We start from the raw sequence: 72,089 nt of genomic DNA, 5'->3' as shown, positions 1-72,089 counted from the left end.
ACAACCCACAGCAGCAACAAGTTAATGAGGTAAGTGCTATTTCCGAACTTCAAAATCAAATGGCTAATCTTACTACTCTTCTTTCACAGGTGGTTGAAAAACCAAAAGAACAAAGTGTAGCTGCTTGTGGCGTGTGCTCAATGAATGGACATCTAACGGATAAGTGCCCTCAATTGATCGAGAACAGAGGGTGAGAATCTGCCAACGCCGTGGGTTTTGGGAGTCAAAACCAACCAAGGAATGATCCATTCTCGAATACACACAATCCAGGCTAGAAAGATCATCCAAATTTCAAATGGAGGGAGCCCCAACAAACCCAACAACAAAGTGCATTCAGCCAGCAACCTCCGGGCTTCTATCAAAGGTCGTATGCACCCGCACAACCCCAAACACAACCTGCCCAAAATAACTCATGTTTGTCTTTTGATAATGCTCAAGTTATTCAGTTACTAACTACGTTGGCGAAGGGTCAGGAAAATCAAGCCAAAGGTATGCACAATTACACCAAGAAAGTGCAAAATCAAGCTCGAGAGGTAACTGAATTGAAGAGACAAATGAGACAAATAGCTGAGTTCATAGGGCAATTTAGTAGACAATAAGGTAAGTTACCTAGTTTGACGGATGTGAATCCAAATGGAGGCTTCAAATCTGCCAAAGCCATCACCTTGCGAAGTGGAAAAGAAGTTGGATCTGATCCCAGCCCATCTAAATCCAATCAAAAGGAGGACGAAAAGATGCAATCTGAGGAGTGAAGGGAAATCTTAGAGATTAATATGGGATTTCGAAATGACTAGCATGCATATACAATTCAAAATTAATATACATAAGCAACGGAAGCATGTTATCAAATAATATCAAAGCTATAGACATGCAAATCCCCTTCAAGGTTCATAGGTTTATATATAATGCATCTAAAACATTTAAGTTAAGAACAAAGTGAAGGAATAGATCTATACCTCTTGATCTAGATTTTAGACCAAGGATGGACCACCTCCAAGCCCATTGCTCCTTGAACTCCTTGAGCCTAGCCTCCCTCCTTGCCTCCTCCACTTTGTTGGTATGAGTGCTCCTAGGTTCTCCTTTAGTCTCCAAAGGAGAAGACCTCTAAAGATCCACACCCACTAGTGTAGTGAGATGGATGGAGGAATAACCAAAAGAGTGAAAAAGGATTAGCTAAATCACCCTTAAGGTGGCCGGCCTTTGTGTAGTTTTAGAGAGCTATTTCTTTTGCCTCTTTGTTGTTTTAAACACACAAAAACCCTAAGGAATAAATCTCTATAAAGTTCCTTATATAGACAAAAAGAAACCTAGTCAACAACTTGACTTAATATCTCTCCCTCTCCACTTTAAATGGCCGGCCCCTTTGTGTTGGTTTGGGCTTTGGGCTTTTATTTATTTCTAGTCATCCAATGCTTGAATAAAAGCCCAATGGGTTTAGGCCCAATGGGCCCAATTAAACCCGAATGTTTCTTCAAGCCCAAAACGATCTTTTATCGCTTTTATGATTTCTTTAGACTTTCTAAATTAATCACAACACTTAATTAATCCAATTAATTATTTCCATCATCCATTAATTATTCACCACAAGAGTGTATCGGTGTACAATCATTTTAGGTTCTAATTAGCAAGGTAGTGAGGTGATTGACATCAATCCAATTGATTATATTTAATTCAATCACTTAGTGAATTAAAACTTCCTTTTAATTCACCTTCTTCTTTGATGACTACATTTAATCATCTAGAAGAACTCACAAGCTATGAGTGACATCTAACCATATATCATAGCTACCCAAGCTAATGTAGAAGTTGTTCGGAGAACCTATTCAGTTCGAATTACAATGTAATTCGATCCTTCTCTAAAACAATACTCTCAATCACATTACTAGGGTATGGATATATCATGTCAAACCCCTAATGTGATTATTCCTTCTTATATGATTCAATTGAGTCGTATAGGAACGCTTTCCTTTATTATGCTCGATACTTCGGCCGAAGATTCCTGAATCATATCTTAGAGTATTCTTCCTCTCTTATCGAGGATTAGAGATTCCTTGTTGCGAATTCACTGTTGGAAATGTGCCCTAAAACCAATCATATGATGATACTTTACGGACATTTCAAATGTTAAACTAATCTAGTTTAACATATAAAGGGCAAATATTATTGTTTGAGCCGTCTCATATAAATGTTATATGCTTAAACGATAAAGTCCAAGGAATATGTGATTGGGAGAATGCAATCTAATGAAGTTAGATTAATGAGACCATTCTTTCGTGGACACATCCTAAATGTTCCTGATCATAGGATTACCAATTGGGCATTGACAGTCCGTTAAGATCAGTACGTACTGTGTCTTCTCTCAGGGAGAGTGACTAGTCTCGAGTCATTGGTGTGTGTGACATCAAGACAAGTACGTAGGTGCTCAATAAGAGAATGAGTTCACTGAACGTGATCAACGAAGAGTTCTTATATTCCATGTCACATGAGAACTCATGGTTGGGATAATGCAAAGTAGTCCTTTGACCTGAGGCATCACAGTTGTCTTGTGGTTAAGTCCTTAATCTTTGATTATGTCTAATTCACCCCCTCGGGGTGTCACGGCATCGTTGGGGTTAAGCCACTTAGCTATGGAGACAAGTGAATGCGCAACAAGGGATCTCTAACCTTCAAACAGTTGAGGGAGAATACTCTATGATATGATTTGGAATCTCTGGCCAGAGTATGAATGAGATTGGGGAATGCGTTCCAAATCACATTCAAGGAAATCATATAAGCAAACGATTCACATTGGATAGTAGACATGAGTAAATAAACTATCATACCAAACAATGTGGTCAAGAGTATTAGATTAGAGAAGGACCGTATTGCATTTGTAATCCCGAACTGAATAGGTTCTCTAACCTCTTCTGATTAGCTTGGGTAACCATGACATGCTGCTAGGCGTCAACCATGGTTTGTGGAAGCCCTATACGTGTATAACCACTAAAGGGAGAATTGAAAATTGTTTCAATTCACAATCGATGTAAAAATGGTTTTAATCGCCCACTGCCTCGCTAAAAGGAACCTAATGGATCGCACACCATAAAAGGTGGAGATTGAAGATTAAACGGAAATGAGTAAGAATGATTAAATGGTTTAATCATTTATTTATGGCAAGGATTAATTAATATGTTAATTAATCAAACGAATAAGTTCGTTAAAGACCTCGGGATAGTTTTGGACCTTAAGGCCCAATGGGCTTCGAATGTCAAGCCCATTGACTTAAGATGTATGACAACTTAATGAATAAAGATTCACAAAGGCCCAAAAGCCCAAACATCCCTAAATGGCCGGCCATATTAGATGAATTAGGGTTTTGGTTGTTTAGGTTACTTAAAGAAGTGACTATATAAATGACTTTATAGCCAAAATTCATTAAGGAAAAATTAAGGGTTTATTTTGGGTGAAAATGGGTGAGAATAGTCTCTCCATTTTCTCTCTAAAGAGGCCAACACCTTGGAGGGTACATCTAGCAATCCTACTACTCCAAGGTCACTCATTTCTTCTACAATCAAACCTTGGTGAAGAGACTTAGAGGTTCCCTATTTTGGGAACTTGGAGAAACCTATTTTTCTATCCAAATCCATGGATCTAAGAAGCAAGGAATGAAGGCCCTATCTCTTTGGGTGATTAGCCTTTGCTTATGCAAAGAGGAATCTACAAAGGTAATAATTTCAACTCACTTTGTTTTGAGTTGATTATTGGTTCACCAATCTACTAGGCTTTGAATTTCATGGTCATGTTTTGTTTTTGAGTGCATACAAGCATGATTCCGCCTTTAATTGTTAATTGCATGTTATATGATGTTGCTCAAATGAACATGTTTTTTCAAAATAAATCCTTCAAGTGGTATCAGAGCCTAGGTCTAGTAGTTGGTGAATCCTTTTGGGTTTTGTAGTTCATAAGTTTATGATTTAAAAGTTGTAATTGTTACAAGCTTTATTCTTGCTTCTTTGAATGTAAATTTTGTTTGAAAATTTGCCATCTCAAATGTTGTAGATGTAGTTCATATGAGGATGAATATTGGAGCTAAAATTTGGTGCCATGATTTTAGGGATTTTCGGCCAAATCCAAAGGGTGATTTTTTGGGTTCATGTTTGTCTTGTTAAAATGGTTTTAAGGTGACTTTTGGAACCCCTAAGTACCCTAGGATGTTAGCCTCATTTTGAATGATAAAAATTTGAGTTTTATTGCATGAAAACATTCATGGAGCTCTTATGGGTTTTCATGGATGTTCTTCATATGTTCTTGATGTTCTTGCCAAGAACACAAAGGTTTGTGTTTTGATTCAAAGTTTTGATTTATTTCATAAAGTTTATGATATATGTTTTTCAAATGATTTATCATGTATTTAAAGTGTTAAATATTTGTATAAATGATGATGGAAACATCAATCATCAAAACATATATTAATTTTATGAAAGTATTTAAAGTGTTAAATATTTGTATAAATGATGATGGAAACATCAATCATCAAAACATATATTATTTTTATGAAAGGTGAAAGCACTACTTGATTGTTTTTGACAAAACTAATAAATCAAAACACCCACCACTCCATTTTATCCCTAAAAACCGGCCACCCTAATAAAATAGGGTAATTTTGGGGCTTTTATGCAATTACATAAAGTTTTGATACTTTTGTGTATTTGTACTTTGACCCGAAAGTTTACGTTTTGACGTTAAGGCCTAAAAACGCTAAAGGACAAATTGTTTTGCTCCTTTAATGAAGTTTTTGAATTTATTTAAATTTTGGGTTCTAGTTGTATTTACATGAAGTAGTGACTTTTGTGTTTTTACAAAGTGACCCCAAAAGTTTATGTTTTCGCAATATGGCCCAAAAAGTTGTGGTTATTGCATGATGGCCCAAATAGGATGAGAACAAAATTGTTTTGTCTCTTTAAATGATAATTGGATTTTCATTTTGTTTAGCTCCACTTAAATCAATTTTATGGATACAAAAACCAAATGAAAATGTTGCATTCAATTAATTAGTTAAAGCGTTAATTAATTAAAGGATGATTATGAACCTAAGCCTAATATAATTGAGCTATGTGAAAGGCGTTTCAAATTTGTTTGAACCATGGGAATGTGTAGATTAGATTTTGGTTGTAATTTGATTTGATCAAATGTTGTAAAAGGGCATAAGTCCTTCTTTACTTTAAGGTAATTTGTTTTATGCAAATGTTGTAATGAGCATAAGCTCATCCTTTACTTTGAAGTATTTCTTTCTTGCTTTATATGATATGCATGAAAATGAAGTAATTGGGTCCAACGCCCCTAAGACAACACGCCTTAATGTGATTAAACGCGTAACTAAAATCAATCTCCATCCCTAGACCGAGATTCAACACAAGGCTCGTGTTGAATCTAAACAAAGGTTCATAGTCATCCTAAGGCCCTAAGGCAACTATATAGTCCATCAAATGAATGCAAACCTAATGTTAGTAGTAACATATACTCTTGCTTTAAAAACCGTTTTAAAAGTATAGTGGGAGTATTATGTACAACTAAAACAATCATATGGACCAATAGTTGTAATAGGACCAAAATTGTTTTAATAGAGATTAAAATGTATATTGATATATGATGAGACCTAAAACCCTCAACCAACCCAATATTAAGTTGAAAGCGTGAGAGTGCTTTGAACACTCTTTCGTGGCCTTCCATCGTGGTAGGCTCCAATCGTTTATGACTTGTACACCGCCTTCACCCTATAATGGGGAAGTACAAAGTGCATGCTTATACTCAGGAGGAGTCTATACGCATATGATGAGGTGAGTGTAGGCAACGAGTTTAGCCAACATGATATAATTCTGAGGCTATGCTTGAACCCCTACATGAACTAAGCATGGTGGGAATGACTTAACTAAGTGCAATGGAGCCAACATGATATAATTCTGAGGCAATCATTCTCTAGAGGCCAAATAAGATGGGTACTTGCATTAGTTGCAAATGAGTAAGCGTACTCTCTCATTATCATTAACGCTAGCCAACATGATATAATTCTGAGGTGGGCTTGGTAATAGTGAGCCTCCCATAACCTACTAAGAGTTTCATCCAAAACTCTCGAATTCCAATGAGGGATATGGAATTTGCCAAAAATAGTGGGTGATGCTATTTGATTTAAAGACCCAAATCAAATGGCTTAAATTCAATCAATTTATATTCGTTATGTATTTGTTTACCAATATATTTGCAAACGCTATCCAACACTTGACAAATAAAAGCCGAACGTTTAGTTTACGGACTTGGTACTACAAAACCATAGATTGTCTTTAATGGCTTGTAAAAGTACCTAAGTAGTCTCATCCTCACAATCTTCCTATTGATAATGTATCATTAGAAGAATATGTTAGAAAAGGTCTATCATAGAGAGGACAACACTTTTAATGTCATAATTCTTCAATTACAAATTGTTGTATGAAGAAATAAGAGTTGCTTTGAACAACCCTTAGTCAATACAAACACTTAGTGCTTATTTCTTTGTTAATTGAACAAAGAACTTGAGAAGTAAGCACAAGGGCATGGACACTTCATGTGCCATGATTCTTCACTTACAAATTGTTGTATGAAGAAATGAGAATTGCCTTGTACAACTCTTGAAAGTTTGTAATTATGTTTAGAACATAATGGTTGGTTGACAAAAATAGTCCATTAACATGGACTTATGATGATTTTGAATCATTGAGTGTTGAAGTGTTAAACCACTTAACGAGACGGAAACTAGGCAAGGACTTCACCTTTGTTTCCCTATCCTAATGGTTCACTAAGTTTATGGTAAACTATGTAGTGAACAATAACCACATACTCTCCAAATTGTTTGATGTGTATAACACAATTGAAAAAGGTTTCAAGAGAGATAGTGGGAGTTTAGGGACCATGACTAATGTAGTCAAAGGTGAAAGTCAAATAAAGAAGATAAATAACTCCAAGGGAACAAACTTTCTTTATGAAAGGATGGACATTGGAAGAGGTATTTGCAAGAAATGTCTTGCAAGTGTCAAGAACACACCTTTCGAAGGTGTTGTAAATTGTTCTTGAATAGTTCAAAACAGTTGGTTCTTCTACTTGAATGTATGATTCCGTATTAGTAACTATGTTTTACAAATCGTTGTAAAAGTGTGACTAATAAGAAGTAGAAGATATATGAGAGAAGAAAAGGTGCTTCACATACGGAACGTGAATAAGATATAGATCTCTGCGAAAGCAGATAGTACTTACTTCCTCATATGAACTACCAAAGAAATTGGATTATAGTAATCTAATTGATTGTCTCTATAGTAGAGATGATATGGTAGTGTTAACTGTTTAGAATATAATGATGCTTAAAACCCAAAAGGTTGTAAGGTAGTGACTAATCCCAACTAAATTGTGATACCTCTAAAACATAAGTTACGAGTTGGTGAAACAAGGATGCTTTGGATCGTTAGATCCGGATCCAATACCTTCTTGTTAAAATTGTATAGAGGCGAAATGTTCGAATCTTTATTCTTTTGGAAAGAAGAAAGAATCACAAAGTTGTTGAGGTTAATTCACTTAGATGTTAGTGGCACTTGTCCACAACATAATACTACTCATGTTATATGACATTCACCGAAGATCACTCTCGGTTGGACTATAGTTTATTTTGAATAAACACAAGTCCGAATACTTTGCAAAAGGTTTCAAAGAATTCAAGAAATGTAAATAGATGAGTAAGATATCTAAAGTATTTACCTCCTTAGATTTGATCCAAGGAAAGGTAACACTTTAGATGAGTTTCCTTGAAAGATATCAAGGAAAATAGCATCATAAGATAATGTATTTCTCCATTAGGAGAAGAACGAACTCAAATAAGATTTAGTTCGTTAGATGTTATCTATTACCCATATATAGGATATATACTTCTAAAAACAATATGATTGTCAATTAGAAGATCTTCCAAAATTTTCATAACTCCATAAGATGTAGTTGGAAAGAAAGACAAATCTTAAGCATGTTAAGATTTGAGGTTGTGTGCTAATAAGCAATATTTGTTTGATAACAATCTTGTAGGATATCCTTAAATTAACTTTTGGATATCGCTTCTATAAACCAACTAACAAATGTTGTTTTGTTGGGTAGTTCATTGTAATTCTACAATGTGATTTGCCTAAAAGCAAATGAACGAGAGATAGAACTCGAAGAATGGGTTCTTTGAGAGACAAGGAAGTAATCAACAAATATAACAACCTAGTTCCTATACCTCAAGCTCCAAGGTAGTCAATAAGAATTTATAAACCGTCTCAGTTGAATGGTTTTGAACTTTATGACTATGTCATAGAGTTGCACCTCTTAATTCGAAAGAAGTAAGAATGAAAATCCTTATACACTGAGTGCATATACAATATATACTCAAGGAAATGGTAAAGTACCATTTGACTCGAAATAAGGAAACCTTCATAGCTAATTGGTAGCTTAAGGTGACTACAATCAAAGAAAATGGTTGACTTTGAAGAAACCATCTTTGAGATAGTCTTAGTTTCAATTAATTCGAAGATTGCTAGCTACAACTAAATGGTGATTCAATGTTTGGACATTATTAAGATAGTCTTGATAATATATGTCTAAAACTATGAATCACAAGACATGTAAGTTGTAGAGATCCATCCATCATGGATCTTAGCAAGCTAGTGGGAGCTATTTGCATCTTATGAGAAAAAGATCAAATCGTTTGATTGCTTATAAAGATGTAAATGAATCTTTTGTTTACTAGGTTTACAAAAGATTAGTGGGAGTTAATCATGTTCCTAAAATTTAAAATATATATGATATATTAATTTTGGAAATGAAATGAATTCTTCTTCGTTAAAGTTATGACTTTAAGCATTCTATAAACGATAGAATGTATATGGGAGATATAGTCTATATACATGGGAATTAAATCTATATTGATAGATTTTAGGATATAATTGGATTGTATCAATCCCTAATAATAGACAAGAGATGCTGGGAAGTTTCTCATATGATGATAAACTTCAATCAAATGGACAATTCTAGTAAGACTAAGAAGTTGTTGACTCCCAAAGAAATAATGCGTAAATAGAATCCTTTATGCGTAAGCAGAAAGGTGATTTATGTATTTCATATTGTATGAAAAACATTGATATGAGTTGTACCTAGAACGGTACAAGACGATATCAATACAAGCCCAGGATCAGAACCATGGCAACTGTCAAGTGAGTCCTTAAGTATTTAAGAAATACTAAAGGATAGATTCCTCAAAGAATGAGGGAGAATTAGAGTAACGTAATGGAAGCGTAAATGTATTAGATTATGAATCTGATCCATCATTGGATGTTTCTTCATTATGAATGAAGAGATAAACAAATATCTCTTTATTATGACTAAAGAGATATTTGGATGGAAACATTAAAGTAATGACTTTAGTGTGTTCCATTATGAATGCAAGATATATTGCCATATAGAAGTTTACAACAATGTTGTTTAGATGGGAAAGTTCATTTATGAACTCTCTATTCGATTCCAACCAGAAAGTGTATGACACTAATGGGGCGATAGCTCAAGCCTGGGAATCAAGGTCTCATCAAGATCCGAACACAAATGAGAGACTGAACCACATGATTGAGAATCATGTATAATGGTGACGTCGTTATTCTCAAGGTTGCTTCTGTGGATAACACATATAGATATCCATTGTCTAGGCCTACTTTTCAACCATTTATGAAATGACTACAGAAGAGGTATCATCACTGATGACCAATGCTGATTGGCTCTAGTGCAAGTGGGAGATTGTTGGAAATGTGCCCTAAAACCAATCATATGATGATACTTTACGGACATTTCAAATGTTAAACTAATCTAGTTTAACATATAAAGGGCAAATATTATTGTTTGAGCCGTCTCATATAAATGTTATATGCTTAAACGATAAAGTCCAAGGAATATGTGATTGGGAGAATGCAATCTAATGAAGTTAGATTAATGAGACCATTCTTTCGTGGACACATCCTAAATGTTCCTGATCATAGGATTACCAATTGGGCATTGACAGTCCGTTAAGATCAGTACGTACTGTGTCTTCTCTCAGGGAGAGTGACTAGTCTCGAGTCATTGGTGTGTGTGACATCAAGACAAGTACGTAGGTGCTCAATAAGAGAATGAGTTCACTGAACGTGATCAACGAAGAGTTCTTATATTCCATGTCACATGAGAACTCATGGTTGGGATAATGCAAAGTAGTCCTTTGACCTGAGGCATCACAGTTGTCTTGTGGTTAAGTCCTTAATCTTTGATTATGTCTAATTCACCCCCTCGGGGTGTCACGGCATCGTTGGGGTTAAGCCACTTAGCTATGGAGACAAGTGAATGCGCAACAAGGGATCTCTAACCTTCAAACAGTTGAGGGAGAATACTCTATGATATGATTTGGAATCTCTGGCCAGAGTATGAATGAGATTGGGGAATGCGTTCCAAATCACATTCAAGGAAATCATATAAGCAAACGATTCACATTGGATAGTAGACATGAGTAAATAAACTATCATACCAAACAATGTGGTCAAGAGTATTAGATTAGAGAAGGACCGTATTGCATTTGTAATCCCGAACTGAATAGGTTCTCTAACCTCTTCTGATTAGCTTGGGTAACCATGACATGCTGCTAGGCGTCAACCATGGTTTGTGGAAGCCCTATACGTGTATAACCACTAAAGGGAGAATTGAAAATTGTTTCAATTCACAATCGATGTAAAAATGGTTTTAATCGCCCACTGCCTCGCTAAAAGGAACCTAATGGATCGCACACCATAAAAGGTGGAGATTGAAGATTAAACGGAAATGAGTAAGAATGATTAAATGGTTTAATCATTTATTTATGGCAAGGATTAATTAATATGTTAATTAATCAAACGAATAAGTTCGTTAAAGACCTCGGGATAGTTTTGGACCTTAAGGCCCAATGGGCTTCGAATGTCAAGCCCATTGACTTAAGATGTATGACAACTTAATGAATAAAGATTCACAAAGGCCCAAAAGCCCAAACATCCCTAAATGGCCGGCCATATTAGATGAATTAGGGTTTTGGTTGTTTAGGTTACTTAAAGAAGTGACTATATAAATGACTTTATAGCCAAAATTCATTAAGGAAAAATTAAGGGTTTATTTTGGGTGAAAATGGGTGAGAATAGTCTCTCCATTTTCTCTCTAAAGAGGCCAACACCTTGGAGGGTACATCTAGCAATCCTACTACTCCAAGGTCACTCATTTCTTCTACAATCAAACCTTGGTGAAGAGACTTAGAGGTTCCCTATTTTGGGAACTTGGAGAAACCTATTTTTCTATCCAAATCCATGGATCTAAGAAGCAAGGAATGAAGGCCCTATCTCTTTGGGTGATTAGCCTTTGCTTATGCAAAGAGGAATCTACAAAGGTAATAATTTCAACTCACTTTGTTTTGAGTTGATTATTGGTTCACCAATCTACTAGGCTTTGAATTTCATGGTCATGTTTTGTTTTTGAGTGCATACAAGCATGATTCCGCCTTTAATTGTTAATTGCATGTTATATGATGTTGCTCAAATGAACATGTTTTTTCAAAATAAATCCTTCATTCACTTGCCTTCATGACTAAGTGGCTTAACCCCAATTATGCCGTGGACACCCACGAATGGGGTGACTTTGACATAATCAAAGATTAAGTACTTAGCCACAAGACAACGACGATGCCTCAGGTCAAAGGACTACTTACATTATTCCAACCAGTAGAGTTACTTACTTGACATGTGAGTAGACCTCCATGCAAGTACTCTCGTTCGATTGTGTTCAGTGAACTCATTCCCTTAATGAGCACCTACATACTTGTCTTAGTGTCACCACACGAATGGGATGAGACTTTCCATCCTTCCATTTGAAGTGGACACAGTATGTACCGGTCTAAGCATTGTCAGTATCCCTCTAACAATCCAATGACCAAGAACCTTTTTGGACATTATGGTTATGTGAAGAAGGTTTCTGTAGTCTAACATCATTAGATTACTTCTTCGATCGATCCATTGTCCATGGATTCACTATTTAGGACATATATCGTTTATTGAGATAGTCCTAATTAGTATCTTTGCCATTTGATGTATATGAATCATCTATACATCCATTCATTTGTCCTGAAAGGTTTCTTCCAAAGATTGACTTTCAGGGCATATTTCCAACAAGGAGAAGGAACAAGGCCAGCCCTCGGCAAGGATTGAGCAATCATTGCCGCAGCCACCTTCACACCCTAATTCGACCACCAAAGGTAGGTTGGGTTCAAATTCCATGACTTCTAATTCCATTCCACCCAATACCCCCTTTCCTCGCAGGTTTATGCAATCAAAGAAGTATAAGAGTGACAAAGACATCCTGGACACATTCAGAAAGGTGCAAGTCAACATTCCACTTCTAGATGCAATTAAACAAGTCCCCAAGTATGCTAAGTTCCTGAAGGAGCTGTGCACTACAAGGAAGAGGGCTTCGAACAAAGAGGTGGTAAGGGTAAGTGAGAATGTCTCAGCTGTGTTGCAACGAAAATTACCTCCTAAGTGCAAAGATCCCGGCAATTTTACAATTCCTTGTGTTATAGGAAATACTCGCTTTGAATATGCCATGTTAGATCTAGGTGCATCAATAAATGTCATGCCTTATTCAATATATGCATCTATGAACTTGGGAGAATTAAAAAATGATGGAGTGATCATTCAACTGGCCGATAGATCTAATGCGTATCCAAAAGGTGTTTTGGAGGATGTTTTAGTACAGGTGAATCACCTAGTCTTTTCGGCGGACTTCTACGTGCTTTAAATGGAAGACTCGAACCATTCCCCTCAATTGCCAATATTACTTGGCCGACCATTCATGAAGACTTCCCGTACAAAGATAGATGTATTGAAGGGAACATTGACCATGGAATTTGATGGGGAAGTTATTGATTTCAATATTTCTGATGCTATGAGATATCCACATGATGGTCACTCTTGTTTCTCTATTGATGTGATTGACTCTTAGGCGCAGGAATTCCTTGATGATTTGAGTGAGGATGCACTTGAAAAGACTCTCACGCAAAGCATTGGACTCAAAAACGAAGGGTTAGCACTTAGGCATGCACATGGCAACAACAAGGAACATCTTGCCGTGCCTATTCAAGAAGAATTGGTGGAGATGGTTACTGCCCTAGAGTCAAATCCAAGACATATTGGTAAGTCTCCTAACCTAATTTCAATTCCCATTTCGACTAACAAGTTGCTTCCTTCTGTAATCCAACCCCCTTCCCTAGAGCTTAAACCATTGCCTAGCCATTTGAAATATGTGTTTATGGGAGAACAAGAGACGTTGCCCGTCATCATCTCTTCTTCACTCACTGCACAAGAGAAGGACAAGTTGGTGAGGGTGCTTCGGGAATACAAAACTACCATTAGGTCGACATTAGCCGATATCAAAGGAATTAGCCCTACCACTTGCATCCATCGAATACTCTTGGAAGAAAGAGCCAAACCATCTAGAGAAGCACAACGCCAACTCAATCCACCCATAATGGATGTTATGAAGAAGGAAATCATCAAGCTATTAGATTGTGGAGTGATTTACCTAATTTCTGATAGCCATTAGGCCTCGCCGGTTCAAGTTGTTCCTAAGAAGTCCGGAGTCACTGTGGTAAAAAATGAAGATAATGAGCTTGTGCCCACCCAAATCCAAACCGGATGGAGAGTTTGTATTGACTATCGGAAGCTCAACGCTACGACAAGAAAAGATCACTTCCCGCTGCCCTTTATTGATCAAATGTTGGAAAGGTTAGCCAGTCATTCATTTTATTGTTTTCTTGATGGCTATTCGGGTTATAATCAGATTGTGATAGCTCACGATGACCAAGAAAATACTACCCTCACATGTCCCTTTGGTACCTTCGCTTATCAACGCATGCCATTTGGGCTATGCAACGCACCGGCCACATTCCAAATGTGTATCGTAAGTATTTTCTCAGAATTTGTGGAAAAGATCATTGAAGTGTTTATGGATGACTTTAGTGTTTTTGGTGACTCATTTGATGCATGCTTGAATAATCTTACTCTGATCTTACAACGATGCATCGAAACTAATCTTGTCTTGAATTGGGAAAAGTGCCATTTTATGGTAAAACAAGGTATAGTTTTGGGGGCATATCATATCAGAAAAAGGGATTGAGGTTGATAAATCTAAAATAGATCTTGTACGTCACTTACCCTCTCCCACTTCGGTGAGGGAGGTTCATTCTTTTCTTGGCCATGCAGGATTTTATAAGAGATTCATCAAGGATTTCTCAAAAATCGCCCAACCCTTTTGCCGTTTACTCCAAAAGGAAGTAGCCTTCGAGTTCAACAAGGAGTGTGAGACCACTTTCAAAACCCTCAAGGACATGTTGACTTCAGCCCCCATCATCATGCCACCAGATTGGAGACTTCCATTTAAGCTAATGTGTGATGCATCCGATTATGCCATTGGTGCTGTTTTAGGCCAATGGAGGAACAAACAGCCCCACATCATCCATTACGCTTCCCGGACCCTAAATGATGCTCAATTGAATTATTCTACCACTGAGAAAGAACTTCTTGCAGTTGTATTTGCTTTAGATAAATTTCGTTCATACTTACTTGGCACTAAAGTGATTGTATATTTTGACCATGCAGTGTTGAAGTATCTTTTCACCAAGAAAAAGGCCAAACCAAGGCTGATTCTTTGGATGCTCCTACTTCAAGAGTTCAACATTGAAATAAGAGACAAAAAGGGGAGTGAAAACGTGGTGGCTGACCACCTCAGCCGTTTGGTGCACGAGGAGGACTCCTTACCCATTCTAGAGACCTTCCTTGACGAGCAATTGTTGTCCCTAGAGGTAAGTAAGCCCTGGTATGCTGATTTGGTCAATTATTTTGTCACAAAACAAGTTCCTAGCACTCTAGATAAATACAAGTGTGATAAACTCAGAAATGATGCACGATTTTATGTGTGGGATGATCCATATTTGTGGAAGTATTGTCCTGACCAGATTATTCGTAGATGTGTGCACAATTCCGAGTTTAATTCAATTCTTGCATTCTGCCACAGTTATGCATGTGGGGGTCATTTTGGCACCCAAATGACAGCCCTTAAGGTTTTAGAGAGTGGTGTCTATTGGCCTACATTGTTTAAGGATGCTAGAACATTTCGTATAACTTGTGATAGATGCCAAAGAACAGGTACAATAGGTGCCAAGGACCAAATGCCGCAAACCCCTATCTTTAATGTGGAGATCTTTGATGTATGGGGTATGGATTTCATGGGACCCTTTCTGCCCTTATATGGTTTTACTTATATTTTGCTAGCCGTTGATTATGTGTCAAAATGGGTGGAAGCCAAAAGCACCCGTACTAACGATTCTAGAGTGGTGGCAGATTTTATCAAGGCTAACATATTTTCCAGATTTGGCATGCCAAGGGTGTTCATAAGCGATGGAGGCTCCCATTTTTGCAATCGCACCATTGAGGCGCTGTTTAAAAAGTACAATGTGAAGCATCGGGTTTCCACACCATACTACCCTCAAACAAGTGGCCAAGCCGAAGTCTCGAATAGAGAAATCAAGCAAATCTTGGAGAAGACTGTTGGGCCAAACCAGAAGGATTGGAGCTTGCGTTTAGATGATGCACTGTGGGCATATCGCACTGCCTACAAAACACCTCTAGGGATGTCTCCATTTCGACTAATCTACGGAAAGCCGTGTCACCTAGCTGTGGAACTAGAGCACAAAGCGCACTGGGCTGTGAAAACATTCAATTTGGACATAGATGCTGCTGGAATGAATAGGAAGCTCCAACTGAATGAACTTGAGGAGATACGGAATGAAGCCTATGCGAATGCGCGAATTTACAAGGAGAAAATAAAGGCGTTTCATGACAAAATGATTTGGGGAAAAACATTCTCAATTGGACAGAAAGTGCTATTATTCAATTCCCGTCTACGATTGCTCGCTGGTAAGTTACGGTCTAAGTGGATTGGGCCATTTGTTGTCACTAATGTTTTTCCCCATGGTGCAGTCCAAGTTAAAAGCTTAAGGAACGACGACGAATTCAAAGTGAACGGGCATCGTCTGAAGCTATACTATGAGAGTGATGTGGGGCAGATTGTGGAAGAAATCCCACTCAGTGCCGTGGGCCCTATCCAAGCTTAGAAGGAAGTTTCGTCCAGCTGCAAGATGTTAAAGCAAGCGCTTGAGGCAACCCATGTTTTGCATTCCTAAAAACCTTCCCTTTTCTGCAGTTTTATTTTGCCATGATTGTCATTTTTATTTGTTCCTTATTTAATTATTTTTGGTGTGGGTTTATTTTTGAAACATTGACAGATATGCAAGGTATTTTTACATTAAAATTTGTTGAAAATGAACATGAGGCAGAAAAATACAAGAGGAAGCCTTCACAAAGGTTGCTTAGGAGAAGTCTCAATAGTCGGCGGAGCCTCAGCAATCGGCGGAGCCACAGAATGAGGAGGTATCGGAGGTTGATCATTTGGAGCTTCACTACGCGGTACAGCCCCAGAAGACGAAGGAAAATGCTGTTGGAACAAACCCACAAACCTCTGATGATCAAGTAAAATCTGACCATCAGGTTCCTGCATCTGGTCAATCTTCCTCTTCATGTTTGTAGCATAGTTATGTGCATGCCTTGCAACTGTTTATTCTTATGTTTGAGCCCTCTAATCTCCTGTTTGAGACTTATCACTTCAGCCGCCAATGATTCAACTTGACGGGTTCGAGCAAATAGATGTTGGGCCATAATAGACACAGAACCTGCACACTGCACACTGAGAGCCAAAGAATCCTTAACAGCCAACTCATCAGACCGTTTGGAAAGTAATCTGTTATCTTTGGGAGTGACAAGGTTCCAGGCCACCACCGCAGCGGTCATATCATTCTTCATCACCGAATCCCCAACGGTAAGAGGACCAGTAGGGGATATGAAGGATGGGCGCCATATGTTGTCTGGAGAAGGCATGGATGCCTCTTTACAAAGGTTCAAGTCAAAACGATCATCGATGGGGCCAGACATTTTCAAAGGTGTTGAAGAAAGAAGAGGTCAGACAAATCGAGATCTTAGAAGCGCAATGAAGGGAGTTTCTGCAGGCGGAAATTCAAGTGTGCTTTGAAACGAACTGCGTGCCTCTATAAAAATCAGCATTCGACGAGATTTCAGAGATCGAAGAGGCGAGCTCAGAAATCAAAGAGGCCAATTCAAAAATCGAAGAGGCGTTAGCTTTCTCAAAAGTTGGGCTTGCTCAGAAACCACGGGCCATCCTCTTTTCTGGATTTGTCCACACTAGTCACATGCAACCTCTGCACTCGACGGAGCTCAGAAATCGAAGAGGCAAGCTCAAAAATCGGATAGGCATTTGCTTTTCCAAACGTGTCAGCATCTGTCACATGCACACTCAGCTTTGCAAAAATCATGGGCAATTTGTCGAAGCGCCAATTCCAGATATCGAAGAGGCACCTGCTTTTCCAGACGTGTCAGCATCTGTCACATGCACACTCAGCCTTGCGGAAATTACAGGCAATCTGTCGAAGATTTCTGGTGACGTAGAAAGCACGTGAAGTTTACTGTTCAATCATCCAACGGTTGCCGACAAGAGTGAAAGAATAGTACCGGTTATTAATTCATATAAATGTCGACCTTCACCCTCCATAGCAAGGCAGACATATCTTCATCTCCGAGAATGCCTTCCCAACAAAGCCTCTCGAGTCACTCAGTGTTCCTTATTCCTTGGGGTACCTCTGCAAACAACTCATCAAAAGCAAAAGTATTTCATATCATGAAGATTGAAAGCAAAAGTATCTCATATCATGCTTTCTCCCTGTCCTTCTCCTTGTCGTTGTTTTCACTTGCGGGATAAGAAGAAAGAAAGCAATCAGCCAGCACTTGGTATCAATCTTCCGATCTGGAACCGACTGCCTGGAACCCCTTCCTGATTGCTTACCTAGCCTTGCTCTCGGGTACTCATTTTCAACATCTTATGCTTCCTCAAAAGCTACCACATCTGCCTGGAGAACAGATAAGGGAAGTAAAAATGATACCTCGAAGCATGTGAAGACAATGTGCTAATTCATCCTCAGCTAGGGACAAGGAGAAAGAAAGCAAATGGTCGGCACTTGGAAAGATTGAAAAAGGAAACAAACCATCACCTCTACCTCGTGCCTGCCTGCCGTGCAGAAGAAACAAGCAGAGAAGAATGCAGACTACACAATCAAATCAACCCAGCATAAGGAGTCTGATTTGAAACCAAGGAACTCTCATATTCCTTGCTCAGAATTCCAAACCAGTTCGAGATCAAAGCTGTGGAAAGTCAACAAGATCATCTATCTCCAAAACCATATTTGCGTTCTTAAACTCTACTCTCTCTGGTTTTTACTTTTCCATACTTGTCATGTTTATTCGTTGTTTGTTTGTTTGCTTGTTTTTGTGTGAGTTTATGCTTGAAACATTGAGGACAATGTTTTAAGTGTGGGGGGTAACCAAGTTGTTTTGCATAAAATTCGTAGGAGTTTATCACCCATTACTTCTAGTGTTGTTCCTTGCTGTTTTTAAGTGTTTTTAAGCTGTTTTGGAGTGTTTTAGTGTGTTTTGACATAAAAATCCAAAAATCTCATAAAAATTTGAAAATTGTTTTGAAAAACCCAAAAAGAGTTGTTTTTGTTTGTTTATTTGTGTCTTAGGATACCTTCCAACACAATGATGAGGATTTGGTTTTTAATTACATGACTGTTAAAAAGAGTTATAAACATGGATGAAAATTTGATTTACTCTTTGGTGTATGCTTGATTGTGATTTATGAATTCACATGCAATCATAAACGAAAAATCAGTTTTTGTAACATGCTTGAAAGAAGGAACTCAAATGAACGCTACAACCTTATGAGACTTGAGCCTAAACATTTATTTGGAAAGCTAATAATATGTGCATCATTGTTTTCTAAAGTCGTTGCATGATCTCATTATTCTTTTTATGGTTGCTACTTAGAAGGCGTTTCATCATTTAGTTCCAAATGCTAGACCTCATGCCTATTTCATTCAAAGCATGCTATTGATTTGCATAACACATATTCAAGATGAAGTTGTGTAGTGACCACCAAAGCCAAATTAACGTGCCCCTATTTCATTATGTGTTTAAGTTTAACCCCGTTGAGCCTTGTTAAGCCTATGTTCTTTGTTAATCCACACTATCCTTACCTAGCCTAGTTTTAGGACCATCCATACCCTTGTTCTTGAAGCATAGTAAAGCATGACTTAAAATGAACTGTTTTTTTATCAATGTATTGCAGAAAGCAAGTGTGGGGGAAGTGATTCTTGTGTATATGTGTGTGCCAAAGTCCTTAATAAGGCACGGGTAGAAAAGAAAAAAAAGAGTAGAAAAGAAAAAAGAATTGAAAAGAGTATGAAAAAGAGCTCTAAAGTGTTGTTTGTTAAAAAAGGGTCCAAAACATTGAATTCGGCCCTAAGTGTTGCATGAATCTTCCCTTTGTATTTAAAAATTGATTATGCATTCTAAAGTGAATTCCAAGTGTCTATTTCATTGCTTTGCTTGCTATCGCTTTAAGAACGTTTGTTATCCCTATCCTTTCTGTATTAGCCATTACCCCCAAGCCCTGTTACAACCCTTGACTTCAATCTGAAGTGTTGTGTGTTTCAATTTGTGGAGTTCGAAATTGGTACGAGCATATGGTGTCACTGGTTCTCGCATCTAAGTAGTAGCATTCAATTCATGAGATCATATCTAAACATGCTTAATAACTCCAGAAAATTGCTTTCTTTGTTATAACATATGTGAATCCTAGTCTTTCGTGTTTACATTAATCTTCTCACATATACTAGTCTAGGATGTGTAGTCAGAAAATGTGTGTGAAAATAGAGAGTATCTTGTAAGAAATTGAGCAAATTCTCTAAGGCATGTTACTACATTCAAAACATCGTTTTAATTGGTTAATTGTGAACTAGTAAGTGGTGATTGTGATTAAGTATGTGCTCAAGTGTAAAGAAGACCAAAATCTATGGGAATGATGATTTTTAACATGTCATGTTTCATTAAAAATCCCTGAGGCAAATGTTGGAAGGTCTAGGTTGTGTTTTGTTTGTTTTGTTTGTTTTGTTTCGTTTTGTTTCTTTTGTTTTGCTCGAGGACTAGCAAAAGCTAAGTGTGGGGGAATTTGATAGGAGCATATTTATGCAACTTAGTTAGCTTGTTCTTGTGCATTTATGTTGTTATTTCTTAGTTGATTTAGTATTTCAAGCCATTTTCGTGTGGTTGTAGGTACAAAGGGTTAAAGAGGCAAAGAAGTGCATTTTGGTGCCTTTTGGAGCAGTTTTGGGCATGGAATGGATATCACATGCATGGAGCAAAGTGGTTGGACGAAATTAAGGATCTAAAGAAGCTAGGAATGTGCCAAGGAAAGGAAGAAAATAAATTGAGGACCAAGGAAGACAAGGAAACCATTAAGAATGAGGAAAGACTAGTCAAACTTGCCTTATCTTGTCGTTACCTTTCCTAATCCTAAATTACCAAAGATTTAGTCACACGAAGGGTTCCTAAATACTTTGGGACATTTCATTACATATTCTACAAGTCCTAAACCTGCCCTAAAAAGTCCAAGCAATACCATCCTTCACCATTTCTCTTCCTTGTCATGCAAGGGAGCCATTCCTTTCCTATTTTCTGCCATTAATCACTCCATGTTGTGCACATTCATCCATGTTCCCTCTTTGCACTCATTTGCTGCACCATTCCACTTCCTTTCCTTTGTCTACCATGTGCACAATATTCTTTCACCTCCTTGCACTCATTCATTCACCACTTACTCACCTTTCCACCCATGCCATACATAATGACCCTTGTCCCCTTCATGCACCAGATTTCTTGCACTCATTTCATACACCATTACACTCATTATCCACCCATGTTGTGCACTACCCTTGTCTCCTTCATTATTTCTAATTTCTTGCATCAAAACAATGAATCATTGCACTCAATTGTTGTACAATTCTTGTCCCCTTCACCCATCAGATTTCAAACAACTTTTACCTCCACTACATGCACTCATTGATGCACCATCCACCACATTTGGAATCTCATGCTGTGCATCATTAGTCTTGCTGCACCTTTGACTCATTTTTGCACTATTCCACCTCCCTTTCCTTTCTCTACCATGTGCACAATCATTCATGTTCCCTACTTGCATTCATAGCTGCAACACCACTCCATTTTACCCCCCATGCTTTGCATCATCACTTCACTTTCACCTTTGAATCATTTCAAACACCACTCCATGCACTCATTGCTGCAACACCACTCCATTTTACCCCTCATGCTTTGCATCATTACTTCATTTTCACCCTTGAATCATTGCACACACCATCATTTTTCCCCTCCTTGTCGTGCACTTCCTCTATAAAAGGAAGTGTGTGTGGTAGCCATATAGTTTAGTTTTTGCTTGATCATTCATCCCTATTTCAATACAACCTTCATCCAAACACATCCATTTCTCCATACAAACAAACCTTCAAACACTCACCAACACCTTATGCCGTAGCAAAGGAAGGGAAGGAAAGTGCTTGGACGTGCTTGCTGTCCAACTTGGATCGTTCGAGCTTTTAGGTGTTTTCTTTCTTTTGTTTCCAATGTTTAAATTCATTTTCTTTCGTTTTGTTGTGAATATGAGTGGCTAAACCCCTCTTAGCTAGGGGTGATTTCAAAGCCATATGTGTGTAATATGATTTGATAAATTCCAGTTATGAACTCTTGAATTGTGAATGCAATTGGCTTAACTATTTGATTGATAACTTATTTGTATTTGTTAATTAAGGGTCGACACTTAATTGGCATGCATAAATCCGTTGCTAGAGTATAAGGAAGTTTCACATAATCGTTACAAACTTATATTCACATGTAGTGAAGGTCGCTTATAAACGATCGCATTAAGTTCAATTCCTAGCATGAGTGACATGATGTCATAGTTGCAAGTGCTTTGTCAATGCTTATGATTTTCATTAAACGTAATGATCTTTGATTGTATCTCTATTATGATGTCATGTAGGGAACTTTAGAAGAATGTTTTGGGTTGTCGAATGATGTCATCCAATCCAATAAAACAAGGAAAATCTGAGAGTTAACTAGTGATGTCATGGTTAATTTGGAGCATTGTCGTTCATAATTCAATGAAGTAGTAACTGGAAATCAAGTTGTTTGCATACATATCATGTGTGGAGAAAAAGCCTCTAGCTATCCCATCCATCATCTTATTTCTCAAATTTGTTTTACAATTTGTCTACTTTTTCATACTTGTTTGTTTGTTTCACATAATCGTTACAAACTTATATTCACATGTAGTGAAGGTCGCTTATAAACGATCGCATTAAGTTCAATTCCTAGCATGAGTGACATGATGTCATAGTTGCAAGTGCTTTGTCAATGCTTATGATTTTCATTAAACGTAATGATCTTTGATTGTATCTCTATTATGATGTCATGTAAGGAACTTTTGAAGAATGTTTTGGGTTGTCGAATGATGTCATCCAATCCAATAAAACAAGAAAAATCTTAGAGTTAACTAGTGATGTCACGGTTAATTTGGAGCATTGTCGTTCATAATTCAATGAAGTAGTAACTGGAAATTGAATTATTTGCATACATGTCATGTGTGGAGAAAAAGCCTCTAGCTATCCTATCCATCATCTTATTTCTCACATTCGTTTTACAATCTGTCTAGATTTTCATACTTGTTTGTTTGTTACAACTTCATCCAAATCAAAACCCCCCCTTTTAGTTTCTTGTTTCAAAGTGTTTCAAATCTGCTTTAGTTAGTGTTTTTAAGTGTTTTGATTCAAAGTAAAAGTCAATTTTCGTCCAAAGTCATTCCTAGTGTCTAGTTTAAGTTTATTTGGTTGTTTTGAGCTGTTTTGATTATTTTAAGTTTTCTTTGAGTCTTGTGAATCTTGTTAAGTGTTTTTAAGTTTATTTTTATGTTTTTGAGTCAGTTTAGAAGTTATTAGCAAGCCCTCCTAATCCCTGGTCCAAAAGAATCCCTACTTATACTTATACTACAATTGTCAAAAGAGGGTTAAATTTGTGTGTTAAGTTAATTTTCGTATCAAGAACAATGATCGTCAATGAAACCACTGAAGAAAATAGAGTGAAATATCTTTGCATTACCTCCAAGAATGAGCCTGAAGCTTTGATTTGGGGCCAATGGGTTGTCCCCTAACTAGAAACACGCCACGTGTGCCAGGCCCGGAGCCTGGTGATTCGAGCAGTTTACTTGTTTTAGCACGACATTTTAGGACACTTAGGTCGAACAATGATGCTACAACACATCATCTTACCCGAAGTAAGGATCTTGTGCCTACAAGTGCCTCCTCATTAGGGAAATTCATTTCTATATCATTCCTCGCAAAGATACGACATGACTCTCTTTTCGTAGTGGATTCAATAGAATATATTGGACTAATCCAACCAAAATGCGGACCATATAAAGACTTATGGTTTTGGTTGATGAATCGACAAATTGGTCACATGTTTGTCCACACACATTGCTGCTAAACCTCTTGGCCGATTAAGGGTTCACCACACTACTTATCCCTTAAAGTCCGAGAGACTGGATAATGCTAGAGAGTTTATATCGACGGTTTTTCAATAAAGTATTGCATGTATTTTGGGTTTATAATTGAACATTGAATTCCCATGTTCACCCCCAAATAGCCTCACCTAGTGATTATAAAACGCAATTTAAATGATCGCCTGGACCTTGGTGAACGTACCAAGTTTTTCAGTTTCTTCCTAAGACTATGCAATCTTGTATGCAGCTATGTTGGTCTACTTTGAGGCCCATTGCCACCCAACCTATATGACGTTAAAGCTGGTTACTAGGTACTAACCTGACGATTTTCGTATTTGGGTGTGCATTCCATGTGCCAAGTTACGCCGCAACGTAGCAATATAGGTCCTCAAAGAAGGATGTGAATCTTTGTCGATTATGATTCTCTTTCACCTTTGCTCTCTTAAAGCCCTTGCATGTGATCTCTTTACCGCTCATTTGTGGGTTGTCACTTTAATGAGACAGTCTTCCTGCCGTTAGGGGGAGATAAGAACGTCAACGTTCCTAGAGAACAACACGAATTTGCGTGGACGTTGCCCACTATGTCTCATCTAGATCCCCGTATAGCACAAGTGTGATAAGCAAATGCGATAAATTCTAGCTTTCAGAATGTTGCTCCAGACGCATTCATCTGATCTGGCTAAAGTGACGAGATCATATACTAGCTACAAACATGCCCGCAAGAATAGACATACTTAACGAACGTTGAGTCAACATCCCTGAAAGGCGGCGGATAGCCAATCAATCTGTCTTGGCTTGGTGCATGACAGATCATTTTGTTTGTAGGATTCACCCGAGACTTGAAGTTCTTGGTCCAGTATACTAGTTTGGATAAGCTAAATGGAATTGAAATGAGATTACCATCAATGATGTTTTCACTTATATGGTAGCTACCGACATTAATTAAGTGACAACGTCGATGATGGTACCATCGATATCGAACCGTGTTCCATTGATTAAGTGACAACGTAAAACTGATTGGACAACCGAAATTACAATCCAGGTCAAATTCCTTACCAAAGTGTGTATTGGACCTTTTGTTCCTACACTGCCCAAGGTAACCTTATTGTGTTACAAGTGGGAAAGGAAGCATTATGAGATGAATGAAATAGTGCAATATGATGCACGCCTTATGGCGCAAGGTTTCTCTCAAACGTCATGTGATTGATAACAGCATTATGAAATGTGGTTACTGTTTCTCCATGGGGATATAGATATAGAGATTTACATGGAATTTTCCAAAGAATTACATGGACTGGTTCAAATAATTCCAAACCATGGAACACACTCTTAACTTGTTTGAGGTGTTCACTTACAATCCTACAGATATGTTGTCTAAGTGATTATTTGATCATTCAAGGATGAATTATGCTCTTGCATGTTAAACTATGAAGTCTTATTCCGAATTGCTAGAGTTACAGTTTATGTCACTAACAGAAATCTCATTAAGACTCCGGAAGAGCTTGAGAAAACTACCTCGCACGTGAAAATGGAATTTGAGATGAAGGATCTTGGGAAAGCTCGTTTATGCCTTGACCTGAAGTTCAAGCGTTGTTCTGATGGTACCTTGGTCTACCAGTCGAACGACACCCTGAAGATATCACATTTGAGTATACCGTTGATCGTCCATACGTTATATGCAAATGAGACCTTTGAAGAGGTTATGGAATCTGAAGTTCCATATCTAAGTTCAACTTTGCGCTTCGTTGTACTTAGATCAATGTATTTAGATAGGATATCTCATTCATTGTTGATCTTGGTAAAGATGCAGCATCGTGCCTACATGCATCCACTGAATTGGTATTAAAGACGTACCCTGAAGGTACCACAAGGGCAAATCCCAACACATCTCGAGCAGATCCAACCCCTTAATCCTCAAAATGATGCTTGCCTTGTTTGTTATGCTAAAGCTGGTTACTTCTCAAACCCACACAAGGCAAAATTCCCAAATGATTAAGTCTTTAGCATTAGGGATATCGCAATATCTTGGAGGTCCATGATATGACCTTAGTTGCGAAATCTTCGAAACGTTCCAAGACTAACCTTACTTCACTATGCCATAAGTGAGACATGGTTAGGAGTTCTTGTTGAGCATATTCGAAGTATTTGCTATATTTTTCATCCATCGTTGAGTCCCAACAACGATCCATGAAGATTATGCCGCATGTATCAACTCGACCAAGACATGATACATCAACAAAGTCAATGCCAAGACATATTGCGTCTACATCTACATCAGCAAAGCATCATGAGATTGAAGTCATGCAAGCCAATCCCAAACAACCTTGCTGACCTCTACACGACGTCGTTGCTGAAGTCAACTTTTCAAAAGCTTGTCCTAGGAATTGGTACGCCTAACTATTCATATGCAATGCTTGTAGTTCTCATTTGGAAGTTATATTAAACTCAGGAGGAGTATCTAGAAGTATACTCACTTGATCTTAATGTACACTTTTTCCCTACAATTAAGAGCATTTTTCCACTGGGTTTTTGCTACCCAACTAAGTTTTAACGAGGCACCCATCTTGGGTTAATCATACCCTTGTGAGCTCTTCTACTTGCGTCCAAAAGACATATAGTTTTGACTAAATGCAATTTCTCACTTTTCTCCTTAGTCTATGGGTTTTTCTCCCACCTTGGGTTTTACCATAGCGAGGTTTTGTGAGTTTTACTTTTTATGCAATCTTCCGTTGATTTGAGACTCGCATTTGATCATTGTGCTGACGACTTTATCACTGAAGACCTGATGCGCCATTTACTTGAGTATTTACACACTCAAGGGTGAGTGTTGCAGTCCTATTAGATTAGGAATATGATTGTGTAAATCCTAGTATATCTTGGAATATCTCTTCCTATTAGAAGTCGATTACCTATTATGAGTTGTAATCCTAAAAGGGTAAGGATTTAACCTTCCCTACTACTATAAATAAAGGCACAATGGGGTGGAATAGAACACACCTCACAATTACACATCTCTCTCTTCTCTACTATTGCCTCACCTTTCTCTCTCTTTATGGCCTCCATAATTGTTCAATCAATTATGCCTACAACAACACTCGCTTTTTCCCACCTATTGTGAAATGTCTCATTTCTTCAAAATTGAAAGTTAGACCTTATCCCATTATACTTGGACGAGCTTTGGATACCCAATGCTACTTTGAATGCCAAGTAAAATATAATCGCTCCAATTACTACTAGTTAACTTTCAATTATGAACTCCCTAATTTTGTTTCGAAATTTATTGCTGTAACAAAGATCTAGGGATACTAAAATGGTGCGGTAAGAATCCTTGATCAGCTCAAATGATGGGAAGTGAATAGAATGATTAGTGTGTCGATACTTGACGGATTTGATTTCGTCAGTCATGTTTAAGTAATCAACTAGAAAATTTTGCACATGCATTGTTGCGGGATTGAAAATTGTATGAAAAATTACGTTTGCAATTGAAAATTGTATTAAAGATTATGTTTGCAAGATATAAAAGATTGCGTTTCAAAACATTACTATTTACACTGAATTTGGAAAATGGTTACATACAAAAGTTTTGATCGACACTTTCCTCAAGTTGCTCCTTGTGGGCTCTCATGACTCTGCCTTGGCCCCTTTGTTATCTGGATCCCTGTTCTAGCTCTTTTCTTGGGGTCTGATCTCACAATCTTGCATGTCTGAATTAAGTGCCTTCAAATATGTATATAACCACATAAGCATAGGCTTAGGATCGGGGGGAAGGTTACAGGGTAATTCTTTTCAAAACCGTATAATGTAAAAATATATATGATAAGCAATACTATTTACATACAAGTGGAGTGTAGGCAGGTATTTATTGACCTTTTTTCTGAATCAAGAACACTAATTCCAAAATACAACTTCAAGAACCCTTTCCAGGCAGTTGAACATTAAGAACGACGCTAAGTTGAAATAGAGACAATCAACTTATGTAAGTAATTATATATGTTTTAGATAAGCACCTGGCTTGTGGCAGAAGTATAAATTTTTCCTTAAACGTCATGGCCACTTTCATGCTTTATTGTAATTCATCTTCACCAGATACAGAAGAGTGACTCCTCAAAGTAACCAATTTTTACATGCAACACATTTAACAAAATTCAGTGACTAATCATTGAGGCATGGCATGCAGGTACAATTATTAATAACAGTGAATTTAGGATAAATAAATCCCGTAATTTTTGTATAAAACAACATGAAGGTATGCACAAAATTTTTTTGTGAGCAAATGAATATCCAGCTGTACTGACACTTGCATCATGCTCCAACCAATTCGGTCTAATACGTAAGAAAAATGTTGTACTTCGTATTTGCATTAGAAGTACATTGGATATCCTTAACTATTGTTCTAAGGATAGTTTCGAAAATCCCAGAAAGGTCTTTATTTATAGTGCAATGGAAACTTTGTTATTATTTTAAGACATAATGATAAGATGGCCTAGGACTAGGAAAAGAACCTACAACTGCATAATAACAAGGACGAAAGATTTACTATACTTACCGTACCATGTCTTATGTCCATGTCCATTAGTTAAGTCAATGTCGTCTGACCAACAGAGCATTCTTCCACATGAGCATACAAATTCGCAACCTGGATCTATGTCACACAATCTTTCTTCCAGTGAAGTGTACATTTGGACTTCCGCTATTCAACCTCATCTAGATAATTTAAATACAAATTATTTGTAAAATATATCAAGATTCATACAACATTCGTGCCATCTAATTATTTATAACATTACTATCAATACTAAAAATGCACACATTGTAAATAGTATTATGCATAACCGCTAATCAGACAACGCAAAAATACACTGACAGCAAAAAATATACATAATTGGAATACAAAAAAATTAATTTTACACCAAACACAACAGACTCCTTTCTCTCCTTTGCTATTCTTGAAAAACTTAGATTCATGTAAAAATTGGGTTATGCCAAGATACTTCTTACAAAGTTCATTTCAAATAAGAACCAAACAAAAAATGCACATAAAAGCTCACTGAAAAAATTTGGACTATTATGTCACAGCCCGTCCCAGAAGTGCTTTTGACGGGAATAGGAAATGACGAGTTTGCCCTTGACGTTACTAAGGTACGTGTGTGTGAGACTTTATTGGTTCAAATATTATGCAAGAGTATTAGAAAATATTTTGAAAGATGGATTTTGTTATGTATGGCTAGGATGAAATGGAGGGTGTGGGTTAATCTGGACCACACAAGACCTCTCCTTCCCTCTCCTTCCCCCGTGCCTTCCCTGTCTCTCCCTCTCCCTCACGAACTCACGCGCACACACCCATCGTACGGCACACACCCAAACCCTCCACAAACTCGACGGATCGAGGCAAATAAGGTATGTATCTTCATCCTTTTGACGTCCTGAGTTCATTGATGCTAGTTTTAGGAAGTGAAACCTTCGAAAAACCCCTGAAACCCGAACCCCAGTTTTTTGGTACTGTTCATGCGAACGTAAAATGTTGTGTTTCAGGGGAATCCAAGCTTATAGCAAGCTTAGTGAGGTCCTAAGGAAGCTCGGGGACGTTCGTTTGAAGGATTTGGACGTCGGGATCGTGGGTTTCAAGGTTGGCCGAATCTTTGGTTTTTGCAAGGTGAGATTTCTTGGTTTTTAGGCCCTAAAACTAGTCCAACGTGATAGTACACTCTTAGGGCTTCAATTTGGTATAAAATACGAAGAAAATGGGTGAAAAACGAAGGAGAACAAGGAGTTTGAAAACTGGCCGGAGTTTGGCCGGAGTCCGGCCGCCGGAAAAACCAGTCCGGCGAGCCCTGCGAAGGGGATGACACGTGCTGCACGTGCTGCGCGTGGCCTGCGCGTGGACCCGTGCCACGTGTGGTGCGTGGGGGCGCGTGGCACATCAAAAAAATAATCTAAAAATATGTCGACGTTCGTGACGTCGAGTAGATCACTGTGGTATATTCATATACCCAAATTGAGCACCGTATGAGAAAGTTATTACGATTATTGGTTAGGTGCTTTAAATAACGTTTTATAGTTTTCGCATTTAGGTGAAAATGTGAATTGACGATCCGACCGTTGGATCGTCACCAAACTCTGATACGTTGTAATACGTAATATTTGAGGATTATTGGAACTTACGGATTGGGAATCCGAGTTACGGATCTTCCGGAATTGGAGTTGTAAGTTCATAAAATAAAATGTTAACCGTCACTTAATTTTGGAAATTGACGGAGAGCCGACCGTTGGATGGTAATGAAATTTCAGGATGTTGTCCTAGAGATATATTGTGGACCTCTGGAAGTTATGGATTTAAAATCTGAGTTGCAGATCTTTCGGATCGAACTGCGTAGTGATGTGTTTTATATAAGTTATATTCTATCGATATGATTTCTGAGGTTGGATTTGATTATTGTTCTAGGCGGCGATCGTCATGACGCCTTGATGAGTTGTGCTAGGGAGTTGTAGGGCGAACTCCAGGTGAGTGGGCAGTTTTGTTTTCGTATTACCTATATACTATTGAGTTTTCCCAGAAATTGAATTTAAATGAAAGTATGATTTAAAATGCCATGGATAGATTTATATGAAAAGTATGATTTGAAATGCCATGCATAGAAGTATATGAAAAGCATGAATTGATATATGATGCATATATATATGTGAATTGGTGCTGTGGACGCACAGGTAAGTATCAGGTGAGTTTTATATTATTCATGTGCATTGTTGATGTGTATATTGTGGATAGCTCATAACCTGCAATCATGGTGTTAGTGCTTATATTATTCACCACACCGCACGCTCGTCTTGGATCCAAGTAGGTGGATGTCGTACAGACCAAGTGAGGGTTCCGACATGCTAGTCGTATAGATTACTAGATGTGATTCCGACTAGTGGGTGACCTTAGATTATGTGCACAGATGATTGATGAGAGAAGCACTAGAGCGTATTATTACACCATCCATGCCGTACAGGCCACAAGAGGTGGATCCGGCGAACATATTATTTGGAAAATTGAGGAGTAAGCCGTACAGGTCATTCTAGCTGACTCCGGCTGATATATTTCTTATTATGGACGATGTTGCCAAAGAGAGTAATGTTGGAGCACGATCGAGGCGTATTTATGTATTTCTAATGAAGAACAAGATGATAATATTACACCTTCAGGGTGTCCAGTGATGGTGGAAGAAGTACTTATGCCAGTGAATCTTATCGTATTAGACATTGTGGATTTCGATGTGATTTTAAGCACAGATTGGTTAGGTTATAATCTTGCCAATATGGATTATCAGAGGTTACTTTTATGGGTATGCAAAGTGGATTGAGTTAGGCCATTATTTATGCTGTGAGAGCAAAGAGATTGTTATCGAAAAGCTGCCAAGGATACTTAACTCATAGGGTGCTAAATGATGTTGCTTCTAATGGTATGAGAGATGTAAGGCGGTTAGACATTTTCTTGATGTTTTCCCTGAGGAATTACCTGGATTGCCGTTAGGCGGAGATATGGAGTTCACTAATGATTTGTCTCCAGGCACAAATTTTATGTTAAAGATTGGTTCATGATGAGTTAAGGGAATTGAAAGTTCGGTTACAGGAATTGGTTGACAAAGGTATCATTTAAAGTACATCGTTGGGGGGAGCACCAGTTTATTGGTGAGGAAGAAAATGGACATTAAGGCTATGTTTTAATTATAAGTAATTGAATCGGGTAATGATCAAGAACCGTTATCCATTGTTGCGTATTGATGATTTATTGATCAACTTAGAGGTCTGCGTATTTCCTAAGATTGACTTAAGGTCTGGTTGTTACCGATTGAAGAGTTAATGATAATGTTCCTACGATTGTGTTCATGACTCGTTACGGTCATTATGAGTTTTCGTGATGCTATTCGAAGTGACGGATTCTCCTGTTGTTTTATAAGTTGATGGATGAAGTTTTCCAAGAATATCTTGACAGGTTCGTTATTGTTTTCATTGACGATACTCTGGGATACTCTAAGCCGAGAGCAGAGCATGTTAGAAATTTAAGTTGATGTTACAAAGATTGAAGGAACGTTGATTGTATGCTAAGTTTAGCAAATGTCAATGTTGTATGAATCAACAACAATTATAAAATGCGTTATATATGGTTAAGGTATTCAAGCGAAATTTTAAAAGGTAGCAGCGATTGAGAATTTGGAACAACCGCGAATCGTGGCTGAAGTTTGGAATTTTCTTGGCTTAGCAGGGTGTTATAGATGGTTTGTTGAAGGTTTTAATGATGCTTCTTTGAGTGGTGTTGGATGTGTTAAAGTGGAAGTGTTAAGGTAATTGTCTATGCTCCGCGACAATGGAAACCTCATGAGATAAATTACTCTACTCGTGATTTGGAATTAACAACTATCATCTTTGCTGGGAAGATTGGGAGACATTATCTTTATGAAGAAAAGTGTAAGATTTCTACGAATCATGAGAGTCTCCAATATCTGTTTACTCAGATGAATCTAATCTTAGGCAACGAAGATGGATTTGGTTGCTTAGTGATTATGATTGCACGACCAGGGTGATCTTGAAATTTTTGCGACCAAAGCACTTGGTAGGAAAGCTCCAGTAAGAATTGATGCTTTGTATACTTGTTATGTTTTCCTTCTTGCGGATTTGAGACCTACTGGGATGAAGCTTAAGGTAAAAGTTAAGAAGAAGTTTTATTGGCTAATTTTCAAGTTAGGCTGATTTTAGTTGATTGTCTACTTGACGCCTAGAAAAGTGAGGAAGGAAATTTTGGATGAAGCGCATTGTTCGGCTTATGCGATGCACCCAGGAGGAACTAAAATGTATCATACCATTCGACCATTTTATTATTGGCCTGGTATGAAAAGAGAAATTACTGAGTATGTGAGTAGATGTATTATTTGCCAGCAAGTGAAGGCAGAAAGAAAGAAACCTTTTGGTCGGATGCGGCCACTTCCCGTTCCTCAGTGGAAATGGGAAAATATCACTATGGATTCTGTGTATAAGCTTCCACGTACACAGAATGGATTTGATAGCGTTTGGGTGGTTGTAGATCGGCTTACCAAGCCAGCACACTTCATTTCAGTGGGAGAAAAGTATCATTTGAATAAATTGGCTAAGTTGTTCATCACAAAGATTGTGAGGTATCATGGAGTTCCAGTAAATATTATCTCTGATCGAGACCCGAGATTTACTTCTAAATTCTGGGTGGCTTTTCAGGAAGCTCTGGGTACACAATTACTGTATAGCACAGCTTATCATCCTCAAACTGATGGGCAATCAGAGAGGACCATTCAGACGTTGGAGGATATGTTGAGATCTTCAGTACTGCAATTTGGTGATTCCTGGCAGGATCGTCTGGACTTGATGGAGTTTGCTTATAATAACAGTTTTCACTCGGGCATTGGTATGTCACCATTTGAGGCACTTTATGGTAGGGCGTGTCGAACGCCATTATGTTGGTATGAGATTGGTGAAAGGGTGTTAGAAGGCCCAGAGATTATAGATGAGACTACTCAAAATGTTCAGGTAATTAAGTCAAACCTGAAAGCAGCCCAGGATCGACAGAAAAGTTTAGCAGATCGGCATACTACTGATCGAGTGTATAATGTGGGTGATTGGGTGTTTTTGAAATTGTCACCTTGGAGAGGTGTGGTACGATTTGGGAAAAGAGGAACGCTAAGTCTGAGATACATCGGACCTTATGTGATCATCGAAAGAGTTGGTGAAGTTGCCTACCGGTTGGAGCTGCCTCCGGAGTTATCTAAGGTCCATAATGTGTTTCACGTCTCTATGCTTCGACATTATATTTCTGATCCTTCTCATGTGATCCCTCCTCAACCGCTAGAGATTAATCCGGATTTGACTTATGATGAGGAACCAATCACAATATTGGATTGGAAGGACAAGGTTCTAAGGAACAAGACGGTGAGTTTGGTGAAGGAGTTATGGAGAAATCATTCTGTAGAGGAAGCTACGTGGGAGACGGAAGACCGGATGAGAGAGATGTACACAAGATTATTCTACGAGTATTAATTGATTTATTTGGTTATGGGAATTTCGGGGACGAAATTCTATAAGGAGGGAAGATTGTCACAGCCCGTCCCAGAAGTGCTTTTGACGGGAATAGGAAATGACGAGTTTGCCCTTGACGTTACTAAGGTACGTGTGTGTGAGACTTTATTGGTTCAAATATTATGCAAGAGTATTAGAAAATATTTTGAAAGATGGATTTTGTTATGTATGGCTAGGATGAAATGGAGGGTGTGGGTTAATCTGGACCACACAAGACCTCTCCTTCCCTCTCCTTCCCCCGTGCCTTCCCTGTCTCTCCCTCTCCCTCACGAACTCACGCACACACACCCATCGTACGGCACACACCCAAACCCTCCACAAACTCGACGGATCGAGGCAAATAAGGTATGTATCTTCATCCTTTTGACGTCCTGAGTTCATTGATGCTAGTTTTAGGAAGTGAAACCTTCGAAAAACCCCTGAAACCCGAACCCCAGTTTTTTGGTACTGTTCATGCGAACGTAAAATGTTGTGTTTCAGGGGAATCCAAGCTTATAGCAAGCTTAGTGAGGTCCTAAGGAAGCTCGGGGACGTTCGTTTGAAGGATTTGGACGTCGGGATCGTGGGTTTCAAGGTTGGCCGAATCTTTGGTTTTTGCAAGGTGAGATTTCTTGGTTTTTAGGCCCTAAAACTAGTCCAACGTGATAGTACACTCTTAGGGCTTCAATTTGGTATAAAATACGAAGAAAATGGGTGAAAAACGAAGGAGAACAAGGAGTTTGAAAACTGGCCGGAGTTTGGCCGGAGTCCGGCCGCCGGAAAAACCAGTCCGGCGAGCCCTGCGAAGGGGATGACACGTGCTGCACGTGCTGCGCGTGGCCTGCGCGTGGACCCGTGCCACGTGTGGTGCGTGGGGGCGCGTGGCACATCAAAAAAATAATCTAAAAATATGTCGACGTTCGTGACGTCGAGTAGATCACTGTGGTATATTCATATACCCAAATTGAGCACCGTATGAGAAAGTTATTACGATTATTGGTTAGGTGCTTTAAATAACGTTTTATAGTTTTCGCATTTAGGTGAAAATGTGAATTGACGATCCGACCGTTGGATCGTCACCAAACTCTGATACGTTGTAATACGTAATATTTGAGGATTATTGGAACTTACGGATTGGGAATCCGAGTTACGGATCTTCCGGAATTGGAGTTGTAAGTTCATAAAATAAAATGTTAACCGTCACTTAATTTTGGAAATTGACGGAGAGCCGACCGTTGGATGGTAATGAAATTTCAGGATGTTGTCCTAGAGATATATTGTGGACCTCTGGAAGTTATGGATTTAAAATCTGAGTTGCAGATCTTTCGGATCGAACTGCGTAGTGATGTGTTTTATATAAGTTATATTCTATCGATATGATTTCTGAGGTTGGATTTGATTATTGTTCTAGGCGGCGATCGTCATGACGCCTTGATGAGTTGTGCTAGGGAGTTGTAGGGCGAACTCCAGGTGAGTGGGCAGTTTTGTTTTCGTATTACCTATATACTATTGAGTTTTCCCAGAAATTGAATTTAAATGAAAGTATGATTTAAAATGCCATGGATAGATTTATATGAAAAGTATGATTTGAAATGCCATGCATAGAAGTATATGAAAAGCATGAATTGATATATGATGCATATATATATGTGAATTGGTGCTGTGGACGCACAGGTAAGTATCAGGTGAGTTTTATATTATTCATGTGCATTGTTGATGTGTATATTGTGGATAGCTCATAACCTGCAATCATGGTGTTAGTGCTTATATTATTCACCACACCGCACGCTCGTCTTGGATCCAAGTAGGTGGATGTCGTACAGACCAAGTGAGGGTTCCGACATGCTAGTCGTATAGATTACTAGATGTGATTCCGACTAGTGGGTGACCTTAGATTATGTGCACAGATGATTGATGAGAGAAGCACTAGAGCGTATTATTACACCATCCATGCCGTACAGGCCACAAGAGGTGGATCCGGCGAACATATTATTTGGAAAATTGAGGAGTAAGCCGTACAGGTCATTCTAGCTGACTCCGGCTGATATATTTCTTATTATGGACGATGTTGCCAAAGAGAGTAATGTTGGAGCACGATCGAGGCGTATTTATGTATTTCTAATGAAGAACAAGATGATAATATTACACCTTCAGGGTGTCCAGTGATGGTGGAAGAAGTACTTATGCCAGTGAATCTTATCGTATTAGACATTGTGGATTTCGATGTGATTTTAAGCACAGATTGGTTAGGTTATAATCTTGCCAATATGGATTATCAGAGGTTACTTTTATGGGTATGCAAAGTGGATTGAGTTAGGCCATTATTTATGCTGTGAGAGCAAAGAGATTGTTATCGAAAAGCTGCCAAGGATACTTAACTCATAGGGTGCTAAATGATGTTGCTTCTAATGGTATGAGAGATGTAAGGCGGTTAGACATTTTCTTGATGTTTTCCCTGAGGAATTACCTGGATTGCCGTTAGGCGGAGATATGGAGTTCACTAATGATTTGTCTCCAGGCACAAATTTTATGTTAAAGATTGGTTCATGATGAGTTAAGGGAATTGAAAGTTCGGTTACAGGAATTGGTTGACAAAGGTATCATTTAAAGTACATCGTTGGGGGGAGCACCAGTTTATTGGTGAGGAAGAAAATGGACATTAAGGCTATGTTTTAATTATAAGTAATTGAATCGGGTAATGATCAAGAACCGTTATCCATTGTTGCGTATTGATGATTTATTGATCAACTTAGAGGTCTGCGTATTTCCTAAGATTGACTTAAGGTCTGGTTGTTACCGATTGAAGAGTTAATGATAATGTTCCTACGATTGTGTTCATGACTCGTTACGGTCATTATGAGTTTTCGTGATGCTATTCGAAGTGACGGATTCTCCTGTTGTTTTATAAGTTGATGGATGAAGTTTTCCAAGAATATCTTGACAGGTTCGTTATTGTTTTCATTGACGATACTCTGGGATACTCTAAGCCGAGAGCAGAGCATGTTAGAAATTTAAGTTGATGTTACAAAGATTGAAGGAACGTTGATTGTATGCTAAGTTTAGCAAATGTCAATGTTGTATGAATCAACAACAATTATAAAATGCGTTATATATGGTTAAGGTATTCAAGCGAAATTTTAAAAGGTAGCAGCGATTGAGAATTTGGAACAACCGCGAATCGTGGCTGAAGTTTGGAATTTTCTTGGCTTAGCAGGGTGTTATAGATGGTTTGTTGAAGGTTTTAATGATGCTTCTTTGAGTGGTGTTGGATGTGTTAAAGTGGAAGTGTTAAGGTAATTGTCTATGCTCCGCGACAATGGAAACCTCATGAGATAAATTACTCTACTCGTGATTTGGAATTAACAACTATCATCTTTGCTGGGAAGATTGGGAGACATTATCTTTATGAAGAAAAGTGTAAGATTTCTACGAATCATGAGAGTCTCCAATATCTGTTTACTCAGATGAATCTAATCTTAGGCAACGAAGATGGATTTGGTTGCTTAGTGATTATGATTGCACGACCAGGGTGATCTTGAAATTTTTGCGACCAAAGCACTTGGTAGGAAAGCTCCAGTAAGAATTGATGCTTTGTATACTTGTTATGTTTTCCTTCTTGCGGATTTGAGACCTACTGGGATGAAGCTTAAGGTAAAAGTTAAGAAGAAGTTTTATTGGCTAATTTTCAAGTTAGGCTGATTTTAGTTGATTGTCTACTTGACGCCTAGAAAAGTGAGGAAGGAAATTTTGGATGAAGCGCATTGTTCGGCTTATGCGATGCACCCAGGAGGAACTAAAATGTATCATACCATTCGACCATTTTATTATTGGCCTGGTATGAAAAGAGAAATTACTGAGTATGTGAGTAGATGTATTATTTGCCAGCAAGTGAAGGCAGAAAGAAAGAAACCTTTTGGTCGGATGCGGCCACTTCCCGTTCCTCAGTGGAAATGGGAAAATATCACTATGGATTCTGTGTATAAGCTTCCACGTACACAGAATGGATTTGATAGCGTTTGGGTGGTTGTAGATCGGCTTACCAAGCCAGCACACTTCATTTCAGTGGGAGAAAAGTATCATTTGAATAAATTGGCTAAGTTGTTCATCACAAAGATTGTGAGGTATCATGGAGTTCCAGTAAATATTATCTCTGATCGAGACCCGAGATTTACTTCTAAATTCTGGGTGGCTTTTCAGGAAGCTCTGGGTACACAATTACTGTATAGCACAGCTTATCATCCTCAAACTGATGGGCAATCAGAGAGGACCATTCAGACGTTGGAGGATATGTTGAGATCTTCAGTACTGCAATTTGGTGATTCCTGGCAGGATCGTCTGGACTTGATGGAGTTTGCTTATAATAACAGTTTTCACTCGGGCATTGGTATGTCACCATTTGAGGCACTTTATGGTAGGGCGTGTCGAACGCCATTATGTTGGTATGAGATTGGTGAAAGGGTGTTAGAAGGCCCAGAGATTATAGATGAGACTACTCAAAATGTTCAGGTAATTAAGTCAAACCTGAAAGCAGCCCAGGATCGACAGAAAAGTTTAGCAGATCGGCATACTACTGATCGAGTGTATAATGTGGGTGATTGGGTGTTTTTGAAATTGTCACCTTGGAGAGGTGTGGTACGATTTGGGAAAAGAGGAACGCTAAGTCTGAGATACATCGGACCTTATGTGATCATCGAAAGAGTTGGTGAAGTTGCCTACCGGTTGGAGCTGCCTCCGGAGTTATCTAAGGTCCATAATGTGTTTCACGTCTCTATGCTTCGACATTATATTTCTGATCCTTCTCATGTGATCCCTCCTCAACCGCTAGAGATTAATCCGGATTTGACTTATGATGAGGAACCAATCACAATATTGGATTGGAAGGACAAGGTTCTAAGGAACAAGACGGTGAGTTTGGTGAAGGAGTTATGGAGAAATCATTCTGTAGAGGAAGCTACGTGGGAGACGGAAGACCGGATGAGAGAGATGTACACAAGATTATTCTACGAGTATTAATTGATTTATTTGGTTATGGGAATTTCGGGGACGAAATTCTATAAGGAGGGAAGATTGTCACAGCCCGTCCCAGAAGTGCTTTTGACGGGAATAGGAAATGATGAGTTTGCCCTTGACGTTACTAAGGTACGTGTGTGTGAGACTTTATTGGTTCAAATATTATGCAAGAGTATTAGAAAATATTTTGAAAGATGGATTTTGTTATGTATGGCTAGGATGAAATGGAGGGTGTGGGTTAATCTGGACCACACAAGACCTCTCCTTCCCTCTCCTTCCCCCGTGCCTTCCCTGTCTCTCCCTCTCCCTCACGAACTCACGCACACACACCCATCGTACGGCACACACCCAAACCCTCCACAAACTCGACGGATCGAGGCAAATAAGGTATGTATCTTCATCCTTTTGACGTCCTGAGTTCATTGATGCTAGTTTTAGGAAGTGAAACCTTCGAAAAACCCCTGAAACCCGAACCCCAGTTTTTTGGTACTGTTCATGCGAACGTAAAATGTTGTGTTTCAGGGGAATCCAAGCTTATAGCAAGCTTAGTGAGGTCCTAAGGAAGCTCGGGGACGTTCGTTTGAAGGATTTGGACGTCGGGATCGTGGGTTTCAAGGTTGGCCGAATCTTTGGTTTTTGCAAGGTGAGATTTCTTGGTTTTTAGGCCCTAAAACTAGTCCAACGTGATAGTACACTCTTAGGGCTTCAATTTGGTATAAAATACGAAGAAAATGGGTGAAAAACGAAGGAGAACAAGGAGTTTGAAAACTGGCCGGAGTTTGGCCGGAGTCCGGCCGCCGGAAAAACCAGTCCGGCGAGCCCTGCGAAGGGGATGACACGTGCTGCACGTGCTGCGCGTGGCCTGCGCGTGGACCCGTGCCACGTGTGGCGCGTGGGGGCGCGTGGCACATCAAAAAAATAATCTAAAAATATGTCGACGTTCGTGACGTCGAGTAGATCACTGTGGTATATTCATATACCCAAATTGAGCACCGTATGAGAAAGTTATTACGATTATTGGTTAGGTGCTTTAAATAACGTTTTATAGTTTTCGCATTTAGGTGAAAATGTGAATTGACGATCCGACCGTTGGATCGTCACCAAACTCTGATACGTTGTAATACGTAATATTTGAGGATTATTGGAACTTACGGATTGGGAATCCGAGTTACGGATCTTCCGGAATTGGAGTTGTAAGTTCATAAAATAAAATGTTAACCGTCACTTAATTTTGGAAATTGACGGAGAGCCGACCGTTGGATGGTAATGAAATTTCAGGATGTTGTCCTAGAGATATATTGTGGACCTCTGGAAGTTATGGATTTAAAATCTGAGTTGCAGATCTTTCGGATCGAACTGCGTAGTGATGTGTTTTATATAAGTTATATTCTATCGATATGATTTCTGAGGTTGGATTTGATTATTGTTCTAGGCGGCGATCGTCATGACGCCTTGATGAGTTGTGCTAGGGAGTTGTAGGGCGAACTCCAGGTGAGTGGGCAGTTTTGTTTTCGTATTACCTATATACTATTGAGTTTTCCCAGAAATTGAATTTAAATGAAAGTATGATTTAAAATGCCATGGATAGATTTATATGAAAAGTATGATTTGAAATGCCATGCATAGAAGTATATGAAAAGCATGAATTGATATATGATGCATATATATATGTGAATTGGTGCTGTGGACGCACAGGTAAGTATCAGGTGAGTTTTATATTATTCATGTGCATTGTTGATGTGTATATTGTGGATAGCTCATAACCTGCAATCATGGTGTTAGTGCTTATATTATTCACCACACCGCACGCTCGTCTTGGATCCAAGTAGGTGGATGTCGTACAGACCAAGTGAGGGTTCCGACATGCTAGTCGTATAGATTACTAGATGTGATTCCGACTAGTGGGTGACCTTAGATTATGTGCACAGATGATTGATGAGAGAAGCACTAGAGCGTATTATTACACCATCCATGTCGTACAGACTACTTTAGGTAGTTCCGACTTATCTGCAGTGTAGTGCCGTACAGGTCATCGAGGTGACTCCGGTTGGATTGGATGTTGAGCTATGGAATTAACCGTACAGGACCAACTGCAGGGTCTCCGGTTAATTCAACTTTTCACCTGTTACATTGATGCATCATTTATTTTGTTTTCGAAATTAAATCATGGCATACTTTCGGGTTTTAAAGCAAAATTGATGATTCGAGATTTATGAAAAGTATTATGTTATTATACTATTTTCTGGGAAAAGTATACAGGTTTTACAGTGAGGGGTTAGAATTATTTTTGGCGAAATGTTTTTGAAAAGCTTGGTTTTACTGACCCACTCAATTTTGTTTTTCGCCCCTCCAGGTTCTTGATAGCAGAGTTTTGGTGGCTACGAGGAATCCAACGGTATTCTGACAGAATTCACAAAAGTAGGACTCACCCTCGAGGGTTTCCATTTTAATAATTGTATTTTAAAAGCTTCCGAACTGTGTAAATGGTTACGTCACTCTCATGTGACGGCCAGCATGCCCTCCTTCGGGACGGGGTGTGTCATATTAAGTATCCTCAAAACAATTCAAAGAGCAATATTTTAGCAAAAAATATATAAATAAATAAACATATAAACAAAAGAAGGACAAAAAAGGGGATATTGAGATTAAAAAAGGCAGCAGACACACAAAAAATTGAATATGATGTTAGTGCTAACAACGACTATATATAAAATAAAGGGATTTGAGTGATTTGATCAATGTACCATATAACATGAAGAGCAACTGCATTTGAACCTCTCTTAACTTTTATGTAGCTGTCACCAACTGTGTTGCTAAAGAATTCACAGGAAGACTTGAAATGAGCTCTTTTGCTGTTGGGATGCCTACAAAAAAAAAAAAAAAAAAAAAAACAATGAGAAAATTTTGACTTTAATGGGCTCTCATCCAAACTGGGTACACTATCATCCACAAATTACATACCACCTTGAAAGACAGAAGCATCGCAACTGCCTATTTCACCTAACCTGCATGCAATGTGATCTTTAATTTTTTTTTTTTTTCATAAAACATTTTAAGCAAAAAAGAAACCATGTGTAAAACCAGTATCATACCTATTTATCTCATCTTCACTAAACGTTTGACCAAAACAAAGAGTTGTATCAAGCCATTGAACTCCATTCAAATCGTGGTCATTTTCAGCCAAAAGCGAGGGAGCAATCAAGTGGTTCCTCTTCAAACCAAGACCAGCTTCGATAACTGACATATAGTACCATTCAAATGGTTCCTGCATACCGATGAGATTTTCTTAGTGCCTAAAAATATAATAAGCCCTGAGAACTGGCAAGAGGAGATATGAGTTCAAAAGAATAAAATTTAAATATGAAAAAGCAGAAACAATTGCTCAAGTCAAGGATAGTTAAACTTACTAAGACATTAATACTTACTTTGGAATTAGATCGAAAAGTTTTTATTACGCATTTAGCCTCAAAGAGGTACGCATCACTGTCAAACGTAATGCAAACATCTACATGATTGTCGCCATTTAACTGGGCACAGAGTGCTTCAATCTCTCCTTTTGCTTTTAAAATAGGCATCCCAAGAAATTTAAGTTGTTCCTTTAAACTACATTTAGTAAATAACTGATAAGCATTCCAAATGCTCCACCAACTAACCAAAATTTATCTATTGGGGACAAAGAAATATTACATATTCTAACAGGATTAAATTGATCACAAAGTTTTCAGGGGAAAAAACTGATCACAAGATTTCAATAAGTTGAACAGATGTTGAAATAAAACAACTGAAGCATGGGATTCATTAGCTTTTGTAATGCCATGTACCAAAATTCAAAACTAACGGGTTCATATTGAGATCACCAATCAAATCACGAAATAAATTCACAGCAAAATGGAAAATAAAAACGGAAGCTCACTTCGCATCAGCTTTTCCAGGAACAGTAGCTATGATTTCCCCATGTTCAACTAAATCTGTACACAAAACCGCAAAGCACAGAGAACCAAAAAATAAAAATCTACTTTCAAAATTGATGATTCAGTGCAGCAACAGGGTTCCAGAAAGGAATTCAGAGTCCTGTGATTGGTGGCATATTATCTTTGAATCTTGATTTCTTGATCTGCAAATGGATCACAACCCAAAAAAAAAATTTTAATTTTGTTCACCATAAGATATAATAGAAAAAACAGAAATTATATACCTTGATCAGAAAGGGCTTCCAAGCTTGCATGCAAAAACCCGAAAATTCGAACTCCAGCTTTTCCTAAAAGCAAAAGCCAAATCAAATCAGGCAGCCACGCACAAACCACAAATATTTTTTTTTTTCCAAGCACTTTGAGAAAGACGGAAAACTCACTAGGAAACACCAGGTTATGCGAGAAAAAAATGGATTCCGATCGAATTCAATAATGGCAGAAACTTGAAGGGCTGGGGGCTTTCAATAAGAATTTCTCAAGAGCGCAGGAGATTTTAGGCAAGAAAAACTGGCGTCGACAATCGGCGAGAGGAAAAAAAAGTGAGTGCAGGAAATGGCGAGAGAGAGAAGCAAAACGAAAGGTAGACAACGAAAAAGCAGAGAAATCAAACTAGAAAAGCCAGCGATGAAGGACACGCGTGCCCAGCGAGGGTAAAACCGAGGATTAACTGTACAAAGAAGGCAACAGAAAGGCAAAGCAAGAGAAGTCGAGGGCATTTCCGACATTTTAGCGTTCACAAACAGTGAAAAACAATGCCAAAAGAACCGAATTTTAGTATATAGATAATGTTGAAGAAATGAATTAGATTTAAAATAGACAACTTATTTGATTTACTCATTCTGATGCACCGATGTGTAATCAGGATGAGACAAAACATACAACTGTTAAAATTAGAAGAGGTAATTGATTTATCTAATCCTGACACATTTGGTGTGTGTAATGTGTATGCCGGCTTTACGATGGATGTACAGGTACTGTGTACAGCCCTCCGTTGCACAAATTGCGTCAACCTTTATCTTTTTTCTGTTTTCGCCCGCCTTCATTTCAGGCCGCCGGTGTCTGGTGACTTATTATTTATGGGTTTCCAAAACAAATTTTAGTAAACCTGTGAGGACATTTTTGTTTGACTTCCATCTAGACCTGTAAACGGGTCGGGTTTATTGGGTTTGGGTTGGGTTCAACACGACCCGTTAAGTTAACAGGTCACCCGAACCCAACCTGTTAAGCTAACGGGTCACCCGAACCCGACCCGTTACCCGTTTCACCCGTTAACAATTATTATTATTATTTTTTTTGCATAAAGTTTATTTTTTGTTATTAAGATTTTCCTAAATTACTAAAATATCCTCAACTAACGGGTGTTAACGGGTCCTAACGGGTCTAACGGGTTGACCCAAAGTGACCCGTTATTTAACGGGTTGTTAACGGGTTCACCCAACTCCGCCTATGTAATTTTACATTGCCGGTCCCAAGCCCGGATAAAGGAGGAGGGGGAGGGCGTCAGGTAGTCGACAGCCGGCACTCCATGATCACGTCGAATCCTTATGAAAATGAATCTCACATTCGAGAAAACACTTCCAACAAGATTGCTTGCTCCAAAATCGAAGAGGCACCGCCTTCCGAATCTCGAGAGCCAGACTCCCAACATGATTACTTTCTCAAAAATCGAAGAAACACTGCTCCCCGAATCTCGAGAGCCAGACCCTCAGCATGATTGCTTTCTCAAAAATCGAAGAGGCATCGTTCTCCGAATTAATCGAAGAGGCGCTCGCTTTCTCAAAAGCTGGGCTGCTCAGAGATCACGAGGGCCGATCTCAGAAATCGAAGAGGCACCTACTTTTCTAGCCTTGTCAGCACCTGTCACACGCACACTCAGCTTTGCGGAAATTATGGGCATTCTATCGAAGACTTCTGGTGAAGTCGAAAGCACATGAATCTTACTGTTCAATCACCCACTTCCCACACGCAACAATAGCTCATGGATACCACAGATAACTTTGCCAAAGTCTCTGCCAAAGTTGAGCACGTGAAGCTTGCAGCTCCCACTACATCGCTCTGACCAAGAAAGGTAAAAGAATAGCAAAGAAACAGCACTAACAAAGTTTAGATACATAAATTTTGAAGGTCTAGCTACCATATTATTACCCACAAGGGTAAAGGAACAGTACCACTGCTGGATAATTGGAAAGTCCCTGTATGTCAACCTGTGTGCCTCGTGGCAAGGTAGACTAGCAAACATGCCCAACCTTTACTCACATCCGAGAAAACACTCCCAACAAGATTGCTTACTAAAAAAATCGAAGAGGCACCGCCCTCCGAATCTCGAGAGCCAGACTCCCAACATGATTACTTTCTCAAAAATCGAAGAGACACTGCTCCCCGAATCTCGAGAGCCAGACCCCCAGCATGATTGCTTTCTCAAAAATCGAAGAAGCATCGTTCTCCGAATCTCGAGAGCCAGATACCACATACCACTTTTTCAAAGTGCTCTGACAAAGTTAAAACATGTGAAGCTAGCAGCTCCCACTACCGTGCTATGACCAAGCAGGGTAAAGGAATATCATTACTACTTGTTGTTAGGGAGACTCCTATATATGTCGACATCCATCCCCAACGGACAGGCAGACCTGCAAAAATGCTTAACCCTTCCTCATATCTGAGAGGGCACTCCCAACGAAGCCTTTCGAAATATTCAGCTTTCTTTCCCCCCGATAATACCTCTGCAAACAAGCTATACTAGAGCAAGAATATCTCATATCATCAGGGTTAAAAGCAAGAGTATCCCATATCATGCTTTTTCCCTGTCTTTTCCTTTGGCCTTGTTTTTACCTGCAAGACAAGGAGAAAGAGAGCAATCAGTCAGCACTTGAAATCAAGCTCCCAACCAGGAACTGACTGCCTGGAACCCCTTACCTGATTACTTACCTGGCATTGCTCTCGAGTACTCATCTTCAACATCTTATGTTTCCAGGGAAGATACCGCATCTGCTTGAGGAACAGATAGGGCAAGTGCGAAGGATACAAGGAAGCATGTGGAGACAAGCGTAACAGCACACGTGCCTATACATCCATTACTCTGTCAAAAGCAAAAGTATCCCATATCAGCAGGGTCGAACGTACTCTAGATTTGATGGACTTGTTTTGACCCTCAAATTCTTCAGTCGGCCTTATACTCTGGAGGAAACCAGAAAACCTTCCAGCTCAGTTCAAGAATAAGCCTGTGGAAAGTTACTTCTTCAAAAGCAAAAGTATCCCATATCATCTCTTCTCATTTTTCTTCTCTTTATCCTTCATGCTGCTGCAAGATGGGGAGAAGGTGAACAATCAGCCGGAGCTCTCATTGCTTACCTTGTCTGTCACCTCTTTCAGCAGATCCCCTAGCTCGGCGACTTGGGGGACTCCTACTACATGGTTTGTATCGCGCTTGACCAAGCCTGAAACTACAAGTAAGCTTCAAGTGAAATTGATACATTACCTTGTGCATCTCCACCAGTTAAAGATACCACCCCTGGATGGAGGAAGAGTACTTCCAGAGAAGCTGCCACATCTACCTATGAGACAGATAAGGCAAGTCAAGATGATACCACACTCCGATACTTAGAAGTTTCGTGATTACGAGATCATTCTCTCACAATATTTCCTAATGTCATTTGTACTCTAATGTCATTTGTACTAAATCATTCACTTGTACTCACTAAAGGAGAGCTTAAACCTATGTACTTGTGTAAACCCTTCACAATTAATGAGAACTCTTCTATTCCGTGGACGTAGCCAATCTGGGTGAACCACGTACATCTTGTGTTTGCTTTCCTATCTCTATCCATTTATATACTTATCCACACTAATGACCGGAGCAATCTAGCGAAGATCACAAAAAGCGACCGTTTTCACTACCTAGGATCTATCTTGCAAGAGAACGGAGAATTAGATGGAGATCTCAACTATAGAATACGAGCTGGATGGATGAAGTGTAAGAGTGCATCAGGCGTGTTGTGTGACCGTCGTAGGCCACTGAAGCTCAAGGGAAAATTTTATAGGACGGCAATAAGGCCAGCGATGTTGTATGGCACAGAATGTTGGGCGGTGAAACATCAACACGTACACAAAATGGGTGTAGCAGAGATGAGGATGCTTCGTGGGATGTGTGGGCACACGAGAAAGGATAAGATTGAGAATGAGGATATCCGAGGTAAAGTAGGAGTAGCCGAAATTGAAGGAAAGATGAGAGAAAATCGGTTCCGGTGATTTGGACATGTGCAAAGAAGGCCGACTGACGCTCCGGTTCGAAGATGTGACTACGGGACAGAGGTTCAGGGCCGAAGGGGTAGAGGAAGACCTAGGAAAACTTTGGAAGAGACTCTAAGAAAAGGCTTAGAGTACTTGGATCTAACGGAGGACATGACACAAAACCGAGCGCAATGGCGTTCTAGGATTCATATAGCCGACCCCACTTAGTGGGAAAAGGCTTTGTTGTTGTTGTTGTTGTTGTTGTTAACGGGTTCACCCGTTAGCGACCCGACCCGTTAAGCATCCACCCAAATACAAATATTAACGGGTTGGGTCGGATCGGGTTAACGGGTTGGGTCCAAAATGACATGCCTACTTCCATCCACTAATTGGCACCGCATCAAGTGCTGAGTCATGCGTGCTCGTGAACGCTTGTCCCAAGCACCCCTAAAAGCAAATTAGCTCATGTCAGCTTTTGAGTGAAATTCCGGAATAGGATCCTATCCGGATCCTTTTGTAAGAATCCCAATCATCACTTCATCGTGTCCATTCATCTGTCATGCCAGAAATCAGTTTGAATTTTGTTTATTTAAAATTGAACACAAACAATACCCGACAACAATTAACCGCAATATCTACAATAAACGAACACGATGAAATGACCTCTAGAATTCTCTGTGAGAGGATCCGGAGAGGTTCCTCTGCCGTGAAATTCCGAAGGGAATAAAGATACGAACAGGACTTGCAGGCTGAATTGGTCGGTTCATAACAATCGGGATTAAAGTCCCACGCAGTCAAAAGATGATCCTCCCTACTTCAATTGTGCCAACATTTTACCGAAGCACGCAAACAAACAAAAAACATTCAGTAAAACCAAAGCCAAATGCAATTCCATAACAGAAAAAAAATTGAAACCAGAGGGCGTTGAACCAATACTCCTGTGTGTGAACAGAAGATATTTCCAGTCATAAAAGACTCCGCAGAATTACATGATTTCTGGTACGTATTTGAAGCCTAATTGCGGTATGAACTGCATCCAATCATCGTCACAAATCCCATTTGGCCTCCACATGTCAACCTTTAGATTCCAGTATAAACCTCCACATCCAATTAACAGAATCGAAAACTCAACAAGATATTACCAGACCTCAGTATGTTACGCTGATTTCAGTACTAAAAACACGGAAACTCAAATTCAAGACTAGGTGAAAAAAAAAAAAAAAAAAAAAACAGGTTATGAATGTCTAACGTACAAGAATTCCAGTCAATTCAAATTACAAAAGCAACTAGCACAATCATATAAAACACTAGCCAGCACCCGCGTGCAATGTTTAACCAAAACAACAGATGATAGTCATCCTAAAATATGTCAACAAGAGGTAATAAGAAATTTACCCGTTAGAAGCCAGGGGCCAATGTCATTCACAGAGTGATGACAGAAATCTTCACGAGTAAGAAAAATAAACAGAAATGACTTACTGTACAGGTAGCTACAAGAATAGATTCCTTTCCATCCAACAGATATCCACAAATGTCGGTCATTTATCAAGACTTCTGAAACTGACATCTTCAGTCCGCCTAAAACATCAAGCTGTAGCAGGCACTCATAAAAAGTTAACTATCATAGCAAGACCCTTGTATCAGCTTTGAATGGGCTTCTATTCATCCTCTATCTCCACAATCTGTGCCCTTCTCTCAGCAGCTTTCTTCCTCACAAAAAAACCCCATCTCATTGCTGCCTTAATTTTGAGCCACCCCACAACAGCTTTTCCAGGACGGGTGCGATCTTCCTCATAGTTGGGCATTGGTGATGGCATATATGAGGGGAATGAAAACCCATCATCGGGCACATCAATTGAGCCATGGCCTCCTCCCATACTGAAGATTCTGAGCAAGTGCTGCATATCCTCATTTTCGAGCATCTCATGACTTCTAATACGAATCTCTTCCTCTGAAATAAAATCTCGGTTGGTTGTCCAGTCATCTATAGGATTAAGAGTGGATGTCTGAGCAGAATTGATAGTCTGTAATCCTGATGTGGATGATTGTGGAGGACCAAGAGCCAAACCAACAGTATTGGGGTCATTTCTTGTGCTTTGTGCCTGATGAGAATTGCTGATCAATTGGTCATCCAGTGTAAATCCGGCGCCATCAAACTGGGTATGAGAATTGGAATTTACGAGTGGCTGGGTCAAGTATCTTGTTGATAGACCGTCATTATAACCTGACAAGGACCCAAAAAACAGGCCAAAACAGAATCATAATTAGGACCCTGTCTAGCTCTGTGCGTGTGTGTGTGTGTGTTTAGAATTAAATTATAGCATGGTTTGAATCTCACTCCACCGAAGACGTGGGTGTCAACCTTAGCATCTATTACATATTGACAGTTTGAATAACAAGGGAAGGAAATTAAGTGCAAGGCATTTCCGTAAAAACTCGACAAGTGTATAGATATATGGTGCAAGTGTGCGACCAAAAGTTCACTCACATTCCAATGGCATTTTTTATTACGCGCTTAGGCTCAGTTTTGTAACGTAAATTATACAAATTATAATTAAATATAAATTATAAATGCACTAATATGGGTATAGATATACAAGTTTTACGTAGTTATATAGACTGGCACTTCTAAAACTATACAGCTTTGATTCGCTGTGGTGTTTGTAAATACCATCTATAAAGTTTTAAAAGTAGCAGTAGATCCTAATTCCTAAGTCATATTTGGGAAATAATAAAGGTCATCCTATTAATCATAAATTGTTTCTCAAGCCACATTTTTCATTGCAAAAGACCAAGGTGAAGATTAAATTTTGGTTTAGTACTCATCCTAATGTCCTTAACATGGCCACCAGGAGTCGCTACAGATTGAATTTTGGTTTAATGATCCTGGAATTTTTATTGTACTTTTATGCGCAAACGGAAGCGAATTCTAACAAAGTACCAATATCAACGTCGTAGGTGAAAGCTAAAACAAACAATCTCAAACTAACACGAGATTTACGTGGTTCGGCATAAAGCCTACGTCCATGAGTGAAGCACGGCGAGGAATTTCACTAAACAAATGAAGATTACAAAAGAGTGTTTAAACTCTCATAACCCAAATCCCACAAATTACAAACCCTAAACCAAACGAGTCGAGAACCCAAAACTAATGGAGAAGATTCTCCCACATTGCTCTCTAACTCACAAACTCACAAATTGACTCTCACCAAATTGCCACACTAAATACACTAACCCTAAGGTCCTATTTATAGTGCATAGGACTTAGGTTACAATAAGAATATTAATAGGAAATAAATCCAAATCCTAATCAAATAGGTAATTAACAAAATCTCTCCACCAAGGAAACTAATTAAAAAGTCAAAACCAAACCCAAATAGGACACCAAAACCAAATATGTAACACAAACCTAATTGATTGCATCATCCTAAATTTGAGCCAAAAACCCAACAATTTTAGACCAAGGTGAGCTACTTAAGATGCTGATGAGTAGTCAGGCAAGTGTCAGATGAATTTTCTGCTCATTTTTGGAGGATTCGACATCCCATAGCTTCAGAATATTCCAGGTTCGGTTCTGTAAACCTAGCCAACGTAGCATTATTTATAAATCCTACACTTTCATATTTCACCTGAAGTCATATTCCACACAAGCAAAGGACACTTAACACTCACTGTTTTAGCTCACCTTTATTAATTAGTTATTCTTTTTCTGACTCTAAATAATTACTTCCACAAATAAGTTTCAGGAGGACAACCTTGAGTGGATGGGATTTACTCCCTCTCCCACCGAAAACAAAATCAAAAAACAAAATCAAAAAACAAAAAAAAAAACAAAGGTTCAAAGCTCATGCAGACAGCAATGTTTACCTCCGATTGGTAGCGGATCCAATGGAGGCTGCTCTGAGTGAACTGAATTTGGCAGGCGATGTAGTTGCAGTTGATCTGAAGCTTCAGAGTAACTGATTGGGCCCATTTGAATTTCAGTTCGGGGTGCAGCCGACCTCTTAATCTGTTTGAAATTTAGAAGTGACTTGCCATCATACTGAATAACTTGCTCCCAGTTGTCATATGCTTTCTTCACCAGCCCATCTACATAGACCTGCACGAACATAAGCATTATAGAAATTTTTGTATTTGACCTTTCCATTGTCAATTATTTACCATAGAAGATTAAAAATGACTGTAGTATCTAGAACTCTAGGACTTTCAACTGCCCAAGACTTTAGAAAGAACACCATTGTTCGGTCAGCAACACGAAGTACATAACTAGTTCAAAAACATTGGCGTTGCAGGGACCTCTTCATAACTTCCATACTTTTACTAGTAATAACAAAAAATCAAAAGAAGAACAGAAATCTATAGCACTTAAAAAAGCACATCCTTCAAACTTAGAATTATCAGAAAAATTCATCTCCCTCGTGCTAATGCTCCTTGGTGATGATATCATTTTCAAGTTCTCCAAAAACAAAAAAAGTATTACATATGTGTCAAATATAAATCCTTTAGGACAAGGAAATGTGATTTGTTGAAATATGTAAATCCAAAAATACAAACAGATTGACCACCTAGTAATAGTATAGTGAGAACATATTTCCAAGATACAATATGGTTCATATTCACCTTCTGGCTGTCAGAAAGATCATCAGCAGAGTGAAACTGCTCCCCGGTGATGAGGCCACTCAGCTGATAGATGTTGTTAAAAACAACACCAACATTTCTTGTATCTTCAGGATAATAAACATAAAGCTTCCCGCTCAAGACACAAGTCTTTGCATGTTCTAAAAGAGCATCCCACATCTTATTTGACATTCCGCTTCCAAGGATCTATAAACAAGAGCACAACATAAACATCTACAAGGTATCAAAGTATTTGTGTTTTTGCGTGTGTTTTTACAATTCAAACCAAGTCCTGCACTTACATTCCGTAATTTTTGAGAATCTCGGACCACAAGCTGAAGAAACTCTTCAACTGTGAATATTCCTGCTTTGCTTAACCTCTTATGGAATGCCCCATCCTTACCAATCTTCTCCAATCTCCATACTTCATCATTTAATGCTGGTGGGTAGTGTTTCTTGTACACTGGCAAGATCAAAGGAAAAAGAAATCACCAACAGTGCACTAGCACAGTTAGGACAAAAAAATAAAATAAAAAAAATTAAAAAAAAATTGTCTGGAGCATGAACCTACATTCCCCTCTGTGATCCTTAACAGTAAAAGCTTCTGTTTTAGCTTCTCGTATGCGCATGCCCTCACAAAACCCCAAAGCTACTTTCAATCCAAGTCTGAACTTCCTGCTTCGTATCCAACTTGAGTTGTCTGTGAAGGTCAGATCCCCTAGAGTTCCTACCCCTTCTTTGAGGGTCACTTGCAGGTCCCCAGTCAATAGAGGTCTCTTTCCTTCACGCTCTTTCACCACATGGCTATCAAATTCTTCTTGAGTCCAGCCTTCATCATCTTCATTGTTGAAATCACCTTCAAGCACAACAATATCTAGTTTTACAGAGGATTCAGCCCCAGAAGTCACAACTCGGCCAGTGTTTGCATCAACTAAAACAACATGAATTGCAGCACCCTGCTCGCCTTCAACTTTCCCTCCTGTGAATATCGGAAGAGCCAAATTGGACTTAAACTCTAGTTGCAAGTTTTGCCCATTTGGACCTTCAATTCGTTTTGGAGAAGACCTGAAATGTCAAATATCAGAAACTATGTTACCACTACGTGTTGACTATTCGTCATAGTTTGAACATTTTTATTTTGCTAATATAGTTCATGATGGTTATAATTCTAATATCCGGGAACATCAAAACAAAAGTTCTTACACCAGAAGACACCTGCCATTTCTGTTCTCTCTTTTCTTGTTCTTTTTTTTCCAATAAATACTTTCTGGAATTATATATGATTACAAATCTAGAAACAGTTATAAAACAAAAACAACGAAGTTCTCTGAACTTCATACTTTTGAAATATGAGAAATCTCTGGTAAATCTAAAAGCTTTCAGCCTCTGTGTGTATCATATAGAAGCATACAAATTCCTTAACACAACAAATATCTTATCCAGAAAAATTTTCCAAATGTAAAATATGAACACAAATATGTAGCAAGTGAAGACCTTTACAAAATTCAAATTATTCTATAAACTAATTTTAAGATTTATACACATGATCATCATTGGTCATTGGTTAAGCTCTGTAAGAAAAACTCAACAGAAGAAGATCATACTTCAGAGAGCCCATAAACACCCTTGTCAGCTCATGTAAGTATTTGAGTGTTTAAGAATACCTCTTATCGGTCTACCAAAGGAAGGCATTACAAATAAGAACCAATCAATTAAGTAGGCAACTGAACTACTCCAGAAAAATGGATAAATGCTTTAACAATTAGGGATAACCAATCCTGTAAATATATGCTAAGTATTCAACTATTCTTCTTCTTAGTGAGTAGAAAAGTTTTGTTTATGACTGCTTTTTTCTTTTCTAGATGTGTTGCTCTGCTTCCTAAATATGGTGGTGTTGGCATCAGATGGACTACAGGTCTTCCCATTATTTCAGACTGTTTAAAAGATTTGGTTTGTAAATGGAAGAGAAAGAACGAGAGAGAGAGAAAGAGAGAGAGAGAGAGAGAGCATCACTAGGCATACACCCACAAAATAAACAATAAAGAAAAATTATTCTGTTCATTAAACAAATATCATAAATAATTTTTTTTCACCTTCCATTAACTCTCGTAGGGCCTAACTTAGCCAAAGCACGCTCCACTTCTTCGCTTACCTGTTAACCAGTAAATTGAAATAAAAAACGAGAATAAGGGCTACAGAGCAAGAGCATAGACAGAAAATCACAATAGATATGTTATGTTTTTTTTGCCATAACTTCAGTATATTGTATCACGTGGTAGACAAATAGTTCAGTCATAAGAAACCATCTATCCTTCATACGGATAGCACAAGAATCATCCCAACCTATAGAAGTTCAAATATTCCAAATTTTCTTCGTTTTATACATGGTACCAACATCAGACAAAGACAAATTGGAAGTACATTAATGAACATAAAGTTTAGTATTTAATTTGAATTAGGTGCAGTTATTGAACTGATGGTATTTTAATGAAACGAATTTAATGACATACGACGTCAGCCTAAAAATAATTCCAGCTCATAAGATTAATCACTACTCCAGGTGCCAAGAACACTTAACCCAGCACTAAATAAATTTAGCTTCCGCCGCTTTATATCAATATAAACAAAACTAATATAACCTGAAAATTCTTGCTCACATTTAAATCTACAGTAATAAAATTTGGGTGGTATCAGAGGAGTCACCCACAGAAAGAGAATTAAGGGATGAACTTCAGCACAAATAATCAGTAGTATCCACACAAATAACCATATCCAGGTTATCGTGATCTTCAACAAACAAGAACCTAGATGTTTATCCAACTCAGTTAATGGATAAAATAGTCCAGGCATCAAAACATGAGAGCATAAAAAGGTATCGACTATTCAACAAGCATCAAGATATAATAAAGTCTTCACTGAGCATGTTAATCACTGTTTCAAGCTCACCTGTGTGGAACAAGAGTACAGTTTAAACTCTCTTTTGATTTGTTCAACTTTATTAGCCCAAATATATACATTATATAACTGGTAACGGTAACTATTAATTCTATTAGAAAGGAGGGATAAACATGTCACATATAAAACGTACTAAAACAACTTACAACTCTGCGAAGAATAGGTTCCAATGACGAGCATAGCTTCTGCAGACTGTCCACCTTGAGAGCTTCTATAATTACACTGCAGAAATATACTAAACGAAATATTAAACACGAATAGAAAACATATTGAAGCTTTGGACACAAAAGTTCATTAAGTGGCGAGTCAATGCATATAGAAAATCAAAGGTTTTTATTCTCCAATCACACAAGGTAACAAAGTACTCAAAGACAATCAAGCACCAGAACTTTTCTCAATGCAAATATCTTTTATGAAATCATAAAGGAACCACAACAATAACAACTCATTTGGCTTTTCTGGACGACAAGGCATCATACCAAATACACAATATTCACAACCAGATAAGAACAACATGGTTGGTGGTGGTGCTGGCTATGGTAATTAAATAAGCTGAAGTCATAAGCAAATGCTACAGTTTATCTGTTTTAAAGACTGTGAGGTAAACTTAACATTTAGTCAAAAACCACTTCTAATCACCAACTAGTGTTTGGATGCGCTTTTAAAATGACTGAAACTGCTTTTGATGAAAGTGTTTCTGGAACCAATCCACAGTAAAAAAATGCAAGTGAAATGTGGAAAGCACTTGAAGTGCTTCCTGCATGAAGTACATTATTGGTGCTTCTTTCAAATTGTACTTCAAGTGCTTTTGGAAACCAATAACACTTTGACCAAAATCTTCAATCATTTTAAAAGCACTTACATACGAGTCAACTACTCAAAGAAACAATTGCTCCACTCCTAGAGTGAGCATCAGTACAACTTGATTGTCCAAGTATAGCCATATCACCTCTCAAACTAAAGGGTTTTTTACAAATCTCAATTACGCGACTAATTATTCAAATTAGCAAACAAAAAACATAATCAACCAAACTAATTCACATAATCAATTGAAACCAAACAAGAAGAAGTCCATTACCTAGCGAGAGCCGGTCGTTTTCGCTCGGGTTGCTCCTCCTCTCCCCCTTCCATTTGCCTCTTCTCTCTCATAGAGTTGGTCCTCTCCATAAGCCTAGTCTGCCTCATTTTATCTCCAAACCCTAGATTTCCAGATCTGCAGCCCAACAAAAAAACTACAAAATTCACAACAAATAATTACAAAATCACAAATCTAATACAGCAGGAAACACATAGTAATCCACAAAAATCGCAAACTCCAAATTCAAATCCACAAAAATCACCAAATTCAAACCCTAATACCCTGTTTTCCAGCTGAAATTTGAAGTGGTAAGACAGCTACACTCCGTGTCTGGAGAGGCTGTAGAATTTCTGTCGGGATTCCCAAAATTTTCCCGAGAAAACGCGCGAGAAAGTGAGAAAGTATGTTTCTGTTTGGAAGGAGAAAGCGAGAAAATCAGGAATCTGGAATAATGGCAGGAGGCAGTCTCTGTTAAGTCTACCCTGGCGACTCTGCGGCACAATAGTGTCAGTTATCCAGTGTCTCTGGGACCACGGTAACTAGGGATGGGCGCGGTCATAACCGCAGTTACCCAACCGTTTACACTTCACGTTACGGTCCGTTTAGATAAATAAATGGTTATGGGTATAACCGTTTACTCGTGAAATTTAAATTGATGATTATGGGTATTAACCGCGGTTATAAACGGGTAACCGTTTACTCGTTTATTTTTTATATGTAACGTTGAATATTTTAAAAATAAACTTTTATATATATATATATGCGGATGTTTGACAAGAGATGGGAAGTTGTGTTATTAACCCAACAATCACATCTCTTCAATTTAAATGTTGTATCTTTTGATTGTTGCCGAAAAGACATGTTTCATGGTCAATAAGTGTAATCCTTCCCCTAACCATGTTTTCTATCAGACAAAACTTAAATCAATATTATTGACTATAGTGCATGGTTTATATAGCTAATTATAATAAAATGTAGCTCATTATATATATTATGTTAATACTTTACATTATGGGTTAAATAACCCAATAATACTATCTTCTAAACAGTTTTCGTAACCCAAGAATACTTAGCAAATATTATATTACCTTCATTGGTAACAGTTAAAAATATCGTTCGTAAACTATTATTTCAATTATTGGAATGGTATAAGGACTTAAAAAATTATAATACGGAAATGTATAATGAATGTACCTATAACACTGTTTAATTGTCAAAAATAAAATAAAATTATGACAATTTTTTTTAATTTTAAAGTTGTTAAAAAAATATGTAGACGGGTAAAAAAAGGGTAATGGTATAAAAAAGAAGGATAAACGGGTTAAAAATAGTAAATGGGTAAATAGGTATTAAACGGTTACAGTTAAATAGGTATGCGATTATGGGTATGGTTAACTGTTTATAAACAGTTATGGGTATAGACATAACCGTTTAGACAATTACCCAACGGGTAAACGGTTATGCAGGTATAAGCATAAACGGTTATGGGTAAATAATCATGGTTACTCGCCAACCATAACCGCTGCCCATCCCTAGCGGTAACTCGCATTTCGAGTCATGTCGTTTTGACAATGGAAGTGGATTGTCTGCCCTCCCATTTCCATACTCTTCTCATCCCCTCCTATTTTGTATGGTCACGGTTAAGCCACGTCAATATTTTATATTCCTATTACTTTTTACTTTATTATTTTTATAAAAAAAATTAATATAAAATGTTGACGTGATTTAACCGTGACCACACAAATAAGAGAAGATGGGAAAAGTATGGAAATGGGAAGGCAGACAATCCACGAAGATATGTATGGAGGTATAAACACGTGGTTTGTCCCTGTTGGTTACTAGAAAGTGTTGACGTTGGATTGCATATTTTTGTCTGAAGGCAATACAGTTTTGAATCTAGACCGTACATTGGAGGACGAAGACGGATAATAAAAATAACATAAATTACCGACCGATAAAGGATATCCATTAAAATGGCGTCGCTTGACGTAGTTTGGCTTACGTCCTTTCTGTCTCCTTGTTTTGTTATATGTATTTTTTTTTAAGGAAATTTAATGAAAAAGATTTGAAAATTTTGAGTTCTAACGATAAGGACAAAATAAAGGGTAAAGTGAATAGTATTAGAATTGATTTTTTAGTGTAAAAATGTGATTTTTCGTTGAAATGAACAATATGAAAACTTTTCGTTAAAGTTCCTTTTTTTTAAGAGCATTTTGATGTAGACGCTTTATTTTTTTTATGTCGTTAATTAAATATTTGTTATTTTTTCAAGAATTTGATTCAATATATGTTTTTTAAATTTATTAGAGGCATATTTGGTTACTTACTTATTTTTTTAGTATATTTGAATTTTTAATACATTCTTTAGAATTTAAACGTATCCAAAGTTGGTACGTTTAATTTCATATGTATTTTAAAATTTTATAGTTTTTGACACACCCCATCCCCAAGGAGGGCATGTTGGTCGTCACGTGAGCGTGACGTAACCATTTACACAGTTTGGAAGCTTAAAAAAAAAACAGTTACTAAGATGAAACACCCGAGGGTGAGTCCTACTTTTGTGAATTCTGTCAGAACACCGTTGGATTCCTCATGGCCACCAAAGCTCTGCTAACTTGAACCTAGAGGGGCACAAAACAAAATTGAGTGAGTCAGTAAAACAAAGTTTTTCGAAAACTTTTTATTTAAAACATTTCTAACCCCTCGCTGTAAAACCTGTATATTTTCCCAGAAAATAGCATAATAGCATAATACTTTTCATAAATCTCAAATCATCAATTTTTCTCAAAAACCAGAAAGTATGTCATGTTATAATTTCAAAAACAGAATGAATGATGCATCAATGTAACAGGTGAAATGGTGAATTAACCGGAGACCCTAGAGCACCAACTCAAATTGCAACACCAACTCAAACATTGCAACACCAACTCAAATTGACTAGCATGCTTTACTATCAATGTTCCCTCAAACATTGTAACACCAACTCAAATTGACTAGCATGCTTTACTTTCAACTTAAGAGTATACCAGACCTCAACTCTTTCCTTGAAAACACATAGGCACCTCTAAGCTGATCAAACAATCATCAATGCGCGGCAATGGATAACGGTTCTTACTCGTTACCCGATTCAATTACCTAATATCCATACATATTCTTAAGGTCCCGTCTTTCTTCCTTATAAACAAAGCTGGGGTTTTCCAAAGTAACATACTAGGTTGACTGAAACCTTTATCAACCAATTCCTGTGACTGAATTTTCAATTCCTTTAACTCTGTAGGAACCAATCTATAGCATAAAGTCTGTACTTGGAGACAATTCAATAGTGAACACCACATCTCTGTCTGATGGCAATCCATGTAAATCATTCCGGAAACACATTAGGAGAATGTCTACCACTCGTACGTCATCCACAATACTAGGAGTACGATCCTGCAACACCACATGAGCTAGGTATCCTTGGCAACCTTTTGATAACAATCTCTTTGCTCTCACAACAGAAATAACGGTACGCCTCACTCCACTTTGCTCAATCACAAAAGTAACCTCTGATAATCCAAGACAATGGAAAGTAACTGATTTTCCGTAGCAATCCATATTGGCACGATTATAATGCATCTAATCTACATCTAAAATCATGTCAAAATCCTTAATGTCTAACGGGATAAGATTCACGAGCATAACTATATCTTCCACCATCACTGGACACCCTGAATAATCATAACCGACATAGAATGACCTACCTATTTACTTGCTTAACGAATCCAACAAATAAGTTATGGATATTACGGTCTGCAGCCCACAATAACGATAACTTACTGTCGTCTCGATAAGTAAGCAACAATTCTTAAGGGTGCAATATTATCATCTTGCTCTTCATCAGAAATACATATATACGCCTCGATCGTGCTCCAACATTACTCTCTTTGGCAACATCGTCAATAACATAAAATTTCTACATCACAATCAATTAAAACTCTAGTAAAGTAACCAAGAATGTTTAACGTGCCCATGATCAAGCCCGAAAGATTCTGAGTATCTTGTAGCTCTATTTCCCATTTGTCCACGTGTAAAGCATCCTCTGCTTTCCCGCCTACACTCTCCAAAGTGTATGCTATTGTACTTACGGCACAAAGGTACATTTCCTCTACCAGAGTCACCTCGCCTCTGTAATCTAGAATCTCCAGTAAATCTACCACCTCGCATATGACCAATGGTACTAAAATCTCTGCTAGCAGAACTAGAATTAACTCCACTTCTTTTAAAGCTCTAAGTCTTGTGAGGTTCTTGAGACACATGACCTTAACCGTGGTCATCTTTCCTTTGATCCTCATTCTTTTCCTTGTCTCAAATTGTAAACTCTTGTTTCTTACCGTCCATATATGCCGGAGGAATAAACCTTTTCTTAAACAACTCTTTAAACAATTCTCATTCAGCTGTTTCTTCCGGTGACATCGTATAAGACTCCTATCTCCACCAGGATGCAATTTCAATACTCAGAAACCAGGTAGTCATCTCGACCTACCTTTCCAAAGAAAGATTCCCTTAACTTGCAGAATCTGAAACGCCTTTTCCAAATGATTAAGCCATCGATCTGCTCCCTCCGGTCTTTCATTTCCATAAAGTGATTCAAATTTAACTTATAACAAGTCTCAAAGGTTCCTTTAGATAATAGACTGAATCACAATGGCAATAGTTTCCCCCCAAACTATTATATCAGGGAAATTAGGCTCATCCGAACTACGTGGCTCGCTACGAGGCGGTATAGTTCTGACAGAAGACACTAGGAAATTCTCAAGATGTCCAGAATTACAACCTAAGCTCTGATACCAACTGACACACCCCATCCCGAAGGAGGGCATGCTGGCCGTCACGTGAGAGTGACGTAACCATTTACACAGTTTGGAAGCTTAAAAAAAAACAGTTACTAAGATGAAACACCCGAGGGTGAGTCCTACTTTTGTGAATTCTGTCAGAACACCGTTGGATTCCTCGTGGCCACCAAAGCTCTGCTAACTTGAACCTGGAGGGGCGCAAAACAAAATTGAGTGGGTCAGTAAAACAAATTTTTTCGAAAACTTTTCATTTAAAACATTTCTAACCCCTCGCTGTAAAACCTGTATACTTTCCCAGAAAATAGCATAATAGCATAATACTTTTCATAATTCTCAAATCATCAAGTTTTCTCAAAAACCAGAAAGTATGCCATGTTATAATTTCAAAAATAGAATGAATGATGCATCAATGTAACAGGTGAAATGGTGAATTAACCGGAGACCCTACAGTTGGTCATGTACGGTTAATTCTATAGCTCAATATCCATTCCATATCGGAGTCACCTCGGTGACCTGTACGGCACTACACTGCATATAAGTTGGAACTACCTTAAGTAGTCTGTACGACATGAATGGTGTAATAATACGCTCTAGTGCTTCTCTCATCAATAATCTGTGCACATATCTAAGGTCACCTATCAGTCGGAACCCTCTCATGGTCTGTACGACATGTCGGAACCCTCTCATGGTCTGTACGACATGCACCTACTTGGATCCAAGGTGAGCGTGCGGTGCGGATGAATCATATAAGCACTAACACCATGATTGCAGGTTATGAGCTATCCACATAATATACATCATCAATGATTCACATGAATAAAATAAAACTCACCTGATACTCACCTGTGCGTCCACAGCACCAATTCACATATATATATGCATCAATTATCAATTCATATAACTCATATATGCATGCATGGCATTTTAGAAAAACACTTTCATTTGAACTCAATTTCTGGGAATTTCGATAGCATATAGGTATAAATAGAAATACTGCCCACTCACCTGGAGTTCGCCCTACAACTCCCTAGCACAACACATCAAGGCGTCATGACGATCGGCGCCTAGAACAACAATCAAATCCAACTTTAGAAATCATATCGATAGAATATATAACTTATATAAAATACGTCACTACGTTGTTCAATCCGGAAGATCTGCAACTCAGATTTCCAATCCATAACTTCCAGAGGTCCACAATATATCTCTAGAACAACATCCTAAAATTTCCTTACCATCCAACGGTCGGATCTCCGTCAATTGTCAAAACCAAGAGACCGTTAACATTCTATTTTATGAACTTACAACTCCAATTCCGGAAGATCCGTAAGTCAGATTTCCAATCCGTAAGTTCCTATAATCCTCAAATATTACGTATTATAACGTACCAAATTTTGGTGACGATCCAACGGTCGGATCGTCAATTTACATTTTCACCTAACCACGAATCGTAACAAACTTAGGTTCAATTACTCAATTTATGTCCATCAATTATCAAAACTGAACCTAGAGCATTAAACACATGCTAAGAATGACATTGGCGGGCCATTGGCCAAGCGCCGCCGCACGGGCCGTCGCGGGTGGCGGTTGGCCGTCCCGGCTCGCCGGAAAATCCAACTATTTCCAAAAATTCTCAAAAAATACAAAATTGAAGATCTCAATGAGTAGAGCAAACTTTATACCTGAGGCCAAGGCCAATTTGGCTTGGAAACACTTCAATTTCACCAAAACCATGAAGAACCCTAGAATTTGGGTGTTTTCAATTCGACCTTCAAATCAATTCCGCCGTCCCAACCAATGCTTAGGTTTTGTTCCAGGTCCTAAAGGAATGCTAATGGTGTTAGTAATTGAAAGAAAACATTTCAAGATTTGAAGAATTTGAACAACAAAGTTGCGACACCCACGGGTGCGGTTTTCACCAAATCACCATCAAATTTCATGATTTTTGGGGTGAAACATGAAGAGGGAAGGCCTAGGTGTTGATTGGGAGTGGTACCTTGACCCAATTCGTGAGAAATCTGGTGAAAATCGTCGGAAAAATGGAGGTGGGTGCACGGGTAAACGGGTTGGGGGAAAACCCGTTTCCTTCCTTCTCTCCTCCGCTTCTCGCCCTCTCTCCTTTCCTTCTTTTTTCTCCCTCTGATTGGTCCTCCACTTTCTCTTTTTTCTGGTTGGCCCAACTCCTCCCTCTCCTGTTCCGATTGGGCAACTTTGCCCAATCCTCCATCTTCTTCTTCTTCCTTTCACGTACACACACAAAAACCTTTCAACATCTTTTTTTTTTTTTCATTTCCTTTCCCTTACATCCAAGCCATCCATTTCAGATTTCCTTTAATCTGGGCCATCCAAATTTTAATAATAAAATTCATAAAATGCCCAAACTTCAAACTTTAAAATCTTTTTCGTTATAACTCCAAATAATGAACCGTCAGCGCCCACGTGTCCGTAGCGACGAGTACTACGAGGATATGTCAAGAAAACAAATCTTAGATGGCACGACACAACGATTAATCTCGAATAATGCGCGTGCCTCAAATGGCATTTTTGTAAAATCCTTTATTAAAACTTTAAAAACTCTTAAAATTAGGGACGGGCTATCACAATCTACCCACCTTAAAAAAATTTCGAGGACGAAATTTACACAATCTTTACAATCCATCAATATCCATAGGACAACCTGAAGCACATCTCTCTCATTCGATCTTTTGTCTCCCAAGTAGTTTCTTCTGCTGAATGATTCCTCCATAAAACTTTCACTAACTTCACTGTTTTATTCCTTAGATCTTGTCCTTCCAATCCCAGATAATCATTGGTTCCTCATCATAAATCAAATCCGGATTAACTTCCAAAGATTAAGGAGGAATCATATGTGAAGGATCTGAAACATAATATCGAAGCATGGAAACCTGGAACACATTATGCACTTTCGACAACTCTAGAGGCAACTCAAGCCTGTAAGCAACTTCAGCGACTCTCTCGATGGTCACATATGGCCTAATGTACCTAGGACTTAATTTACCTTTCTTCTCGAACCGAACCCCACCTTTCTAAGGTTAAAGCTTCAGAAATACTCAATCACCTACATTATACACCCGACCAGTGGCATGTCTATCGGCAAAGCTTTTCTATCAACCCTGGCCCACTTTCAGGTTAGACTTAATTACTTGAATATTCCGAGTAGTCTCCTCCACTAACTCAGGGCCTTGAATACCATCCATCCACAATTCTAACAATTTCGAAACACAAGACACAGCTTTCCACGGCCTTATGGCGTTGCTCTAGGGAACAAATTGAAAGGACCAACATACCCAAGAAGTTCAACAGATCCGTAAGCCCAAATCTCTTTTCCATAAGACAGATAAATAACTGTTGCACTTCTGGAAAGGTTACTGCTCTTTCATTGAAGAATATTGCGCTGATTTAGTAAACCAATCAATAATCACCTCAATTTCATCATAACCATCTCGTGAACGAGGAAACTTGCACACATAATCTATATTAATATTTTCTCATTTCCGCTTTAACCTGCTGACGGATGATACGCCTACTTACATACTCCACCATTTCTCTTCTCATACTCGGTCAATAGTAAAATGTTCGAATGATATGATACATTTTAATACTTTCATAATGCCTTGTATAAGTTGAACAGTACGCAAATTCCAAAATTGCTTCCTTTAATTCCATAACATTAGGTATAAACACCTTGTTCTCTTGCATAAGCTTGCCATTTGATTCTCTAACTCTGAGGTCTTTCTTTTTCCCGTTATTCCTTGCTTTAAATAAATTCTTGAATTTCTTCGTCAAACGCTTGAGTCTCGAGTACGACCTACCAAATAGGCCTAACTTGAAAATTAGCAAGTACGTTTTCTTTTCAATCTTCCATTCCCAACTTTACTCCAGTAGATCTCAAATCCACAACAAGATGAACATGGCAATCGTACCAAGCATTAATTCTCACTGGGGTTTTCCTACTAAAAGCATTGACCACAACATTTGCAAGATCATCCTGGTCGTGCAATCATAATCACTAAGCAACTCAATCCACCTTCATTGCCTAAGATTAAGATACCTCTGAATAAACAGATATTGGATACTCTTTTGATTCATAAAAAAATCTTGCACTTTTCTTCCCATAAAGACAATGTCTCCAAATTTTCAAAGCAAAGATGATAGCTGCTAATTCCAAATCATAATTAGGGTAATTCATCTCATGAAGTTTCAATTGCCGTGAAACATAGGTAATCACCCTACCATGTTGCATCAACGCGCATTCAAGAACATCCAACGTAGCATCACTATAAACCTCATAATTACCGCTATAATTTGGAAGCGTTAAAACATGAGTGTGAGTGATATAATACTTCAGCTGCTGAAACCTTGCTTACCATTTCATCCACTCCAACCTAACCTCTTTTCTAGTCGATCCCGTCAATGGCAAAGCAATGACTGCAAAATCCTTTACAAACGTCTATAGTAGCCTGCTAGACCAAGAAAACTCAGTACCACAGTGACGGTTTGAGGTTGTTCCCAATTCTCAATCGCTGCTACCTTTTAAGGATCCACTTGAATACCTTAAGCGGATATAACATGTCCCAGAAATGTCACTTGATTTGTCCAAAATTGACATTTGTCAAACTTTGCATACTATCAATGTTCCCTCAAACATTGCAACACCAACTCAAACTGACTAGCATGCTTTACTTTCAACTTAAGAGTATACCAGACCTCAACTCTTTCCTTAAAAACACATAGGCACCTCTAAGCTGATCAAACAATCATCAGTGCGCGGCAATGGATAACGGTTCTTACTCGTTACCCGATTCAATTACCTAATATCCATACATATTCTTAAGGTCCCGTCTTTCTTCCTTATAAACAAAGCTGGGGTTTTCCAAAGTAACGTACTAGGTTGACTGAAACCTTTATCAACCAATTCCTGTGACTGAATTTTCAATTCCTTTAACTCTGTAGGAACCAATCTATAGCATAAAGTCTGTACTTGGAGACAATTCAATAGTGAACACCACATCTCTGTCTCATGGCAATCCATGTAAATCATTCCAGAAACACATTAGGAGAATGTCTACCACTCGTACGTCATCCACAATACTAGGAGTACGATCCTACAACACCACATGAGCTAGGTATCCTTGTCAACCTTTTGATAACAATCTCTTTGCTTTCACAACAGAAATAACGGTACGCCTCACTCCACTTTGCTCAATCACAAAAGTAACCTCTGATAATCCAAGACAATGGAAAGTAACTGATTTCCCGTAGCAATCCATATTGGCACGATTATAATGCATCTAATCTGCGTCTAAAATCATGTCAAAATTCTTAATGTCTAACGGGATAAGATTCATGGGCATAACTATATCTTCCACCATCACTGGACACCCTGAATAATCATAACCGACATAGAATGACCTACCTGTTTACTTGCTTAACGAATCCAACAAATAAGTTATGGATATTACGGTCTGCAGCCCGCAATAACGATAACTCACTGTCGTCTCGATAAGTAAGCAACAATTCTTAAGGGTGCAATATTATCATCTTGCTCTTCATCAGAAATACATATATACGCCTCGATCGTGCTCCAACATTACTCTATTTGGCAACATCGTCAATAACATAAAATTTCTACATCACAATCAATTAAAACTCTAGTAAAGTAACCAAGAATGTTTAACGTGCCCATGATCAAGCCCGAAAGATTCTGAGTATCTTGTAGCTCTATTTCCCATTAGTCCACATGTAAAGCATCCTCTGTTTTCCCGCCTACACTCTCCAAAGTGTATGCTATTGTACTTACGGCACAAAGGTACATTTCTTCTACCAGAGTCACCTCGCCTCTGTAATCTAGGATCTCCAATAAATCTACCACCTCGCATCTGACCAATGGTACTAAAATCTCTACTGGCAGAACTAGAATTAACTCCATTTCTTTTAAAGCTCTAAGTCTTGTGAGGTTCTTGAGACACATGACCTTAACCGTGGTCATCTTTCCTTTGATTCTCATTCTTTTCCTTGTCTCAAATTGTAAACTCTTGTTTCTTACCGTCCATATATGCCGGAGGAATAAACCTTTTCTTAAACAACTCTTTAAACAATTCTCATTCAGCTGTTTCTTCCGGTGACATCGTATAAGACTCCTATCTCCACCAGGATGCAATTTCAATACTCAGAAACCAGGTAGTCATCTCGACCTACCTTTCCAAAGAAAGATTCCCTTAACTTGCAGAATCTGAAACGCCTTTTCCAAATGATTAAGCCATTGATTTGCTCCCTCCGGTCTTTCATTTCCATAAAGTGATTCAAATTTAACTTATAACCAGTCTCAAAGGTTCCTTTAGATAATAGACTGAATCACAATGGCAATAGTTTCCCCCCAAACTATTATATCAGGGAAATTAGGCTCATCCGAACTACGTGGCTCGCTACGAGGCGGTATAGTTCTGACAGAAGACACTAGGAAATTCTCAAGCTGTCGAGAATTGCAACCTAGGCTCTGATACCAACTGACACACCCCATCCCGAAGGAGGGCATGTTGGCCGTCACGTGAGAGTGACGTAACCATTTACACAGTTTGTAAGCTTAAAAAAAACAGTTACTAAGATGAAACACCCGAGGGTGAGTCCTACTTTTGTGAATTTTGTCAGAACACCGTTGGATTCCTTGTGGCCACCAAAGCTCTGCTAACCTGAACCTGGAGAGGCGCAAAACAAAATTGAGTGGGTCAGTAAAACAAAGTTTTTCGAAAAATTTTCATTTAAAACATTTTTAACCCCTCGCTGTAAAACCTGTATACTTTCCCAGAAAATAGCATAATAGCATAATACTTTTCATAAATCTCAAATCATCAATTTTTCTCAAAAACCAGAAAGTATGCCATGTTATAATTTCAAAAATAGAATGAATGATGCATCACTGTAACAGGTGAAATGGTGAATTAACCGGAGACCCTGCAGTTGGTCCTGTACGGTTAATTCTATAGCTCAATATCCAATCCAAACCGGAGTCACCTCGGTGACCTGTACAACACTACACTGCATATAAGTTGGAACTACCTGAAGTAGTCTGTACATCATGAATGGTGTAATAATACGTTCTAGTGCTTCTCTCATCAATAATCTGTGCACATATCTAAGGTCACCTATCAGTCGGAACCCTCTCATGGTCTGTACGACATGCACCTACTTGGATCCAAGGTGAGCGTGCAGTGCGGGTGAATAATATAAGCACTAACACCATGATTGCAGGTTATGAGCTATCCACATAATATACATCATCAAAGATTCACATGAATAAAATAAAACTCACCTGATACTCACATGTGCGTCCACAGCACCAATTCACATATATATATGCATCAATTATCAATTCATATAACTCATATATGCATGCATGGCATTTTAGAAAAACACTTTCATTTGAACTCAATTTCTGGGAATTTCGATAGCATATAGGTATAAACAGAAATACTGCCCACTCACCTGGAGTTCGCTCTACAACTCCCTAGCACAACACATCAAGGCGTCATGACGATCGTGAAGGGAATTCTATGAGATTCATGTGGGATTTCTAGTGACTAGCATGCATATACAATTCAAGATTTATATACGAAAGCAACGGAAGCATGTTATCAAATAATATCAAAGCTCTAGTCATGAAAATCCCCTTTAAGATGCATAGGTTTATGTAAGATGCATCAAAAATAAATTTATATAAGAACAAAGTTTAGGAGTAGTTTTATACCTCTTGATCTAGATCTTAGACCAAGGATGGACCACCTCCAAGCCCTTTGCTCCTTGAACTCCTTGAGCCTAGCCTCCTTCCTTGCCTCCTCCAGTTTGTTTAGTATGAGTGCTCCTAGGTTCTCTTCAAGTTTCCAAAATTGAAAACCTCTAAAGATCCTCACCCACTAGTGTAGTGAGAAGGATGAAGGAATAACCAAATGGGTGAAAAGATGATTAGCTAAAATCCCCCTATGGTGGCCGGCCCTTTGAGTGTTAGAGAGATATTTTTCTTTTTCTCTTTTGTTCTTTTAACACTTCAAAAACCCTAATGAAACATTTGCTATAAAGTTCCTTTTATAGCCAAAAAGAAACAAGTCAACATTTGACCTTTCTCTCCCTCCTTTGGCCGGCCCCCTTTGTGTTGTTTGGGCTTTGGGCTTTTATTTATTTCAAGTCATCCAATGCTTGTATAAAAGCCCAATGGGTTTAGGCCCAATGGGCCCAATTAAACTCGAACGTTTCTTTAAGCCCAAAACGATCTTATATCGCTTTTATGATTTCTTTAGACTTTCTAATTAATCACAACACTTAATTAATCCAATTAATTATTTCCATCATCCATTAGTTACTCACTACAAGAGTGTATTGGTGAACAATCATTTTAGGTTCTAATTAGCAAGGCAGTGAGGTGATTGGCACCAATCCAATTGATTATATTTAATCCAATCACTTAGTGAATTAAAACTTACTTTTAATTCACCTTCTTCTTTGACGACTACATTTAATCATCTAGAAGAACTCACAAGCCATGAATGACATCTAACCATATATCATGGCTACCCAAGCTAATGTAGAAGTTGTTCGGAGAACCTATTCAGTTGGAATTACAATGCAATTCGATCCTTCTCTAAAACAATACTCTCAATCACATCACTAGGGTATGGATATATTATGTCAAACCCTTAATGTGATTATTCCTTCTTATATGATTCAATTGAGTCGTATAGGAACGCTTTCCTTCATTACGCTCGATACTTCGGCCGAAGATTCCAGAATCATATCTTAGAGTATTCATCCTCTCTTAACGAGGATTAGAGATTCCTTGTTGCGCATTCACTTGCCTTCATGACTAAGTGGCTTAACCCCGACTATGCTGTGGACACCCGCGGATGGAGTGACTTTGACATAATCAAAGATCAAGTACTTAACCACAAGACAACGATGATGTCTCAGGTCAAAGGACTACTTACATTATTCCAACTATTAGAGTTACTTGCTTGACATGTGAGTAGACCTCCATGCAAGTACTCTCGTTCGATTGTGTTCAGTGAACTCATTCCCTTAATGAGCACCTACATACTTGTCTTAGTATCACTACACGAATGGGATGAGACTTTCCATCCTTCTAATTGAAGAGGACATAGTATGTACCGGTCTATGCATTGTTAGTATCCCTCCGACAATCCTATGACCATGAACCTTTTTGGACATGATGGTTATGTGAAGAAGGTCTCTGTAGTCTAACTTCATTAGATTACTTCTTCAATCGATCCATTGTCCATGGATTCACCATATAGGACATATATCGTTTATAGAGATAGTCCTAAATAGTATCTTTGCCATTTGATGTATAAGAGTCATCTATACATCCATTTATTGTCCTGAAAGGTTTCTTCCAAAGATTGACTTTCAGGGCATATTTCCAACAATCTCCCACTTACACTAAAGTCAATCACTAGTGTATCTTATACATGCTAGTTGAGAGAGCTTATTCTCGTAGGTTAACTTGGTTATGTATTAATCCTTTTTATTTAAAAGGGATTCACTTATCAAATGTTTCCAAAACATTTGATGATGTCTCTTTCTTGTGTTCGAATACTTTGATGAGACCTTGATTCCATGGCTTAAGCTATCGCCCCATTACGTCGTAGTGTCCTACTAACGACCTTATGGTTTGGATTCAATCATTGGTTCTAAAAGAACCCCTTCCATTCAAAACACCTAGTGAAGCAGTTTCTAAAACAATATATCGTCATATATTTCGTTTGTATACTTTATACAAACTTTGCTCCAACCTTGAGACCATTGTAGTACAATACTTACAATACATTCATCTGATTAGTACTTCATCCATTATGAAGTTCCATTTGTTAAAATGGGTTATTTTCACTTTGGTTAATAACCTAAGTGAATGCACGCTTCCAGAGTCCTACTCTGATGTTCCTTTCTTAAAGGCAATAATACTTTATCAATTGCTTTGGTTCTGATCCTGGGATATAGTAATATCTTAAAGTGACAACCCCTGTGGTTCTTCACTTTTGGATATCTACTCACAAGTCCATACATGTGTCCCTTTTGTGATTTTGTGACACATTCATTATAAGGGTTACGAAAGTGATTTTTCTATCATATAGGAAAATGCTTTCTTAAATCTTCAACATTTGAGATTTAATCTTCCCACATAACATCCTTGAGATAGCCTTGCTATATCAATAAGTCCAATTTCAAGTCTATACTTTAAAATTGACCGTGTCATGTTTTGTCAATTTTTGAGTAACATCTATGTTCTATCAAGTCTATCAAATAGACTTTATTCATATCTTGTTGCTCAAATTATGACATCACTCCCACTGGCCTTGTTGTAACTTAGCATTCATTCAAAAACTTAACAATTATATTTTCCTGATTTGAATGCATATTGCTCCCACTAACTTGTCTTGGATCTATTGACAATCATTAAGATCCATTAGCTTATTGAAGATGTCTCAACTATTTTGAGACTATCAACAATTCTAGCTAACACAAGTTATTTAAACGAATCATACACAAAAGAATTCCTTCTCAAGTAATTCCTTTTGAAATGTGTGACTTGCTTTGTCAAGTCTATTCATTTAAATTATATGGTGTCATACACCATACTACAAGTTTTAGTCATACTAAGACCTTTAATGTAGTCATATAAGAATTATCCAAGTCTTTAGTGGAAGCATGGCTCCTACTAAGGATATAGAAACTCAACCATTCCTTCCAGGTGGTTGTTATAATTCTTTATCAAAACTACATAGAGCGTTATAGTTACATAAGATGTTGAATTTGGATTGTCTTGTTGTTAAACTATATGTTGTGACTCATTTTGAAACTATTCCCTTTTGTTTCATCAAATTTGTTCATGGGCTTTGTTATTAGCTTGTTCTCATAAAAGAGAATGATGGACAACCCCCAACATATAACCATTTTATGTTAGGTTGACGAAACCAACATTCAAAGACTATTCTTTAGAATGTTACACAACATAGAATTTTAACGTTTGAAGAGCTTGAGTCCTTTAACAATTAAAATTACAAACTCTTAATAATAGTCAAGTACTATTATTCTTTAGACAACTATAAACCAATCATATTTGAGTTTATATCCATTTTCACACCTCCCACTGTTTCTCATGACTTTAATGAGAAATCACTTCATACATTCAAAATGTATAAACGTGGAGTATACGGGTAGAGGACATTGTGTAATAGCTTTAAAACCTTTCAACCTCGTTTGTTTCAATCTTCACTAAGTTAATGTCTCGTTATTAAGTGACTAAAGTCTTTAAACATTTTATAGATTTAGACACTTCTTTCTTGGTTTAATCACTAACACAATTGACATTTTAAAACAATTTAAAGAATGCCCAATTAGTTGTTCAAAACTACTAATTGAATCAAGAGTGATCTTGATTATTGTGGTTTAAGTGATAACCATATAAGAAATGTTTTTCTTATTACTTATATCATTATAATGTGATCTTCCTTTTCTTCAAGAAAGGAATCTCTAGATCTTTGTCAATTCTTATAGAACTCATAGGTAGACAATTGGAACCAAATCTAAAGATTCATTGTATCCTTCTATGTCCTACATGTGAGATCTATCCATAATTGATAAGTCTAAAGTTTGGTT

At 38.2% G+C, this 72,089-nt stretch overlaps 1 protein-coding gene and 3 long non-coding RNA genes across 19 annotated transcripts; 2 read left to right on the top strand and 2 right to left on the bottom strand.

The window, feature by feature from the left end:
• Positions 1-27,110: 27,110 nt before the first annotated feature.
• On the bottom strand, positions 27,111-43,330 carry LOC126596968 (uncharacterized). 8 transcript variants are annotated; one of them, XR_007614081.1, is made up of 9 exons: positions 43,076-43,330; positions 42,920-42,982; positions 42,638-42,838; positions 42,150-42,327; positions 41,817-41,989; positions 41,686-41,729; positions 41,469-41,588; positions 27,660-28,356; positions 27,111-27,369 (listed from the first exon to the last, which is right to left on the bottom strand). It is a non-coding gene; the product is annotated as an uncharacterized LOC126596968 (long non-coding RNA). The 8 variants fall into 8 exon arrangements; XR_007614086.1 differs by lacking the exon at positions 42,150-42,327 and having other exon boundaries at positions 27,660-27,755; positions 28,204-28,356; positions 43,076-43,325; XR_007614084.1 differs by lacking the exon at positions 42,150-42,327 and having other exon boundaries at positions 27,660-27,755; positions 28,199-28,356; positions 43,076-43,324.
• LOC126596969 (uncharacterized) lies at positions 28,721-41,284 on the top strand. Of its 7 annotated transcripts, none has more exons than XR_007614089.1 (5): positions 33,663-33,822; positions 33,912-34,080; positions 34,216-34,336; positions 35,126-35,184; positions 40,157-40,726. It is a non-coding gene; the product is annotated as an uncharacterized LOC126596969 (long non-coding RNA). The 7 variants fall into 7 exon arrangements; XR_007614088.1 differs by lacking the exons at positions 33,912-34,080; positions 34,216-34,336; positions 35,126-35,184 and adding exons at positions 38,943-39,111; positions 39,247-39,367; positions 41,078-41,284 and having other exon boundaries at positions 33,666-33,822; positions 40,157-40,215; XR_007614091.1 differs by lacking the exon at positions 35,126-35,184 and adding an exon at positions 41,078-41,284 and having other exon boundaries at positions 33,666-33,822; positions 40,157-40,215.
• LOC126596970 (uncharacterized) lies at positions 28,986-30,522 on the top strand. The gene is made up of 3 exons (XR_007614094.1): positions 28,986-29,049; positions 29,185-29,305; positions 30,095-30,522. It is a non-coding gene; the product is annotated as an uncharacterized LOC126596970 (long non-coding RNA).
• A 4,842-nt stretch (positions 43,331-48,172) lies between the features above and the next one.
• LOC126596273 (calmodulin-binding protein 60 B) lies at positions 48,173-56,043 on the bottom strand. 3 transcript variants are annotated; one of them, XM_050262799.1, is made up of 10 exons: positions 55,854-56,043; positions 55,573-55,707; positions 54,641-54,716; positions 53,633-53,691; positions 52,518-52,604; positions 52,111-52,397; positions 51,842-52,002; positions 51,543-51,746; positions 50,790-51,021; positions 48,173-49,146 (listed from the first exon to the last, which is right to left on the bottom strand). In XM_050262799.1, exons 2-10 carry the CDS (start codon positions 55,677-55,679, stop codon positions 48,581-48,583), a joined length of 1,779 nt encoding a protein of 592 aa, XP_050118756.1. In that variant the 5' UTR covers positions 55,680-55,707; positions 55,854-56,043; the 3' UTR covers positions 48,173-48,580. The 3 variants fall into 3 exon arrangements, with proteins under 3 accessions (XP_050118756.1, XP_050118755.1, XP_050118754.1); XM_050262798.1 differs by having other exon boundaries at positions 52,111-52,604; positions 55,835-56,043; XM_050262797.1 differs by having other exon boundaries at positions 52,111-52,604; positions 55,854-56,042.
• Positions 56,044-72,089: the final 16,046 nt, after the last annotated feature.

Source organism: Malus sylvestris, chromosome 13, assembly GCF_916048215.2.
Source record: "Malus sylvestris chromosome 13, drMalSylv7.2, whole genome shotgun sequence".
NCBI lineage: Eukaryota > Viridiplantae > Streptophyta > Magnoliopsida > Rosales > Rosaceae > Malus > Malus sylvestris.
Note: the sequence above shows the minus strand (reverse complement) of the source record. Positions and strands in the feature narration are given on the sequence as shown.

What these genes read in the sequence shown, in the direction of transcription:
- LOC126596273 (XM_050262798.1), bottom strand. Translation starts at nt 55,679, where the DNA reads ATGAGGCAGACTAGGCTTATGGAGAGGACCAACTCTATGAGAGAGAAG. An exon ending in CCTACGAGAGTTAATGGAAG is followed by an intron (nt 52,605 to 53,632) that starts GTGAAAAAAAAT and finishes TTGACATTTCAG; the next exon opens with GTCTTCTCCAAAACGAATTG. An exon ending in ATCTTTCTGACAGCCAGAAG is followed by an intron (nt 51,022 to 51,542) that starts GTGAATATGAAC and finishes ATGTTCGTGCAG; the next exon opens with GTCTATGTAGATGGGCTGGT.